The sequence below is a fragment of the Chlorocebus sabaeus genome, chromosome 14, assembly GCF_047675955.1.
Source record: "Chlorocebus sabaeus isolate Y175 chromosome 14, mChlSab1.0.hap1, whole genome shotgun sequence".
Lineage (NCBI taxonomy): Eukaryota > Metazoa > Chordata > Mammalia > Primates > Cercopithecidae > Chlorocebus > Chlorocebus sabaeus.
This window is the reverse complement of record NC_132917.1, coordinates 70,633,398-70,703,454: the sequence shown is the minus strand read 5'-3', so window position 1 is coordinate 70,703,454 and position 70,057 is coordinate 70,633,398. Positions and strand designations below refer to the sequence as shown.

The window sequence follows — 70,057 nt, the reverse complement described above, 5'->3', positions numbered from 1 at the left end:
ATCACATAATATGTTGTCTTTTGGATCTGGCTTATTTCACATAGTAAAATGCATTCGTCTGTTTTTTATATATTTTTTAAATTATACTTTAAGTTCTAGGGTACATGTGCACAACGTGCAGGTTTGATACATAGGTATACATGTGCCATGTTGGTTTGCTGCACCCATCAACTCCTCATTTACATTAGGTATTTCTCCTAATGCTATCCCTCCCCCAGCCCCCCAGCCCCTGAGAGGTCCCAGTGTGTGATGTTCCCCGCCTTGTGTCCAAGTGTTCTCATTGTTCCATTCCCACCTATGAGTGAGAAGATGCGGTGTTTGGTTTTCTGTCCTTGTGATAGTTTGCTGAGAATGATGGTTTCCAACTTCATCCATGTCCCTGCAAAGGACATGAGCTGATCCTTTTTGCATAGTATTCTATGGTGTATATGTGCCACATTTTCTTAATCCAGTCTATCATTGGTGGACATTTGGGTTGGTTCTAAGTCTTTGCTATTGTGAATAGTGCCACAATAAACATACGTGTGCATATGTCTTTATAGAAGAATGATTTATAATCCTTTGGGTATATATCCAGTAATGGGATCACTGGATCAAATGGTATTTCTAGTTTTAGATCCTTGAGGAATCACCACACTGTCTTCCACAATGGTTGAACTAATTTACACTCCCACCAACAGTGTAGATGTGTTCCTATTTCTCCACATCCTTTCCAGCATCTGTTGTTTCCTGACTTTTTATTGATTGCCATTTTAACTGGCATGAGATGGTATCTCGTTGTGGTTTTGATTTGCATTTCTCTGATGACCAGTTCTGATGAGCATTTTTTCATGTGTCTGTTGGCTGCATAAATGTCTTCTTTTGACAAGTGTCTGTTCATATCCTTTGCCCACTTTTTGATGGGGTTGTTTTTTTCTTGTAAATTTGTTTAAGTTTTTGTAGATTCTGGATATTAGCCCTTTGTCAGATGGGTAGATTGCAAAAGTTTTCTCCCATGCTGCAGGTTGCCTGTTCACTCTGATGGTAGTTGCTTTTGCTGAGCAGAAGCTTTCTAGTTTAATTAGATCCCATTTGTCTATTTTGGCTTTTATTGCCATTGCTTTTGGTGTTTCAGTCATGAAGTCTTTGCCCATGCCTATGTCCTGAAATTTATTGCCTAGGTTTTCTTCTAGGGTTTTTATGGTTTTAGGTCTTACATTTAAGTATTTAATCCATCTTGAATTAATTTTTGTATAGGGTGTAAGGAAGGGATCCAGTTTCAGCTTTCTACATATGGCTAACCAGTTTTCCCAGCATCATTTATTAAATAGGGAATCCTTTACCTATTTCTTGTTTTTGTCAGGTTTGTCAAAGATCAGATGGTTGTAGGTGTGTGGTGTTATTTCTGAGGCCTCTGTTCTGTTCCATTGGTCTATATATCTGTTTTGGTACCAGTACCACACTGTTTTGGTTACTGTAGACTTGTAGTATAGTTTGAAGTCAGGTAGCATGATGCCTCCAGCTTTGTTCTTTTTGCTTAGGATTGTCTTGGCTATGTGGGCTCTTTTTTTGGTTCCATATTAACTTTAAAGTAGTTTTTTTTTCCAATTCTGTGAAGAAAGTCATTGGTAGCTTGATGGGGATGGCATTGAATATATAAATTACTTTGGGTAATATGGCCATTTTCATGATATTGATTCTTCCTATCCATGAGCATAGAATGTTCTTCCATTTGTTTGTGTCCTTTTTTATTTCATTAAGCAGTGGTTTGTAGTTCTCCTTGAAGATGTCCTTCACATACCTTATAAGTTGGACTCCTAGGTATTTTATTCTCTTTGTAGCAATTGTGAATGGGAGTTCACTCATGATTTGGCTCTCTGTTGGACTGTTATTGGTGTATAGGAATGCTTGTGATTTTTGCACATTGATTTTGTATCCTGAGACTTTGCTGAAGTTGTTTGTCAGCTTAAGAAGATTTTGGGCTGAGATGACGGGGTTTTCTAAATATACAATGTCATCTGCAAACAGGGACAATTTGAGTTCCTCTTCCCCTAATTGAATACACTTTTTCCTTTCTCTTACCTGATTGCCCTGGCCAGAACTTCCAACGTTATGTTGAATAGGAGTGGTGAGAGAGGGCATCCTTGTCTTGTGCCTGTTTTCAGAGGGAATGCTTCCAGTTTTTGCCCATTTAGTATGATATTGGCTGTGGGTTTGTCATAAATAGCTCTTATTATTTTGAGATATGTTCCATCGACACCTAGTTTATTGAGTTTTTAGCATGAGGGCTGTTGAATTTTGTCAAAGGTCTTTTCTGCATCTATTGAGATAATCGTGGTTTTTTGTCATTGGTTCTGTTTATGTGATGGATTACGTTTATTGATTTGTGTATGTTGAACCAGCCTTGCATCCCAGGGATGAAGCCAACTTGATCATGGTGGATAACTTTTTGATGTGCTACTGGATTTGGTTTGCCAGTATTTTATTGAGGATTTTTGCATTGATGATCTTCAGGGATATTGGTCTAAAATTCTCTTTTTTTGTTGTGTCTCTGCCAGGCTTTGGTATCAGGATGATGCTGGCCTCATAAAATGAGTTAGGGAGGATTCATTCTTTTTGTATTGATTTAAATAGTTTCAGAAGAAATGGTAACAGCTCCTCTGTGTACGTCTGGTAGAATTCGGCTGTGAATCCATCTGGTCCTGGAGTTTTTTTGGTTGGTAGGCTATTAATTATTGCCTCAATTTCAGAGCCTGTTATTGCTCTGTTCAGAGATTCAACTTCTTCCTGGTTTAGTCTTGGGAGAGTGTATGCGTCCAGGGATTTATCCATTCCTTCTAGATTTTCTAGTTTATTTGCATAGAGGTGTTTATAGTATTCTCTGATGGTAGTTTGTATTTCTGTGGGATTGGTGGTGATACCCCCTTTATCATTTTTTATTACATCTATTTGATTCTTCTCTCTTTTATTCTCTATTAGTCTTGCTAGTGGTCTATCAATTTTGTTGATCTCTTCAAAAAACCAACTCCTGGATTCATTGATTTTTTGAAGGGTTTCTTGTGTCTCCATCTCTTTCAGTTCTGCTCTGATCTTAGTTATTTCTTGCCTTCTGCTAGCTTTTGAATTTGTTTGCTCTTGTTTCTCTAGTTCTTTTAATTGTAATGTTAGGTTGTCGATTTTAGATCTTTCCTGCTTTCTCTTGTGGTGATTTAGTGTTATAAATTTCCCTCTACACACTACTTTAAATGTGTCCCAGAGATTCTGGTATGTTGTGTCTTTATTCTCGTTCGTTTCAAAGAACATCTTTATTTCTGCCTTTTGTTATTTATGTAGTCATTCAGGAGCAGGTTGTTCAGTTTCCATGTAGTCATGTGGTTTTGAGTGAGTTTCTGAAACCTGAATTCTAATTTGATTGCATTGCGGTCTGAGAGACAATTTGTTGTGATTTCTGTTCTTTCACATTTGCTTACTTCCAATTATGTAGTCAGTTTTAGAATAAGTGCGATGTGGTGCTAAGAAGAATGTATATTCTGCTGATTTGGGGTGCAGAGTTCTGCTGATGTCTATTAGGTCCACTAGGTGCAGAGCTGAGTTCAAATCCTGGATATCCTTATTAACGTTCTGTCTCATTCATCTGTCTAATATTGACAGTGGGGTGTTAAAATCTCCCATTATTATCGTGTGGGAGTCTAAGTCTCTTTGTAGATCTCTAAGAACTTGCTTTATGAATCTAGGTGCTCCTGTATTGGCTGCATATATATTTAGGATACTTAGCTCTTCTTGTTGAATTGATCCCTTTAGCATTATGTAATGGCCTTCTTTGTCTCTTGATCTTTGTTGGTTTACAGTCTGTATTATCAGAGACTAGGATTGCAACCCCTGCGTTTTTTGTTTGTTTGTTTTTCATTTGGTTGGTATATCTTCCTCCATCCCTTTACTTTGAGCCTATGTGTGTCTCTGCACATGAGGCGGGCCTCCTGAATACAGCACACTGATGGGTCTTGACTCTTTATCCAATTTGCTAGTCTGTGTCTTTTAATTGGGACATTTAGCCCGTTTACATTTAAGGTTAATAATCATTATGTGTGAATTTGATCCTGTCATTATGATGTTAGCTGGTTATTTTGCCTGTTAATTGATACAGTTTCTTCATAGCATCGATGGTCTTTACAATTTGGCATGTTTTTACAGTGGCTGGTACTGGTTGTTCCTTTCCATGTTTAGTGCTTCCTTCAGGGGCTTTTGTAAGGCAGGCTTGATGGTGACAAAATCTCTCAACATTTGCTTGTCTGTAAATGATTTTATTTCTCCTTCACTTATGAAGCTTAGTTTGGCTGGATATGAAATTCTGGGTTAAAAATTCTTTTCTTTAAGAATGTTGAATGTTGGCCCCCACTCTCTTCTGACTTGTAGGGTTTCTGCTGAGAGATCCGCTGTTAGTCTGATGGGCTTCCCTTTGTGAGTAACACGACCTTTTTTTCTGGCTGCGCTTAACATTTTTTCCTCATTTCAACCTTGGCAAATCTGACAATTATGTGTCTTGGGGCTGATCTTCTCGAGGAGTATCATTGTGGTGTTCTCTGTGTTTCCTGAGTTTGAATGTTGGCCTGCCTTTCTAGTTTGGGGAAGTTCTACTGGATAATCCCTGAAGAGTGTTTTCCAACTTGGTTCCATTCTCCCCATCACTTTCAGGTATGCCAATCAAATGTAGATTTGGTCTTTTCACATAGTCCCATATTTCTTGGAGGCTTTGTTCATTTCTTTTTACTCTTTTTTCTCTAATCTTGTCTTCTCACTTTATTTCATTAATTTGATCTTCAATCATTAGTATCCTTTCTTCCACTTGATCGAATCAGCTATTGAAGCTTGTGCATGCATTATGAAGTTCTTGTGCCATGGTTTTCAGCTCCATCGGGTCATTTAAGGTCTTCTATACACTGTTTATTCTAGTTAACCATTCATCTAACCTTTTTTCAAGGGTTTTAGCTTCCTTGCAATGGGTTAGATCATGCTCCTTTAGCTTGGAGAAGTTTGTTATTACTGACCTGAAGCCTACTTCTGTCAACTCGTCAAAGTCATTCTCCATCCAGTTTTGTTCCATTGCTGACGAGGATCTGTGATCCTTTGGAGGAGAAGAGGCACTCTGGTCTTTATAATTTTCAGCTTTTCTGCTCTGGTTTCTCCCCATCTTTGTGATTTTATCTACCTTTGGTCTTTGATGTTGGCGATCTATAGATAACGTTTTGGTGTGGATGTCCTTTTTGTTGATGTTGATGCTATTCCTTTCTCTTTGTTAGTTTTCCTTCCAACAGTCAGCTGCAGGTCTGTTGGAGTTTGCTGGAGGTCCACTCCAGACCCGGTTTGTCTTGGTATCACCAGTGAGGCTGCAGAACAGTAAATATTGCAGAACAGCAAGTATTGCTGCCTGATCCTTTCTCTGGAAGCTTCATCCCAGAGGGTCACCCATCTGTATGAGGTGTCTGTCGGCCCCTACTGGGAGGTGTCTCCCAGTTAGGCTACCTGGGGGTCAGGGACACACTTGAGGAGGCAGTCTGTCTGCTCTCAGAGCTCAAGTGCCGTGCTGGGAGAACCACTGCTCTCTTCAGAGCTGTTAGACAGGGATGTTGAAGTCTGCAGAAGTTGTCTGCTGCCTTTTGTTTAGCTATGCCCAGCCCACAGAAGTGGAGTCTATAGAGACAGTAGGGCTTGCTGAGCTGTGGTGGGCTCTGCCCAGTTTGAGCTTCCTGGCTGCTTTGTTTACCTACTCAAGCCTCAGCAATGGTGGATGCCCCTCCCCCAGCCAGGCTGCAGCCTTGCAGGTCGATCTCAGACTGCCATGCTAGCAGTGAGCAAGGCTCCATGGGTGTGGGACCCGCTGAGCCAGGCACAGGAGAGAATCACCTTGTCTGCTGATTGCTAAGACCATGGGAAAAGCACAGTATTTGGGTGTGAGTGTACCAATTTTCCAGGTACAGTCTGTCACGGCTTTCCTTGGCTAGGAAAGGGAAATCCCCCAACCCCTTGCGCTTCTTGGGTGAGGCAATGGCTCCGCCCTGCTTTGGCTTGCCCTTCACAGACTGCACCCGCTGTCCAATGAGTCCCAATGAGATGATCCAGGTACCTCAGCTGGAAATACGGAAATCACCCATCTTCTGCATCAATCATGCTGGGAGCTGCAGACTGGAGCTGTTCCTATTCGACCATCTTGGAGTGGACCCATCCATGTTATTATATAAATAAATGGCTTTTAAATTTGGAAACATTTTGACCATTATTTCTTTGAATATATTTTCTGTCCCTCTTCACCCTCTTTGAGAACTTCAATTCCATGTATATTAAATTGCATGAAGTTGTCTCAGACTTCACTGATGTTCTGTTCTTTTTTCTCTCTGTGCTTCATTTTGGATAGTTTCTATTGCTATATCTTCAAGTTCATTGATCTTTTCTTCTACAATTTATAACCTGCCATTAATCCCTTTCAGTGTATTTTTCATACCAGGCATTGTAGTTTTTTTAATCATTAGAAGTTCAGTTTGTATCTATTAAATATTTGATGTCTCTATTTAACTGTTTGAACACAAGAAACATAGTTATAATGTCTATTGTAATGTCCTTGCCTAGTAATTCTAACATCTGTATCAGTTCTGGGTTAGTTTCAGTAGATTGGTTTTTATCCTTATTATGGGTTACATTTTTTTGCTAGTCTGTTCTATGAGCTGTGTTATGGACTGAACTGTGTTTTCTGTTCATTTATCGGTTGAATCCCTAATCCTCAACGTGACTGTGTCTGGAGATAGGGCCTTCATTATAAAGCTATACTAATTAATATTGTAGAGTTTTGGTATATCAATAGAAAGACAAATGGAACACAATAGAAAGTCCAGAAACAGACCTTTAAATATATGAAACAAACTCAAACATATTATGAAACACATGATGAAGATGGTGCTTCATAGTCAGAAATAAAATTATGCATTGTTTTAAAAAATGGTATCAGGACAGCAGGCTATCCATTTAGAAATGTATAAGTTAGATTCCTTTCTAAAATCATGGAATACTCGAACAAGACAATAAGAGATAAGAAAAAAATGGGATGTCATGAAATCCAAATGTATTAAATATAAAAAGTGAAAACAAAGTTACAGTAGAGCATGAAATAAAAATAAAAGTTATTATGAAGATGTAAGTTTGATTTTAAGGTTATCCATAATACATTACTAAGCAAAAAAAAAAACAAAAACAAAAAAACAAAAAAACAAAAAACAAACCTTAAACACTATAAGGTAGAGTTCTAGTTTTGTAAAAAAAATTTATATGCTTACATAATGCATTGGACAGGACTCTTTGGTTGCAAGAAACAGAAACCCATCCAATTAAATTCAAATGAAAATAAGAGATTTTTGTTTTTATGTTCATATAACCAAACCAAGAAACACAGTGTCTGTGGGGAATGGAACTCAGGTTCAACAGGATCCAGCACTCAAAGGCACCAGGACTCACTTTTTGTCTCTTCGTTTTTTTGTTACATCTTCTGTCTCTATGCTGGTCTTATTCTACTGGGGTCTTCCACATGACAGAGGAACTGGTTACTAGCTGCCCTATAGTCACATCTTTAGGGCCCTCAGTTTAGGGAGAGAGGAGAGCTACCTTCCTACCCAAACCTTGGGCAGCCATCATTGTGAGTTGTCACTCCTATGCCTGGGATCAGCAGCCCCATTTGAATCACAAACTGAAAAAATTTCCCAATGGAGAGGGATTTTTGGTATCAGAAATGCAGCAGAGGCCAGGTGTAGTGGCTTATGACTGTAATCCCAGCACTTTGGGAGGCCGAGGTGGGTGGATCATGAGGTCAGCAGATTGAGGCCATCCTGATTAACATGGTGAAACCCCATCTCTACTAAAAATACAAAAAATTAGCCAAATGTGGTGGCAGGCGCCTATAGTCCCAGCTACATGGGAGGCTGAGGCAGGAGAATTGCTTGAACCCTGGAGGAGGAGGTTACAGTGAGCCGAGATCACACCACTGCACTCCAGCCTGGGCAACAGAGTGAGATTCTATCTCAAACAAAACAAAACAAAAAAGAAATGCAGGAGAGGTGGGGAAGGATGCTAGGGAAAATAAGCAGGAATTGTCTTGTTAAATATGTATATAATATATCCATAGTTATGATTAGACATAGCTATGGCTATAGATATAGATGTGTATATGTATACATGTGGGTGGTAAGGAAAACTGAACTGTGGGTATAACATTTGTTGTCTCTATGGTGGGGTTTCTTTTTTTTTTTTTTTTGGAGACAAAGTCTCACTCTATCACCCAGGCTGGAGTTCAGTGGCATGATCTCAGCTCACTGCAATCTCTGCCTTCTGGGTTCAAATGATTTTCCTGCCTCAGCCTCCCAAGTACCTGGGACTATAGGCACACACCACCACGCCTGGCTAATTTTTGTATTTTTAGTAGAGACGGGTTTATGTTGGCCAGGCTGGTCTCAAACTCCTGACCTCAGGTGATCTGCCCACTTTGGCCTCCCAAAGTGCTGGGATTATAGGTATGAGCCACTGCGCCCAGCCTATGGTGGGTTTTTTTTCTTACTTGAATTTTTTCTATAATTAATATCATTAGTTATATAATAAATAAAAGATTTAAAAAGAAACTGCACATTTTTTTCCTAAAAGCCTTTCATTACTTTCCTAACACAGATTTGCCCCTCCCACTAAAACTATAGGCATGAGTTCTTTGACCTACAATGTAATTTGGAGCGGCCTCCTCTGCCGGGTACACAGTAGCTCTTCCATGTGGCTAGGTTGCCAGCCCATTTACATATCACACTATTTATGATGGCACTGGGTGAAATACCCTCATCAGTAGGGTCTGGCTCATTGTCACTGTTCCAAAGAGACTTATCCTTATATAATGTCATAAAAAAGGAACCCATTATCAGGGTCCAGGGAGACATGGGGAGGTCCCTACAGTGTTGTCAGTCATTTTTAGTCTTGGGAGAGTCTTCCCTTCTCCCCAGCATTAAGGATGTCATATTTTTTCAACAACAGGAAAACCATTCCTGAGGGCAGGGTCTGTGGTTGTCTTTTTCCCTGCTGTGTCTTGGTACCTAGTGCATAGCAGGACTCTAGAGGAGTAAGTGATGCCACCTATGCTCCTTGGTTTCTCTGCCCTATCCCCTGTGCCCAGGGCACATGTCCAGAGGGTGGCATGGAATCCCTTGATATTTTGGAGTCTGTGGGCCAAATCCCCCATTGCATCACAGGAGTCCCTCTGAGGCCTGCAAGCCAGGTGTGACTAGCTGTAATCCCCTCTCATTTCAGAGTCATTCTCCCTCCTCCCTCTCTTCTCCTTCCCTGTCCCCACTCCGCAGTTTGGTGTTCACTCTAGTTTCCTCCATGACTTGACTGAGGGACTCGGGTGACTCCTCCCGGGAGATGACTCTCGGCACTGCTGGAGCATTTCAAACAACCCAGGTCTCTGTTCCAGTCTTGCTGATTAAATCCATGGTCCTCCTCCAAGCATAAGGCTGGTCCCAACCATAGTCCCAACAAGAGAAAGGGAAAAAGTGGCCAAGTTGTTTTCTTCCTCTGTCCTTGTCCAGAGAAAGTATTAGAACCCCAGGAACACAGGAAGAGGAGAAACTAAAAAAATGAGCACAGACTTCCCGTTCTCACCACAGAAGTGATTTTTTGGTCACTAGGTCTGATCAGAGTTCCTCATCTGTTTGGAAGAGGAGGGCATCGCCTGAGTGTCCAGGAGAGCCGCCCGCCTTCCTGACTGGAAAGTGTGGCCAAGGCACCTGCCTGCTTCTCTGTCTTTTCTCCTGTCAGGCCGGGTGCCAGATAGAGCATCCAGAGGTCTGCACAGGAGAGATACTCAGGAAATACCTGCAGATGAGCATGCTCATAGGAAGACGGCTCGTGACTCCCTCCCTCTCCACAAAGTGGGATATGAAACTTCTTATGGTTTGGGACTTTTACATCCACCTCCTCTGAAACCCCAGAGGGCCCACAACCCAGGATTCCACGCCTTTGCTCAGCTTCCTCATGCTGGATCATCCTTTCACCTCTCAGTATTCTACCTACCCGAGCCTCCATTTCCATCACTTGGACTAAATGCTCCCTGCCCCAGCCCCTTCCTATGCCATGGGCGCAGCCTCTTCCTATGCCATGGGCCCAGCCTGCTGAGGCTTCCTTATCCTTTCCTGGGACCACTGAGAGGGCGTCTGGGGGCTCTATAACGAATAACTCATGCCACAAACCAGCAGAGAAAACCCAACTTCTTGACCTAGGGGAAAGGGACCAGACACTCCCAAGGCATGTTGTGTGGCAGCTTCTCTCCTTCAAATGCTACAGGAGGAGACCAGGACCCCTGCAAGGCCTCTTCTACCAGGGTCTTAAGTAATTTGGATTCTTCTCTATCCCCAGGCCCAGAAATAGGACAGGCTGTGGATGAAGGGCCAGGAGTCAGGAGCAGAAGGGCAGAGATGGCTCTGGAGTTGGGCTGGGTCCTGAGCATGAGAGTCCAGAAGTGGAACATTCTAATCCTGTCTAAGCCCTGACAGACCAACGCTCTGCAACCACATGAGCCACCTGAAGAGAGTGGGAATCTTCATGGGCGTTCAGAGGCAGGCAGTGAGGTGGAGCCAGACCCTGAGGTTTGGGACTATCGAACGTCAAAATTTAGAGCAGACAGCAGGTAGGGAAGCAATGAGACAGAACAAATGAGACACTATCTTTGTTACCCAGCTTCCTTCCCAGAGCTTCCCAGTGTGGGGTCCCCTCTGGGTTCCCTCATCCAGTCTGAGAAGTGACTCCAGCCTGAGGCCTGGTTAACTGGAGAGAGAGCATCGAGGGCCTGTAACTACAATGAGCTGCACATTGGCACGGGCTGAGCATGCAGCCACCATCCTTCCAAGTACCAAAGGCAGCAGGAGTCCCTGAAAGCATAGGTAGATATTTCCTTGGCTCTGCTAGCTTAACCTCTAACCCTGGTCCCTGATACAGCCTGTCATCCAGCTCTACTGGTTCAGCCTCAGCAGGCCCAGGACAGCTTTCTTGTCCTGTGGCCAGAGCTTTTGTTCATTCCTGAGTAAGGAGTAAATCACACTTCCCCTTATGCTTTTGCTTTGAAGATGAATGAGAACTTCTGGAGACAGCGGAAAGAAGCAACAGCTTCTAGAAGGCAGATCCCAGGACACAGACTGTGTAAACATCAGAGTGGCATGATTAGCTATCAAGTCTCTCAGTCACTTACCATTCACCCATCCGTCCATGCATCCTCCATCCTTTCATTCATCCATTCACCCATCCTCCAATTATCTGGACAAACTTCCTTCTTTTTTCTTTCCTTCCCTCCCGCTTTCCTCTCCTGTTTCCTACATTCCAAGAAATATTTGTATAGAGTCTGCCATGTGCCAAATTTCTCAGATTTGGCAGACTTCTTCAAAGCATGAGAAGCAACCCAGGAGAAAATTTAGTCCTTCACTGAGCTCCAAATAGGCTCTTCTGTGCCCTGAGCTTCTTGCACATATGGAACTCTCTATTCAGGGTTACAAGGAAGGAGAGAGGAAGTCGTGGACAGAGAGAGAGGAGAGAGAAACAGAACGATTCCTAGTCTGACGTTGCTGAGCACCCCTACTTTGTTTGAAAAGCTCACATGCTACAGGAAGCAGGGAGGAGAACTCAAGTCTTAGGTTTACATTTTGAATCTCCAAGTTGTATATTATAAAGGGATATTGTATCATCCAAGATGCACTAATAACAGGAAGCAGAATATTCTATTGCAATGGTTGCCTATTTGGTCTCCCTGCCTCCAGGCTTCCCCCAACCAGTCTGTGCTCCTCACCACGATCAGAGTGATGTTTTTACAGTGTCCCTGTCCTTGTCTCTCTCCTGCCTGAAGTCCTTAATTGGCCTCATGTCACCCACGAGCTAGAGGTCAAGCTCCTTGACATGATCAGAAGGATCTTCATAATCAGACCCCAGGTGCCTCTTCCACCCCATGTGAGTCTCCTTCCTGTTGGAATGTTTATTTTACGTTCCAGCAATATTGCAACTATTTTCAGTTTGCCAAGCACTCCATGCTATCTTAAGCTCCATCCTTTGGCATATGCTTATCTTTCTACTGCAGTTTTTTTTTCCATTATTCCATGTCACACGCTTCTTTCAACTGGGCATATTTGTCTTTTGTGCTTGTCACTTTGCAATTTATTTGCTCATGTCTGTCTTTCCCACCAGACTGTGAGCTGCTTGGTGCAAGGACTGTGAGTTATTCATCGCTGTGGCCCTATGCCTGGTACAGCATCAGTACCTAGAAGGCACTCAGTCCGTATTTGTGGGGTGAATGGATGGGTGGATGGATGAAGAGAATCTTACAAGAGAAATGGAATAGCTTTGGGACAAGATGGTTAATGTATCTATTAATGTACCCAGAGAAGACAACAAATGGCCTCTTTCTGAAAGCTCAGACTTCTGAGGAGGGGAGTAAGCCAGAGAAGGGATCTAGTCAGGAATAGGGAAGTTGGGATGATATGGTGACCTGGTGTGGGACTGACTTCCTGTTTCCTCTAGATAAGAGCCCTTGGAGAGACAGGCAGCCAGAAGCACTTGTGCTTCCAGGGTAAGGGTGAGCGCTCAGGATGACAGCGGAGAGGGAGGTCCCTGATGCACACTTCACTGTGGACAAACAGAACATCTCCCTCTGGCCCCGAGGCAAGCCACAGTCACTGCTGAGAACCTGCTCCATGTTCTGTGTGCAAACCTGCCCTTTGCTGCTCCTTAACACACATTTTCTTCTTCTTCCAACAGAGCCTCCTCCCAAGTCTGGTCCATCTCTGTTCTCGGGGAAAACACCCACAGTCCGTGCTGCATTAATCTGCCTGACGCTGGTCCTGGTCGCCTCCGTCCTGCTGCAGGCCGTCCTTTGTAAGTCCTCATGTTTCATCGTCTGGGCTTAGCCCCTGTCTGTGGCCAGCTGGCTCCCTCCAGATCCAGACCACTTCCCTGCTCTCCAGGTTTCTCCTGCCTCCGACTTTCATTTGTCTCCTTTCTCCTCTTTCCATGTGCAGTAACAGGGTGTGCTGCCCCCAGTACGGTGAGCTGATGCTCTTTCCCTCCCAATTTCTGGGAGATTATTGGGATCAGCATTTGCACATTGGTGCTCAAGGATATATTCTTTTGTCCTCAGGAAACATTTATCTAGTTTTTCATGCTGTGCTATTTTCTCCCCCTCCATCCCCCACCAATCTGAGCTCTGCTCCTTGGATTTGGAGCCTTGTGGACAGTCCCTGACAGTGCAATGTCTCCTGACCCTGCACTAAGGACTAAGCCTCATGTGTCATTGGCCCCAACTCACCAGATGGAGAGCCTGACCAACGAGCCAACAGATCTCCATGACTCAGTCCCCTCAACAGAACCCGTTCGTGCTCTCTTCATTCTCCTGTCCCTGCAAAAATCATGTCTAGGGAGCCTTCCTACTCATTTGGTGTTGCAGGGTTTATCTTTCTTCCTCTTCTGGCTCTGTCAGGCTTCATGGCCTTTGCTGCTAGCAGAGCCTTCTTCCTCCTGCCAGGGCTCCAGGAAGCAGAGCAAGGGGACCCGAGAAGCTGTTGGGTTTTGTTTTCTCCCTCTGTGGCCTCGGGACATACTTGGTCTTAGACTTGTAGGCTCTGAGCGGAGTCCCCCTTCCCCCATCCTAGACCCCTGGCCTCTAGCATGGCATTTTCCTCAGGGCTCGCCTTTGAGCCTCTTGGTTTATCTTTGATCCTCTTTCTGGTACCCAGGCCTGGGACCTGAGCAGAATGTGAAAGTGGGTAGGGCAAGGGAAGGGGAGAAATAGTTTTGTAATCTCCTTTTCCATGTTCTCTGGAGAAGAAGCCACTTCCAGATTAGTGGCTGGCTCTTCCCATGGTCACAGAGGGGCCCATGGACAGATGTGAGGGAGTGGTGCTGTCCTAGCAGACAGCCACTGCAGGGGTTTCTGAAAGCAGAGGGATGGCAACCAAGGGGTGGGGTCCAGGGGGAATCAAGTTCTGGGGAGAGTGACGGGGCTCATGGAGGGCACCCCTTTATCAAATGTTCCATGAACACTCAGAGAAAATTCAGGACTGGTTTCTAACCCCCGCTTCTGCTTGCCTGTGAAATTTTCTCACAGAGAGCCTGTGTTTCATCAATCTCCCCATTGTCTGTATCCACCTGTGTTCCCGGCACATGCTAGGTGCCCATTGCACGTTTGTTGTATGTTAATGAATGATTGGAGGGTTGGGGTGGCCCATTGGACTGTCCTGGTTCTTTCGGAAGCTTCAGCCTGTTCCTTCCCTTCTCTTCCTTTGATCGACCTGACAACACCCCCACTCCCGTCCCTGGGGCTCCCCTCAGCTGACCTCCTGACTTTCTCAATCCCAGATCCCCGGTTTATGGGCAGCATATCAGATGTAAAGACCAATGTCCAGTTGCTGAAAGGTCGTGTGGACAACATCAGCACCTTGGATTCTGAAATTAAAAAGAATAGCGATGGCATGGAGGCAGCTGGCGTTCAGATCCAGACGGTGAATGTGAGCCTGGGTTATGTGCGTTCTCAGTTCCTGAAGTTAAAAACCAGTGTGGAGAAGGCCAATGCACAGATCCAGATCTTAACAAGAAGTTGGGAAGAAGTCGGTACCTTAAATGCCCAAATCCCAGAGTTAAAAAGTGATTTGGAGAAAGCCAGTGCTTTGAATACAAAGATCCGGGCACTCCAGGGCAGCTTGGACAATATGAGCAAGTTGCTCAAACGACAAAGTAAGTGACTCAGAAAATTACATTGAAGCTGACCAGCGGCCCATAGGATCTTACCTGTCCCAGACCTGAGGTCACTGGGCTGGTGGGTTAGGGAGGAGGCCGGCGGGAAGAGAGGGGCAGCCATGGACTAGGAAGTTAAGGAGGGAGGGCTTGAGGTTGGGAAGGACTTAGGCGCTGTCAGGAGAAAAGAGACCAGGGTCCAGCTAGAGTTCCCACACCAAAGTGCAGAATGTAAAAGCATTAGGGGATGTCCACCCCGGCCCATACCTAGTCATTTCTCATCAAGTTCCTTTCTAGAGTCCAGGGCTCAGCCACTTGTCATGGCCGATGGAGGGTTGCTTTCCCTCATGGGAAAGACACTCTTTGTCTATCGTCTTGCATTCTAACCTCTCCAGTCCCAGACACTCTATTAGTCTCTGTCTGACTTTCAGGATTTGAAAGTGTCCCAAATCCCCTACACAAGGACCCAAGGACACCAGAGCACAGCTCCATTTGCTGCTGTCTCTGAGACCTCATTCAAGTGCCCCCACCAAGCCAGCACCCCAAGAAATCAAGAATACCAGCGTTCACTTTTACCTCTTGTTCTCTAGATGACATTCTACAGGTGGTTTCTCAAGGCTGGAAGTACTTCAAGGGGAACTTCTATTACTTTTCTCTCGTCACGAAGACCTGGTATAGTGCCCAGCAGTTCTGTGTGTCCAGGAATTCACACCTGACCTCGGTGACCTCAGAGAGTGAGCAGGTAAGTGTTGTGCCTGTGGGCTCTGGGAAGGGGGCGTATGAGCACTGGGCCCGGGAGGATGGGCAAGATTATACTGTGCAAACAAAAATCCCCAAATATTGATGACCTAATGAAGAAGGATTAGTTCTTGGTTCCATGTCCAATAAGGGCCAGCAAGGGGGCTGTGCTCACTGTGGCTACTCAAGGACCCAGGCCGAAGGAGTCTTTATCTGAACATGTTTCCACAATTGCTGGGGCAGGAAAAGTGAACTTGACATGTTGTGCAAAGCTTCTGCCCAGATTTAACATACCTCATTTTTGCTTACATTTCACTGGCTTAAGTTATGTTAAGTAAGTTAAGTAAGTGATGCAGTACTCCTGGACTGGGAGGATCCTGGATTCCAGTACTCCTGGAACAGGGCAGAGAGGAGCTACTTTCCATGTGCCCACAAAAAAAGAAATATTTGTGAACAGCATTAATGATTCCACATGACTCAAGAAGTCTCCTGCCTGGTGAGGCAGAAATTGGGCAGGCCCTTTTCATCTGGGTGGTGGGATAGTAGCTCAGGTCAGAGCCTGGGCTCTGGAGTAGTTCTAGAGCCCTAACCTTGTCATCTAACTAGTCCTAGCAGCTTGGGTGGAATACCCAACTTCACTGGGCAAACTTCACTGGCCCTCACGTGATGAAACATGCATGGTGATGGCACCTGCCTCAGAGGAAAGGAGTGAATGCATATGGAGGACTCAGCACGGTGCCGTATGTGGATTCAGGTGTTGTCATATGAACCATTCTCTTGTGGTCCATGCTCTGGAGTTCAGCTGAGGCCTTCCTGTGCTTCAGCACCTGCTTCCTGGGTGGCAGAAATGCTTAAGTCCTGAGCCTGTTAGCTGCAGGGCAGGGACACATCATAATCTGGAAGATGAAATCTGGGCTCTGGGCAAAGGCAGGAAGAGGCTTGAGAGGCCAGTGTGTGCAGTGCATCTGTGGCTCAGGGCTGTCACTGAGCACAGGTGAAGAACACCCAGAGACAGGTGATCAAGCTCGGAGTGTGACCGCACCTCTGCTTATCCTGTCTTTCCTACAGGAGTTTCTGTATAAAACAGCGGGGGGACTCACCTACTGGATTGGCCTGACTAAAGCAGGGACGGAAGGGGACTGGTTCTGGGTGGATGACACGCCATTCAACAAGGTCCAAAGTGCGAAGTAAGTCCCTGGAGCCCTCCCTGCCAGCCTGACTTTCCCCGGCCATGGCCAGGGCATGAAGGGAGTGGGGGCGATACTCCCCATGAGACAGGGTTTCTGATTCTTCCCTGTGCTAGGGTGACAGGAGCATTGCAACCAAGATCTAGCACAATCCTGTCACTAACTGGCTGTGAGATCTGGGCCCTCCACGCCCTCTGGGGTTTGGCAGCAAGGCCTTCTACCTGGCCAGCTTCAGCAGGGATCCTGTCACGAGTCTAGGTCTTCACAGTGTGGGTTTGTGTAGGGACTTGAGAGTGGTGGGTTGGTTTTGCCTGGACTTGGGGCGTGAGTGAAAGCTTAGAGGTCTAAGTCTCGCTAGTCCCCTTCCTCTTAGGCTTGGGTGCAGACATTTACTATGCCATTCCCTAGGACTCAAGCTGGGGTTGAGTTAACTCATTTCTTCACTGGAAATAAGTTCTTCTTGGTTTTCCACTTTGTAAATCCATCCTTATTTCTCCCTCTTGCTAGGTTCTGGATCCCAGGTGAGCCCAACAATGCTGGGAACAATGAACACTGTGGCAATATAAGGGCTTCCTCGCTTCAGGCCTGGAATGATGCCCAATGTGACAAGACGTTTCTTTTCATCTGTAAGCGACCCTACGTCCCGTCAGAACCGTGACAGAACAGGCTCCCAAGCTCACTCTTTGAACTCCAACGCTTGTCAAACTCCCCCAGACTCCAGGATGACTTTGCACGTTAATTTTTCTTGCTTCAAAATTGTCCCACAGTGGCATTCTGGAGTCCGTCTGTCTTGGCTGGAAATTCTCTGACCCCATGGAGGCAGCTGGAATGGAAAGGAGAATTCAGGTTAAAGTGGGAGGGGTGGGTAGAGAGGATTTAGAAGTTCCAATTGCCCTGCTAAGGAGGATTAAGACCCGTAATCCGGGACAACACCTGGGGTTTTCCACTTCTTCAGAGAAGCCTCAGCTTCATCACATCAAAGTTATTTCAGAGCAACCAAGCAATTCTGCTGATATTGTCATTCAGGGCTTTTCTTGGCCAAACCCTCTAGAATTTCCACATGTCTGCTTAGCTGTGCTGGCAGCTGGCGGCTGGCTGTGTTTGCAGTGGGAATAGTTCTTGGAGATCCTGCTCATGGTATATCCTCAGTGGCTTCTTCATCCACATCGTCTAAAGCCTGAACCTCTTCTTCTCTGGTTCAAGTCAGCGGCTGACATGGACTTGTATCTCCTTCAGAACTCGGCCAGTACCCAGACTCCCTTCTCCTTCCACTCCCTTAGTACACCCGGGTGCCCAGCCCTGCCTTCCGCCCAGTGTCCATCCAGCCTCTGTCCTCACCTCCCTGGCACCCCCTCCTCCTTCTGCATTTCCTGTCTTCCTGTGTCTTGTGCGTGGGAAGCAGCCTTCAGTGCCTTCATGAATTCACCTTCCAGCTTCCTCAGAATAAAATGCTGCCTGGGTCAAGGCCTCACTCCACGTGCACTTTTTCATTCATGGTTGTCCAGGTGAATATGTGGGAAAGGCAATCTCCTCTACTGGACATGAAGTTCTAGAGTATCATCAGGAAACATCTGGGGAGTCAAAAATAACAAGGAGTAGGCAAGTTCCAGCCCTGGAAATGCCACAAAATGTGACTAGTACTTATTTCTAGTTTTTATTAAAATAAAGTAGAGCAAGGTCTCCAATGTCACGATCTTGGTGGTCTTTCTTCTTGGGTGTTCACTGGACAGTCTTCTAGTCTCTAGCTCAATTCCCAAGAACGAGTTTCAGCAGGTTTCCCGCTCTTCATAGAGACCCAGTTCCACAGGCATCAATTCCAAATCTCAAGTCCAGTGGCCAAAGCAGGAATCCAGGCAGCAGCCACCACAGAGAGGAGGGGAGAGTGGAGTGAGCACAGGTCCTCACTAGGGTCCACAGGAAAAGATGCTTCATTAAATGACTGTGACCAGCAGTGTGTTGTTCTGGGTGCAAATGGGTCAGAGCTGAGGGTACAGGCTTGCATTGTAAGACCTGAAATAGCATGTGCTGCTGTGACATTTTATGCCTCACAGGGCCCCAAAGACCTAACCCTAAGTTCCCTGCCTCTCACCAGATATGCCCTTGCCCTCGGTCCTCACCTGGCTAGTTTCCTATCGTCTGGGACCAGCTGCACTCCACCCAGTTTTCTACTTAATGGATTTCACTTCTCTGCCAGCCTGATAAACTATTCAAAAAAGCCAATCACATCCTCCTAAGGAACCCAGGGCACCTCATCATTTTGTTACTACAAGGCCTGCCTCCCACAGCCCTGGCTGGTTCACTCTGCTCCTGAGGGTGACCCCGTGTGGCCCTGCATGGCTTGTGATATCTTTCCCGACTAGTAAACTGCTGTCAATCTCACTTGCCCAGTGTCAAATGTCGTGTTTTGGCCATCTTGTCATATTTAGGGCAGGGGATCCCTCCCTCACCAATGGAGGAAATCGGAGGTGACAAAAACAAGGCTGGTTGGGGATCTCTGGTTGGTTTTGGCAAAGAGATGAGCTGGGAAAATCAGACCATTTCTCTGGGAAAGAATTTGAACCAGGAAGTAGTAAGGGGATGAGGCTGTTAACAAGGAAGTTGAGCTGGAAGGCCCTAAGTTAGAGAAAGGCTAGAGGGGCCGTCACAGGGCACTGGAAGAAACTAGCAATGAGAAGATGCTACAAGGCAGAGGAAAGACATGAATGCAGGCCGGGCTCGGTGGCTCACGCTTGTAATCCCAGCACTTTGGGAGGCTGAAGTGGGTGGGTCACCTGAGGTCAGGAGTTCAAGACAGCCTGGCCAACATGGTGAAACCCCATCTCTACCAAAAATACAAAAATTAGCCGGGCATGGTGGTGGGTGCCTGTAATTCCAGCTACTTGGGAGACCGAGGCAGGAGAATCACTTGAACCTGGGAGGCGGAGGTTGCAGTGAGCCGAGATCCCACCACTTCACTAGAGCCTGGGTGATAGGGCAAGACTCTGTTTCAAAAAAAAAAAATTAGTGACTACAGAGGATTATAACTGTCAGAGAAAAGAGAATGGCTCGAGGAGTTGCGATGGAGGTCCTGGAGGGCAGGCTGAGGGGCTTCGGCTGCTCCTGTTCCCAGTGCTGCCTCAGATCCTCCCAGCCCTTCTGATCCTCCTGGGTTCTGTGCATGGAGACTTTACGAGGCTTGTGCTCCTGACCCTGCCCGTTGCTTTTTCTTGAAACTGAAAGAGCCTGAGTCAGTGAGGATGTGTTTTTATCTGGAGTCTGTGCCCCAGTCTGGACCCAGCAAGTGCAGCATTGCCTTGGCTTCCTCCCTTGAGGAAGCTGGGACACCTGTCGCTTTGCTTTGTCATGTGATCTTGGCTGCCTCCCCCACTGTATGCACGTCTTACTTCTCCAGGGAGGTCGCTATATGGGCACCTGCCCTTCTGCTGGCAGTGCGGCCTCGCCCAGGAAGTCCCACCATTGATAGTGCTGTAGTCCTGTCTCTAGCGGGTCTTGGGGCATTATCAATACGTGGGCAGCTCCTCGGGTCATGGACCCCACAGTATTTCTTGTGAAATTCTGGGGATTTTTCCATTGTCAGGTGAAAAGTTGGGAGCCAGGGACAGGTGAGAACTTTTTCTCAGTCAACTTGGGTATTTATTGTATTCCATAAGTTTTTTTTTTTTTTGCTTGTTTTCTTTTTTTTTTTTTTTTCTGATTTGGCAGGTTAACAAGGCTTGACATGCCCTCTTTCAATGTTGCAATAAAATACTCTTGAAAAATTTATCCTTTTGTGCTTGAATATAAAAGAAAAAGAGAAAAAAATACTTGATTCACCCCTACTGACCAACTAGTCCTAATGCTTGTGAACATGTACTATAATAGTTTATTTTTCTGTTTTTATGCTTTATTGATCTATCTATAGTTACTTCATTTTCTCTTTCTCTGTCCTTCTCTCTCACTTTCTCTTTCTCTCTCTCCTCTTTTTCTCATATTGTATGAGCTATGTTTCTTTGCTTTAATTTTCCCAGTGCTTTGGAAGATAAACCATTATTTAGGTGGGGCGTGTGTGTGTGTGTGCATGTGTGTGTGCATGTGTGTGTGTGCATGTCTGTGTGTGTGTGCATGTCTGTGTGTGTGCATGTGTGTAGTCTAGCACTTTCCCTTTTTCTTACAAAGCACCCTGGCTTCTGGGATTATTGGCATTATTCCTGGCATTGTCACCCTGGTTGGGGCTGGGCCCTGGGCATGGGGGCTGCCATTGGCTCCCTTGGTGACCCCACCTGGCCAGGGCTCTAGGCCGCCCCCAGCAGGGGAATGCATTGCCTCCTTCAGAAATTTCAGGCCCTCCTTTCTCTCTACCTCTCTGTTCACACCCCAGACCTCCAAGAGCCTCCCTTCCTATCCGTCCCAAGGCAACTTCCTTCTTTTTTTTAGGTTTTAGAATGAATCTCTGTTTTTTGGGGAGAAAACACAGGTTACCCAATGTATGATAAACTCAGTGTGTTTTCAACAAGGAAATTTTTATTGTTCTATGGGAGCCTAAAGCGAAAGGATTTCCTAAGGCTTCCTGAGGAAGAGGCGCATAAGCTGGGCCTTGAGAGGTGAGCAGAATTTAGGCAGAGAGTGGGATGGGGGCACAGACGAGGAAAGAGAGAGGAAACAGAAAATGCAGAGGAGTGTGACAGGCCTGAGGCAGCAAGAGAAGTCCCGTCTAGCTGGAGTGTGGTGTGGGGTGAAGCAGGGGGCAGGCAGCTCTTCGGGGGCCTTCAAAGCCAAAGGAGGGGTTTTGGATTTTTATTTGAAGGACAACAAGGAACCACTGAAGTGTTTTAGGCAGATGAGTGACATGATCCCAATTGTTCTGTTTTTTACTTCGTGTTGAAGAAGTGTGGCAAATGATTGGTTACATGTGAAAGCTTAAATGCTTCCAGGAATAACAAGATCTACAGACATGCAGTAGAACTGTGTCCCTGGAAAACATTTGTCACACTTCCGTGGTTCTTCTTTGATCCTGAGCAGCTTCTTGTTTTAGGTATCTTCCTGTATTTTGAATTGACCTTCTCAAGTTAGAAGCAGAACTAACACTTACAACCTTACTTGCAGAAAAGTGCAGGCACGAGGTTAGATGCTTTGGGAGGCCCTTTGGGAGGCCAAGGCAGGAGGATCACTTGATGCCAGGAGTTGAAAACCAGCTTAGTCAACCCAGTGGGACCCCGTCTCCACAAAAAATACCAAAAAAATTAGCTGGGTATGGTAGCGTGGACTTGTAATCCTAGCTTTTGGGAGGCTGAGGTGGGAGAATTGCTTGGGCTCAAGAGGTTGAGGCTACAATGAGCCATGATCACACCACTGCACTCTAGCCTGGGCTACAGAGCAAGACCCTGTTTTAATTGTATTTAATATTTACTTATTTATTTGTGTATTTATTTATTTTTGAAGTGCAGTCATGTGACCCAGGGACCACCAGTCGGATTCAACCATGCGAGACCTTTGATTTGTCCTGGTGGTTTTTCAGAGCTCAGACTAGATTTAGTGCTATCATTCCCAGAACCAGGTCAGTGTTCTTGGAGCATTCCTCCTGCCAGAATAGGCTCTAAAGCTTGACTCTGGTCTTCTGAGATTCCATAATTACTACCTTATGTCTCATTTTAATTTCGAATTTTTTATTTTATTTATTTATTTTTTTAAGACGAAGTCTCGCTCTCTCTCCCAGTCTGGAGTGCAGTGACACGATCTCGGCTCACTGCAAGTTCTGCTTCCCGGGTTCACACAGTTTTCTTACCTCGGCCTCCCAAGTAGCTAGGACTACAGGTGCCCACCACCACGCCTGGCTAATTTTTTGTATTTTTAATAGAGACGGGGTTTCACCATGTTATCCAGGATGGTAATTTCGATTTTTTTTTGAGACAGGGCCTCCCTTTGCCACCCAGATTGGAGTACAGTGGCACCACCATAGCTCACTGCAGCCTTGAACTTCTGGGTTCAAGGGATCCTCCAGCCTCAGCTGGCTGAGTACCTGGAACCTCAGGTGAGCGCCACCATGCCCAGCTAATTTTTTTTTTTTTTTTTAATTTTAGTGGAGATGAGGTCTTGCTATGCTGCCCAGGCTGGTTTCAAACTCCTGAGCTCAGGTGATCCTCCTGCCTCAGCTTCCCAAAGTGCTGGGATTACAGGGATGAGTTGCCACACCCAGCCATCCCTAATATCTTTTAAAAAATACCTTTTTAGGCTGGGATCAGTGGCTCATGCCTGTGTTCACAGAACACAGAACTCAAGGAGAATCTCTTGATCTCAGGAGTTTGAGGTCAGCCTGGGCAACATAGGGAGACCCTGTCTCTACAAAACAAACAAACAAACAAAAACAGAAAAACAAAACAGAACTTAGCTGTGTGTGGTGGCATGTGCCTGTAGTCCTCCCAGGATCTCAAGAGGCTGAGGTGGGAGAATTGCTTGGACCTGGGAGGTCAAGGCTACAGTGAGCTGCAATCACACCACTGTACTCCCAGCCTGGGCAGTAGAGTGAGACCCTGTCTCTAAAATGTTTTTAAAAACTTTGCATTATAGAACAGTTTTAGCTTTACAGAAAAATTGTGACGATAATACAGAGAGTTTCTATATACCCACCCTTTCCCATTTCCTCTATTGTTAACATCTTATATTAGTATGGTACATTTATCACAATTAATGAACCAATGTTTAACTGAAGTCCATACTTTATTCAGATTTCCTTGCTTTTCCCCTAACAGCCTTTTTCTCTCCTAGGATCCCATCCAGAATACCACGTTATATTTAGTCATCATGTCTCCTTGAGATCCTCTTGGCTGTGACATTTTCTCAGACTTTCCTTGTTTTTGATGACCTTGACAGTTTTGAGGAGCCCACTGGTCAGGTACTTTGTAGATTGTCCCTTAAATGAAATTTGTCTGGTGTTTTTCTCATGATTAGACTGGGGTACTGACTTTCAGGAGGAAGACCGTGGAGATAAAGGGCAATTCTTATCACATCCTATCAAGGGTACATACCATCAATAGAATTCATTACTGTTGGTGTTGACCTTGATCTCCAGGCTCCGGTAATGTTTGCCAAGTTTATTGACTCCAGAGTTACTCTTTTCTCCCTTTTCCTATACTGAACTTTTTGGAAGGAAGTCACTATATGGAGCTCACATTGAAAGAGTAGGAAGTTACGCTCTACTTTTCTCAGACTAGAATATTTACATAAAACATTTGGACATTTTCTGCGCGAGATTTATCTATTTATTTACTTGACTCAGACATTCATTTATGTCAGTATGGACTCACAGATATTTCTTTTACACTTTGGGTTATAATCCAGTGCTACTTTATTTGTTTTTGTTTTTCTCAAATTGTTCTGGCTTTGACCATTGGGAGCTCCTTCATTGGTTCCTGTGTCATTTGACATACTTCCATCACTTTTTTTTTTTTTTTTGTAACAAAGCATCTCCTTACTTTCTGGTACTACAAGATGCTCCAGGCTCAGCTTGTGTATTTCCTGCCGCAGTTCTAGAGTCAGCCATTTCTCTAATGAGCCCTGGTTTCTTTTTTTTGGAGAATGGTGTTAGAAACCAAAACCTGGGTGCTGTGTGGCTGTTGCTATTAGAACGTCATTGCCTCTCCCAGCTGAGAGAGCTAAGTAATATTTGTGTGTACCCTTAATTTTTTTTGGTGAAGATCATTATGCTTGCACCGTGGTGACAGGACTTGAGAGTGGGTAAGAGGAGAGGCAGGGACAACAGTTAGGAGATGGATGGAATAAAAGCCAGGTGAGATGGTGGTTTGCATTCAGGCCTGTAAATATGATGAATTGTTGTTGCTATATTTTGTGGGGTGTACACTTTGTACTGATGAATACAAGTGCTCACATCATGTCAAGAAGCTGTGCCTACTATTAAATAAAATGGCCTGGATTTTTAAAAAAAAAAAAAAAAAAAAGGAATCAGCTTCTCTCCCTCTCCTAGCTCTGGCCCTCTCTGGTTTGGCTTTAGAGCCAGGTAGACTCTTTCTCTCTCTTTCTTCCTTTCTTTCTTTCTTTCTTTCTTTCTTTCTTTCTTTCTTTCTTTCTTTCTTTCTTTCTTTCTGCCTCTTTCTTTCTCTCTCTCTCTCTTTCTCTCTCTCTCCTTCCTTCCTTCCTTCCTTCCTTCCTTCCTTCCTTCCTTCCTTCCTTCCTTCCTTCCTTCCTTCCTTCCTTCTTTCTTTCTTTCTTTCTTTCTGAGATGGAGTCTTCCTCTGTCGTCCAGGCTGTAGTGCAGTGGCGTAATCTCGGCTCACTGCAACCTCTGCCTCCCGGGTTCAAACGATTCTCCTGCCTCAGCCTCCCACGTAGCTGGGATTACAGGCACCCTCCACCACGTCCTGCTAGTTTTTGTATTTTTAATAGAGACAGGGGTTTCATCATGTTGGCCAGGCTGGTCTCGAACTCCTGGCCTCAAGTGATCCACCTGCCTCGGCCTCATAAAGTGCTGGGATTACAGGCATGAGCAACCACGCCTGGCCAGTTCTGGTATTAATGCCCATTCGTTTTTGTCTGGCCAGAGAACAGAGAGCCTCTCAGTGAAGACATAGCAACCCCCTGGTTTTTCTCACCTGCTGGTAGATGGAGTTCCTGTGGGAAATATAAAAGCTAGGGCCCAGAGGGTGGGTGGGGAGGCCAGGGAAGAACTATGCCCCTCTCCTGGCCCAGACTCTGACCTCCCAGCTGAGCAAGGGATCCGCAGAGTTCTGCCTTCGAGGTTCCCTCAACTCTCAGGCCCCAGGAGGAAATAGGACCTGAGTAGGTCCAGCCTGGGCCTTTCCTGTGTATTGGGAAACATAAACCAAGACAAGCCATTTCTTTTCAGCCACGACCCCTGGCTGTCTGATGGGCCTCTGGGGAGGCACCTCCAGCATCTCCCATCCCCTTTCCATGTCGTGAAGAAGGAGTTTGGCAGACACCACTGGGGTTTCAGGCAGAGCTGTTGATAGTCCAGAAATGGATGCCTTCACCCTTCATTCCTGCTGTGCCCTCCCCTCTAAGGTCGGTTTTCATCAAACAGGAGGTAAAAGGCAGCAGATGGTACCTCTGCACTCTACACATTGGGCCCCTATAGTGCGCAGTTCAAAATACACACACAGACACACACACACACCCCATCATGAACTGGGTGTGGGCAACCGCTCTCTTCCTGCCTGCAGATCCCCTGCCCATGGGGCAACTTGCTTGCCGGGTTGACATCAGCCACACATGGCACAGGCTCCTCCTGGGCTGAAGCTGTTTTCCTGGCCCGGCCCCAGAGGAGGCACGTTCCATGTGGCTTCTCCACCATTGTGGTTGGTCTGCAGGTGTTGTTAGTGCAGCTGGGGACCTATGAGAGGCTGACCCCAGGATCTGTGCAGAAGACATGAGAATGGGACATGGGAACGGAGGGTGAAAGTAGCAAAGAAACAACACGACACGGATGGAACAAGTCATTTGCAAGGTTGTAAGTGAGTTTGTTTAAGAGTTGCTATAATGTGTAATTAGACTTCCCAAAGTGAAAGAAAATGTGATTTATTTCAAAACGATTGTGCCCGTTTGAAGTAATGGAGACAAGAGGCAACCAAAGAACAAGAATCTGCTGGTAACCCCAACACTGACTTTTAGAGGGGTTCCTTGACCAGCCATGGGAATATTGGTTCTGTTCAGCTGGTTATCCCTGTGGTGGGGACAGGGACATCAGGCTTGCACAGCTCCATGGCACTGTCCACTGGGTTGCCTCATGCCTTCTCTTCTAATGCTAGGCCCACCCGGTAGCAGGAACCCTCTGAAGCAGTATCTGTTCCTCCTGGAAGGGACAGGGCTTGTTGAAAGCTGCACATTGGCCCCAGCCTGCTCCATCAGATTCTTTTGAGTTAGTCTTGAGAACCTGGTCACCTCAGGAGGCATGGATCCAATCAGCTAAAGTTGGGGCCTACTTGGTATTTTCTGACACTACTTCTGACATGAAATGTGTGCTTTTTCCTGACACCAGCCAATTCTCTGACACCCGCTGGGCATCCAGCAATTCAAACAGATTCTGCCACGAAATTCCAGAATTAGCACAGATCTCACAGGGAAAGGCCTCAGTCCCACAAGACTGCCTCCCTTCAGATGCCAGCTACAAGTGAAGTAGTGACCCCCACTTCTGCCTGGTCAACTACAAATTTGGGGGTTCTGGCTAGGCAAGGTGGCTCATGCCTATAGTCCCAGCACTTTGGGAGGCTGAGGTGGGAGGATCACTTGAAGCCAGGAGTTCCAGACCGGCCTAGGGAATAAAGAGAGATCCCATCTCTACAAAAAAATAAAAGTAAAAAAGTGGCCAGGCATGCTGGCACACACGTGTAGTCCCAGTTATGCTGGAGTTATGCTGGATGCGGCAGAGGCTGGGATGATGGGGCTGAGAACTGAGGATCACTTGTGTCCAGGAGTTCAAGGTTGCACTGACCTATGATTGCACCACTGCACTCCAGCCTGAGTGACAGAGGGAGACCCTGTCTCAAACAGAAAATTGAGGGGTTTCTGCCACAACCTCTCAGTTTTCATAATTCACTAGAACAATTCACAGAACTCGGAAAAGCACTATCCTTACTATTCATTTCTTGTAAAGGACAAAAACAGCCTGATGAAGAGGTACACAGGGCAAGGCCCAGTGGGGTCCCAAGTGCAGGAGACTCTGTCTCTGTGGAGTCAGGGCACGACACCCTCCTGGCATGTGGACCACCAATCCCAAAGCTCCTTGAATCTCATTTTTCAAGAGTCTATATAGCCCAGACCCCAGGCTGTCTCCTGTACCTGGAGGTCTGGGAGTAAGGAATGGGAGTGGCTGGCTGAAAGTCCCAGTCTTCCAAGTCTAATCCCATGTTTGGTCTTTCTGGGACCAGTCTCCAGCCTGAAATTATCTAAGGGTCCACCCTTAGATAACACCCTAATGTCACATATTATCTAAGGGTCCACCGTTAGGTGACACCCTAGTGTCACCTCGTTAGCATAAACCCAAGGATAGTCCTAAGGGGCTTATCATGAATAACAAAAGACACTCTTATCACCCAGAAAACTCTAAGGGTTTTAGGAGTTCTGTGTCAGGAACTGAGATGAAGACCAAACACATTTTTACAGAGTTGTACCTTGGTATTTGCGGGGGATTGGTTCCAGGACCCCCATGGGTACCAAAGTCCACAGACGTTCAAGTCCCTTGTCCAAAATCATGTGGTATTTTTATATAACCTCCACACATCCTCCTGTATACTATAATTCAGTTGTGAGGCCCCAAGTGGCTGGCCACCCTGCCTCCTCCTTTGACCTGTAAATATCGGCTGCACTGACCTGGCCCCTCCTTTACCTGACTCCTTTTACTTAAGAGGTTCTGGGGCTAGAATTAAAGGTCAGCCATAGTCATAAGGATGTTTTCTATGCAAAGCTGAGACCCCCTTCCTAGGTGGCCAGTCCCAGCCTCCAGAGAAGAAGAGGTGTCTTTGGGGTTATGCTGGATGCGGCAGAGGTTGGGATGATGGGGCTGAGAACTGATGGGAAAGTGCTAATGGGAAGAGGAAGAAAATAGAGCAGATGGATGTCTGGGAGCCTCTAGGGGAGGGGCCCACTGGGGCAGGTTTCTGCAGTCAGGCGAGGAGGGAGGAAGAGCTGGGAGGGTGGTCAGGACCTCTGTCAAGAGCATAGAAGTGTGGGTGTCTTAGCTTTGCTTCCACTGCCATTGGTCTACGGGACGGCCCTTCCAGGAGCCAGTGGCTGGGAGGAGTGCTGGAAGATCAAGGAATCAGAGATGGATGGTGAGGCAGTCTGCTTCTGCACAGATAACCAGTGTGTCTCCCTGCACCCCCAAGGCGAGAAAACTGGGGCCCCAGCTCATGCCCAGTGAGGGATTAGCCTGCCTGTCCTTTGGCCCTCTGCCATAAGGCAGCTTATTGCTGTCTTATTGCTCTCTCCAGACCCTTGTCCTTGGGGATGCAGACCTGGCAAGAGAAAGGGGATGAACTTTGAATTCAGATGGTCCTGGTTTGGAATTCCAGCTCTGCACACTGAGCTGGTCCTGTGAGGCCTCCCTCCCTTCCTTTCTTATTTCATTCAAACTACACTTTTGTTGCTCTGTGCTCTGTGCCAGGTTCTGTGCCCTGTGCACCACCAAAGCCTCCTTGAGATTTGGAGAGCTGTGGTCTTGGTCTCAGAGCCCCTTGCCTCTGTGTTGCTACCATGCCCACACCTCGTTCTGGTGAACAGTCCAGAGTGTTTCATCTTCCTTCTCCATAACCACTTGCATGATAAGCATGGCAGGGGTTCTTATCCCCATTAGACAACCCAGGAAATGGAACCAGATAGTCTGACTGTGTTTCAGCCTGCACAGCACCCTCTCACCTTGGACACTGGCTTCTCCCCTACAGGGGTGGACTCTGTGGCAACGGCTTCTGCAGCCCCAAAGATACCAAGGCTCATTCAGGCTACCCCGGCATTTATGGCTGTGACCTTGGTCTTCTGTCTTGTGACTCTCTTTGTAGTGGGTAAGCCCTCAGGTGACCCAAATCTCACTGACTCTCTCTCCTTTCAGCACAAAGTTCCAAGGGCCCCAGATGCACCTCTCTGGGCCTCTCTGCTGCCAGAAAGATCATTCTACCTCCAGTTCCAGGCCCAAGCCACAGCTTTCCTGGGACCAGATAGAGGCCACTGTCCAAGAGGGAGCATCCCAAGAACTGAGGTTCATGAGGGAGGGTCTTTGCTGCTATCTTCCCGGTTCTGGAACCCTACTTGTGTATGGGACAGTGTATCCTCCCAGTCTCAGGGCTGGGGATTTGCTGACCTGGGAAAATGGAATGTCTCAGTTCAACAGCACACAAGACCTGTGCCGAAGCCTGTGCAAGCCATGATTCTGGGAGACAACATTACTGGGCATTTACCTTTTGAGCCCAACAGTGAGTAGCCATAGTGGGGGTGGGGTGCGGAGGGAGCCGGGACCTTCAGATGCTCAGATCCTAGGATGAACTTCTCCCCCAGTACTCCCAGACCACTGAATGGGTTCCACCATCCTCATAGAAAGAGATAATTTTTAAAAAACACAGTTTTATTGCGGTCTAATGGTGTACATATTTAAAGCATACAATCTGATAAGTTTTGATATATGTATGTGCCCCCAAAACCATCACCACAATCATCACATAGTCATCCTCCTCACCCCAGAGTTTCCTTGTGGCTCTCTGTAATTCCTTCCTCTCCGTTCCTCCCCTCATCCCTGGGCAGCCATAGATCTACATGCTGTAACTACAGATTAGTTTGCTTTTTCTAGCGTTTTATAGAAAAGGGATCATAGAGTATGTACTCTTTGTTCTTTACTAGTCATGTAATTTGCAAATATTTTCTCTCGGTCTGTGACTTGTCTTTTCATTCTCTTAATAAGATTTTAATTTTGATAAAGTCTAATTTATCATTTTATTTCTGTTATGGATTATTCTCATGGTCTCATATGTGAGAAATCTGCCTAATCCAAGGCTACAAAGATGTTCTCCTTTGTTTCTGGAAATTGTACAGTTTTTAGTATTACATTTAGGTCTCTGCCTCATTTGAGTTAATTATTGTATAATGGTGTGAAATGGATTGTTCCAGCACCATTTGTTGAAAAAGTTATCTTTCTCCATGAGTTGCCTTTGCACCTTGGTTGAAAATCAATTGTCCATATGTGTGGGGGTCTACCTCTGGATTCTCCATTCTGTTACATTGATTTATTTGTCTATCTTTACAAAGCAGAATCTTTGACTGAACTTCCAGTACCTTGAAAGGTCTCTTCTCTTACCTTAGCACAGTGACTGAGGTCTCACACATTTACATAGGCAGTGCATGAGAAATAGAGAATGGATGCTCCAGAAAGGGTCCCTGCCAACTTGAGTTTTTCTCCCTATTCCTGAGGGGAGATTGGAATCAGAAGGGGATCATGGATGTATGAGATTAGGTCCTAGTTCGTGAGGTGAATAAAGGATGCCAGCAGGACCAGAGGTAGATGCACATGAGGTTGGTGAGAAAGACCTTGCAGATTAAAGGGGGCTGCGGAGTCTCCTCCAGTGACCCCAGCACAAGGCCTTTTACTCAGGTTTCCTGTATCCGCAAATTGTTCTGTAGGGACCCTTGTCCTATGTAACACTGGGGGTGCTGGCTCTTTAAAAGGCCGTTTCAGCTGAGGTCCAGTGTTAGTTACCTGGAGGGCATGGCATGCCTCTATCATAACCCTGTGGGTTGAACAGGGTACTTCCTCCCAGGGCAACTATTTTGTTTTGTTTCTATTTCTTTCCTTTGTGTTTTCTTCTCCATGGAATTTGCCATCGTAAAACTTATGTTTGCAGTAGTTTTTAGCATGTAACAATGGTGAGTCAAGAGCCTCTATGCTTGGTGTGCAAACATATTGTAGGACTAACCACAGGCTTTATTCATGTCTATTTTCTTTCCCATAACAACCCATCTATGGTCAAATTTCAGTAAAATTAAACTTCAACAGCTCTAAATGATATAATCGGTTACTTTCAAGTTGAGCAATTATAATGACAAAATAATCCAAGCCTTACCAGCATGACTCCTGGTGGCAGCTGGCTTACATCAGGCAAGCATTTCAATCCTTCTGACCCCATCATTTGTGTGTAACAGTTAATTAGATCTTTGTTTCTTGGCCCGCATTCTCAGGTGGACTGTCCCCAGGGTCTGGGTGGCTGTGTGACCAGCAGGGTGCTTGGCGGAGCTGTGCAGTACCCATTTCCCTTGGAAATGTTAAGAACAGTCTGGTTGGCCCATACAACGCTACCCTACATAATAGGCTCCTTTGGCTGCCTTCTTCACTTCCTCCCTCCAGATCATCACCACTTTGGCAGGGAGGCAGAAATGCAAGAGCTTATCCAGATATTGAAAGGCCACATGGAGAATTCCAGTGCCTGGGTAGCAGAGATCCAGATGTTGAGGTGCAGAGTGGACAATGTCAATTCACAGCTCCAGGTGCTTGGTGATCGTCTGGGAAACACCAGTGCTGACATCCAGATGGTAAAAGGAGTTCTAAAGGATGCCACTACACTGAGTTTGCAGACCCAGATGTTAAGGAGTTCCCTAGAGGGAACCAATGCTGAGATCCAGAGGCTCAAGGGAGGCCTGGTAAAGGCAGATGCTTTAACTTTCCAGACCCAGAATTTCTTAAAAAGCAGTTTAGAAAACACCAGCATTGAGCTCCACGTGCTAAGCAGAGGCTTAGAAAATGCAAACTCTGAAATTCAGATGTTGAATGCCAGTTTGGAAATGGCAAATGCCCAGGCTCGGTTAGCCAATAGCAGTTTAAAGAACGCTAATGCTGAGATCCATGTTTTGAGAGGCCATCTAGATAGGGTCAATGACTTGAGGACCCAGAGCCAGGTTTTAAGAAGTAGTTTGGAAGGAGCCAATGCTGAGATCCAGGGACTGAAGGAAAATCTGCAGAACACAAATGCTTTAAATTCCCAGACACAGGCCTTTATAAAAGGCAGTTTCGACAACACCAGTGCTGAGATCCAGTCCCTAAGAGGTCATTTGGAAAGGGCTGGTGATGAAATTCACATGTTAAAAAGGGATTTGGAAACGGTCACAGCCCAGACCCAAAAAGCAAATGGCTGTCTGGACCAGACAGATGCTCGGATTCAGGTATTCAAGGCAGAGATGGAAAATGCCAATACCTTAAATGCCCAGATTCGGGTCTTAAATGGTCATATGAAGAATGCCAGCAGAGAGATGCAGACCCTAAAACAAGAAATGAAGAATGCTTCGGCTTTAACTTCCCAGACCCAGGTGTTAGACAGCAATCTGCAGAAGGCCAGTGCTGAGATCCTGAGGGTAAGAGGGGATCTAGAGAACACCAAAGCTCTAACCATGGAAATCCAGCAGGATCAGAGTCGCCTGAAGACCCTCCATGAGGTCGTTGCTTCACAGGAACAGCTACAAAGAACCCAAAGTAAGTGGGAGTGGAGAGTCCGCTGGGGAGGGCACAGTCTCTTGAGAGGGTAGAGTCTCCTGTCTCATCAGCCTTTTTTCTACCGCAACATGCATCTCCCGGACCAAATCCAGGGAAATGGGCCCGAGGAGCCTGGGCAGTGGTGGAGATGGTGTGCAGTGCGAAGTTCCTGCTCTCACATTGCTTATAACCTGGTCACAGTGACCAAATGAACACGGGAAACCAACTGTAAATGGTGCACGTGTGTGATAAGGACAGCATGGGCTAGTGGGCCACACAGCCTTATTTCTGACTTCCCGCTATCCCAAATGGTATGATCTTGAGCAGGTTATTTACCTTCTCTGAGCTATACTTTTCTCATCTGCAAGGGGGAGACAATAATATCTGCATCACAGTGAGGATCCAATTAGGTCACACATGTAAGGCCTTTAACAAAGTACCCAGCATTCGTGCCCTCACCTGATGTTTTATTGAGGCCCTGTGATGTGCTGGGTAAAAAAGTGAATAAGGTGTAATAGGTACCTTTGAGAAGCTTACAGGCTAGTAGTACAGACATGCATGAAAGACACACAGACAGGTGTAAGACTGATAGGTTAAAAGCAGGTACTGAGAACTGGGGTTGGGGGCAGAACAAAAAGAAGGGAAAAGGAATCTTCTAGGGGGAGGGAAGAGATATGTGGGGAAAGGATCAAAAGACACTTTGTGAGAAGATGGCTCTTGAACTTCGTCCTGAAGGATGAATAGGTGTTTGTCAAGCAAATAGGGTAAGAGAGCAGTAGGTTTACAGGCATGGAGACACAAAATCATGAGGTTCTGGAAACTTCAGCCAGTTCTGTTTGACTGGCCTATGGACAAGAGGGCAGCTGAGAGACAGGAGGGAGTGTTTGGGGCAGCCACTGAAGAAATGGGGGCTGACAAATGAGGGCTTGGTGGGCAGCAGTGACGTCCCACTTTACTGCTTTGCCTGGTTCCTGGTCTGGGGTCAGAGGCCCCCCTTCTTCACACCTCTCCTGGTGCCCCAATGTGCTTATTCCTCCCAGCTCTCACTGCTGCTTTAGATGAGACCAGTGTTTCTCCAGTTTGGGGCCCCCTGGAATCGCCCAAGCAGCTTTGAAAATACTGATACCTGGGGACTCACCTCCAGAACTCTGATTTCTTTTTTTTTTTTTTTTTTTTTTTTTTTTTTTTGGTGAGGGTATCTGGCATCAGGATTTTTTTTTACTCCCTAGGTGGATCTAATGACATCCCGGCTGAGAACCATTAGCTTAATTTTTTTTCTTAAAGGGCAAAGAAATATATATCTTAGGCTTTGGGGCTGTACAGTCTCTGTTACAACTTTTCAACTCTGTTCAGAATTATAAAGCAAAGGAAAAAGACAGTAAACTAATGAGAATGGCTATGCTCCAATAAACTTTATTAAAAAGACACTGCTGACAGGTTGGAGTTTGCCAGTTGTTGGTTTAGACCACTGGTTCTGGGCATCAGAACCACCAGAGCGCTTGCTGGAGCAGATTATTAAAACATAATTTTGGATTCAGGAGGGCTTTGGTGGTCCTGGAAATTTGCATTTCTACCACGTTGTCAGGTGATGCTGATGGTCTGGGACCACACTTCTCCAGCCCCTGATTTACACCCATCTCTTACTGGGATTTTCACCGTTGTGTTATCATTGGTGTTTCTGGCCTGATCAAGAGTGCCTTCTTCTGCTTCAGCTTCCACCAGGTTGACATTTTTCCAGTGCAAATCTGGACGTATTACCATCCTTCTCAAAACCTTGCAGTGCCTCCCATTGCTCATAGGGGAAAAAAAAAAATCCAAACTCTTTTACATGGGATGTACCATTTAGTGTTGGTGAACCTGTCCAAATTCATCGCTCACCCATCCTTTATGTCCCGAGAATACCAAGTAGCTTGAATAGATCAGGCCATGCCAGGCTGTTCCAGACCTTTATGCCTTTGTGCTGATGCTTTTCCCAGCCTGGGGTGCTCTCCTTGACACTGAACACCTGGAAAACTCTTCCTCAGTCATTTAAGATTCAGCTCCAGGCTGGGCACAGTGGCTCACACCTGTAATCCCAGCACTTTGGGAGGCCAAGGCAGGCGGATCACCTGAGGTCAGGAGTTTGAGAGCAGCCTGGCCAACATGGCAAAATCCCATTTCTACTAAAAAACACAAACACAGAGCCAGGCACGGTGGTGGGCACCTGTAATCCCAGCCACTCAGGAGGCTGAGGCAGGAGAATCGCTTGAACCCGGGAGGCAGAAGTTGCAGTGAGCTGAGATCGTGCCATTTGCACTCCAGCCGGGGCATCCATAGCAAAACTCTGTCTCAAAAAACAAAAAAATACTCAGCTCCAGTAACATCTCACGCAGGGTGTCCTTCATAAGCCCCACCTCCTGCTCAAATGAAACAGACCATACCTTCTTCCGCGACTATTCTACTGTGCATGTGTTTTTTAATCAGTGCATCTTCAACACCTTTTCTCCATCTGTCTCATTTACTAGACTCTAAGTTCCTTAAGGGCATCCATCACGTCTGATTGATCTTTGTACAGTGTGGCAGTGGCTAGCTCGAAGAAGTTAAGGAACGTTGCACAATGCATGTTGAACGAAAGAACAATTTGGTGATTAATTGAATTTGTGTGGTACCATTTCAAACAGCTGTGGCATAGATGATGTCAAAGAGCAGGCTGTTGTGGCAAGGAGGGATGAAAGAGCTGACAGAATCAGGGCTTGTGCTCACAGGATGAGCTGTAAGAGTTTGAAAAATGGAAGGCCAGGCAGACCAGGTGATGACCAGGTCCCAGGATGGCCATGGGTGTGGCAGTGGAAGTGGATGGAGATGAAGACAAGGAAATGAGTAAGGCTACGGGATAGCTGTAAAATCCCCAGGGAATATGGCAGGAGTTGGGGTGGAGAGGACTGTCAGGTGGTAGCAATGAGTTGGGAGAGAGGGCAGTATAGCCAGGAAGTAGGTATCTGGAAAAGAGAGCTGCCTGAGCCTCCCAGGAGGGCCCAAGCCAGGTGTCTTGAGGGCTGCTTCCTGGAGTGCTGGGTAGTGAGACGGCAGTGCAGCCCCCCAGGCCTTGCTCCTGGAGCACTGGGCATCAAGAATTGCATGAGCTTGTGAACCTCAGTGGGCAGGCCCTAGAGAGGTCAGAAAAGTTCCCTCTGGGACCCCCACCAGCAGCTCCTGGTTCTCTTTTCTCCCCAGTCTTTGCTCCAGGTCAACTTCTCCAGATGGTCCTGCAAGCCTGGAAGTTCGATGGTGGAAGCTTATATTATTTTTCTCGTGTCAAGAAGTCTTGGCATGAGGCTGAGCAGTTCTGTGTGTCCCAGGGAGCCCACCTGGCATCTGTGGCCTCCAAGGAGGAGCAGATCAGAGCTACGAGCATTATTGGTGGAATTGGTGTGGAATAAGGGACTGTGGTGTTTTGGCCTTCCTGCTCTCAGCGGGTATGACAGAGACCTCCATGTCTCCTCTGCCAGGCAGGGAGCAAATATTGATTGAGTTCTGATGAGCACATGCACTGGAGGTAGAACCACTGATGGCAAACCTCCATGTCTTCCATGAATGAGGGAGATACCAGAGGTCAAGAGACATCAGCAGGAAGGAAGGCCAAGGGCATCAGGTGATGCCCTTAAGTGCTAGGAGCACATTTCCCTTCTCATGCATTTAGTTTTCCTTCAGGCTTGTTTCCAGTCACCTTTTTTTTGGAGACAGTGTCTCTTTCTGTCATCCAGGGTGGAGTGCAGTAGCCTGATCATGGCTCACTGCAACCTTGACCTCCTTGCTCAAGCGATCCTCCCACCTCAGACCTCTGAGTAGCTCAGCTCCCCTGAGTAGCTGTGACTACAGGCGCACAACACCACATCCAGCTATTTTTTGGGAGTATTTTTTTGTAGAGATGGGGTATCTTTTTGTAGAGATGGGGTATCGCCATGTTGCCCAGGCTGGTCTCAAACTCACGGGCTCAAGTTATTCGCCCACGTGGGCCTCCCAAAGTACTGGGAGTGAGCCACTGCATCTGGCCTGTCTTGATTTTAATGTCAGTTAATCCAGCTGCTTTAGAGGGCCCATGAACAGGAGACCCAGGCTTCTTGGGAAGACCAGGCACACAACTCTGAGTCTGAGGACCACCAAATGCAATACTGTCCCAGGTGGCTCATCTGTTGTGGTCCTTATCAGAACTTGCCGGGATTACTAACAAAGAACCACAGTGTTTGTGGTCCAATTTGACTTGCAGAACTGCCCACCCCCTGTGGCTCTCCTGAGACCACTGTTACTGATCTGAGAAAGAACATGCAACTTTGTAAACCACATCTTCTTAACAAGCTATGGGAGGCGCTGGCCCTATGGTCACGGCAGAGGGGATGGCAGCACTGAGGCAAAACAGGCAGGGCACCAAGGCACAGGATATCTAGAATTGACCTGATGAATCCTTTGATGAAATGGACAATACACTAGCTGCTCAGCAGTATATTTAACAGAACATAAGAGCAGATTACTCCAATATTGACAAAACTCTTGAAGCACCTAAAGGCCAAGATGAATGTGTATGGAAGTATGAACATTTAAGGCAATTGTGCCTTGAACTAATTCGACTTGCTGTCAAACTTCAGAGTGAATGCCATCCAGATACTTTTTTTTTTTTTTTTTTTTTTTTTTGAGACGGAGTCTCGCTCTGTCGCCCTGGCTGGAGTGCAGTGGCTCAATCTCGGCTCACTGCAAGCTCCGCCTCCCGGGTTCACGCCATTCTCCTACCTCAGCCTCCGGAGTAGCTGGGACTACAGGCGCCCGCCACTGCGCCCGGCTAATTTTTTTCTATTTTTTAGTAGAGACGGGGTTTCACCATGGTCTCGATCTCCTGACCTTGTGATCCGCCCGCCTCGGCCTCCCAAAGTGCTGGGATTACAGGTGTGAGCCACCGCGCCCGGCCAATCGTGTATCCATATTATAGCTTCTTTGTTTACTATAGGTTTTTGTATCCTGTGTTTGCCTTTTAAAATGGGAAATACTTTTTTTTTTTTTTTTTTTTTTGAGACAGAGTCTTGCTCTGTTGCCCAGGCTGGAGTGCAATGGTGTGATCTCAGCTCACTGCAACCTCCACCTCCCGGGTTCAAGTGATTATCCTGCCTCAGCTTCCCTAGTAGCTGGGATTACAGGTAACTGCCATCATGCCCTGCTAAGTTTTGTATTTTTAGTAGAGACGGGGTTTCACCATGCTGGCCAAGCTGCTCTCGAACTCCCGACCTCAGGCAATCCACCCACCTTGGCCTCCCAAAGTACTGGGATTACAGGCAGGAGCCACTGCGCCCGGCCTAAAATGGGAAATACTTTTTAAGTTATTCATAAGCGGTATATTCACCAGTGTGGCACTCATGGTTTTTAAATAAGATTAGTATTATCTGTTTATAATGCCTGTTAATAAAATAATTTACAGTTTGGTAAAATTGCTGCTAAACAATCATTGGATCACAGTCCTCATCAAACAAACCCATCCATAAAAAAAAAAAAAAAAATATGAGTGAGAGCTTGATGTTTCACATAAGCCATTTACTAAAGAAGTAGAAATGTTTTCCTTTGGTTTTACCCTGAGTTTAGCTATCCTAAAAAATTCTATAGTACATAGTTTTATCTTACCTCTTAACTTTCTCCAAATGAGATGAAAGTGTTTTAAAATTCTGTTTACAGTTTTTGATATGCATATATAATTATGTGTACATCTATAAGCAGGTTCTCCAGGTGGCCTGGAGAACTGGCTCCACACACACAAGGGCAAACAATGACACTGCCTTTTCTCTGCAGGCATTTCTGGTAGAGGTCACAGGTAAAGTGTACTACTGGATCGGTCTCACTGACAGGGGCACAGAGGGCTCCTGGTGCTGGACAGACAGGACACCATTCAACGTCGCCCAGAACAAAACGTGAGTCTAGCCACCATCTGGCACTGTCCTGGGCACTGTCTTTGGTGGGCCTGGCTACACACTGTGTGTCCCTTCCCAGTAAGTGGTAGTGTTGTGTGTATATGTGTGTGTGATGTGTATGTGGTGTATGTGTGGTGTGTGTGCCATGTATGTGGCATGTGTAATGCATGTGGTGTGCGAGGTGTGTGTGTGTTATGTATGTGATGTGTGTGTGTTTGGACACACAGGCATGGTCATCGCTCTTACCTGGACTCCTACACAGAGGGTCATTAGGAAAGGACAGGTCCTGAGGCTGGCATGCAGCCAATGAGTGGGTCTTTCTGTTTTTTTCTCCCTACTCTGCTCAGGCCTGGTTCCAAGGGATCCTGCCCCCTCAGAAGACATATTAGTGTGAATTCTGGGGTGGGAGCTTGCAGCTTCATAGACACCCCTCCCTGTCCCTGGATCCTCAGTAACTAACGGCAACCTGAGCACAGACACCCTCAGGGTGCTCCTTCTCCCAGCCCTGTCCCCATCCTAGGGCCACTAGCGGATGAAGGACCCATGTCATGTCAGTTCCCTAGACCCATCACACGTCAGCAAAAATTAGCAGGGTGTGGTGGCTGCACCGTAATCCCAGCTACCTGGGAGGCTGAGACACGAGAATCACTTGAACCTGGGAGGGGGTTACTGCAGTGAGCCGAGATTACGCCACTGCACTCCAGCCTGGGTGACAGAGTGAGACGCTGTCTCAAAAAATAAACAAAACAAAAACAAAAACAAAAAAAACCCAGAAAACAAAACAAAACAAAAACAACAACAAAAAACCCTGTTTAGGAAGATAGCTTTTCTCTTGCATGATTTTCTGGAAACTTGTCTACTGCCTCTTGGTTGACAGAAGCTGCTTCTCCTGTCACATGCACATTTTAAAAGCCACACCTCTTTCTGAAACTATCAAACCATCCTTTCCTGGCAATACATTCTCCTGCTTTAGATTCTTTACCTTCCTTTTTTTTTTGAGTTGTCATTAATGGATTTTGCTTTTTCTCAAATGATATTCAAGTCTGTAGGTATGCCTTTCTTATAGCAATCCTGCACCCACATAAAAACTGCATTTTTCAGTAAGAGATTAAAAAGATATTTTGCAAAAAGTACAAGGTTTTTGTACCTGCTGGTGTAGCTACAGTGATGGCTTCACAAATCTCCTTTTCTTTATTTTACAGTTGTCCTTTGCAGGATTCAGTTGTCTTGAGATGGCAGACAACCACAGCTGCAGACCTTTATAAATGGCACATATCAAGCAATTCAACTTTTTCCGATAATAAATGTCAGAACATTTCTCTGCTTTTTGGGAGTACTTCCAAACTTATTAGTGACATCTCATATGCATCCCATGATGTTATTCAAGGTTTATGATATTGCACTGAAAATGAAAAATACATGAGAACTAAATCAGTTTTTACTGCCATATGCAATTTACTGGAGTGAGGAACTGCTCACGGGAGACGATTAGCATCACATAGTGTTTTAAGTGGATACTTAAACACTTGAGCTCACCGTGGTAGCAACAGGAGGTGACTACAGAATTATCACAATAGTACAGTATGTGCCACAGTTAATTTACGCAGTTTTCATTTAATATTGCATCTTGAAGTTTGTTTACATTTCTCTTAACTGCAAATGGCACCGTGTATGGACTGTAAGTGTTGATGTGCATATGTTTTGATAAATGTTAATTTCTTATAATAGATTTGTATATAGTTTATGTTAGTGAATGATAAAATTGATTTAGCATCTACATATATTTTATGCATTCATGACAGACCTAACTTTTTCTTATTTTTTAAAAAATATTTCAGCCAGGTGTGGTGGCTCATGCCTGTAATCCCAGCACTTTGAGATGCCAAGGCAGGAGGGCCACCTGAGGTCAGGAGTTCGAGACCAGCCTGGTCAACACAGTGAAACCCCATCTCTACTAAAAATACAAAAATTAACCAGGGTTGGTGGCAGGCCCTTGTAGTCCCAGCTACTTGGGAGTCTAAGGCAGGAAAATCGCTTGAACTTGAGAGGCAGACATTGCAGTGAGCTGAGATCATGCCATTGTACTCCAGCCTGGGCGACAGAGTGAGACTTTGTTTCAAAAAATAAATAAAATAAAAAATATTTCTAGGCACCTGGGCATGGTGGCTCACTCCTGTAATCCCAGCACTTTGGGAGGCTGAGGCAGGCAGATCACTTGAGGTCAGGAGTTTGAAACCAGCCTGACCAACATGGCAAAACTTCATCTCTACTAAAAATAAAAAATAAAAAATTAGCCAGGGGTGGTGGTGCATGCCCGTAATCCCAGTTACTTGGGAGGCTGAGGCATGAGAATTGCTTGACCCTGGGGTGGCAGAGGCTGCAGTGAGCCAAGATCATGCCACTGCACTCCAGCCTGGGCAATAGAGCAAGACTCCATCTAAAAAAATATTTCTAGGCTACATGGTTCATCTGCAAGTTTTTTTATATCGTGGCAAATCTCCAAAAAATTTTTCAAAATATTTATTGAAAAAAATCCACATACAAGTGGACCATGCTGTTCACACTTACGTTGCTCATGGGTCAATTGCACGTACAAATGTTTGTATGTATATATATTTTTCTATATATGTTTTTTTATTCTTTATTTTAGGGTTTTCCTAGCTTTGTGTCATCAGGAGGAAGTATTAAATAATGTGGCCTGCTTTCACTACTCACAATAGAAAAGACTTGGAACCAACTCAAATGTCCATCAAAGATAGACTGGATTAAGAAAATGTGGCACGGCTGGGCGCAGTGGCTCACGCCTGTAATCCCAGCACGTTGGGAGGCCGAGGCGGGCAGATCACGAGGTCAGGAGATCGAGACCATCCAGGCTAACACAGTGAAACTCCATCTCTACTAAAAAAAATACAAAAAAGTTAGCCAGGCGTGGTGGCAGGCGCCTGTAGTCCCAGCTACTCAGGAGGCTGAGGCAGGAGAATGGCATGAACCCGGGAGGCGGAGCTTGCAATGAGCCGAGATCGCGCCACTGCACTCCAACCTGGGTGACAGAGCGAGAATGCATTTGAAAAAAAAAGCACATATATGCCATGGAATACTATGCAGCCATAAAAAAGGATGAGTTCACGTCCTTTGCAGGGAAATGGATGAAGCTGGAAACCATAATTATAAGCAAACTAACACAAGGACAGAACACCAAACACCACATGTTCTCACTCATAAGTGTGAGCTGAACAAGGAGAACACATGGACAGAGGGTGGGGAACATCACACACCAGAGCCTGTTGTGGGGTGGGGGTTGGGGGAGGGATAACATTAGGAGAAGTACCTAATGTAAATGACGAGTTGATGGGTGCAGCACAGCAACATGGCACGTGTATACCCATGTAACAAACCTGAACTTTGTGCACATGTACCCTAGAACTTAAAGTATAATAATAATAATAATAATAACATGGCTTACTTTTTTGGAATTTCCTGAGATTCTCTTTGTGTCCTAGTATATGTTCACTCTTTATAAATGTTCTAGAGATATATTTATTAGATTAAGCTTATAATTTTCATTATGCAAACATTTTACAGTCTCATTTATGTTTTGTCTACCCAATCAATTTCTCTGAGAGGATTTTTTAAAACTGTCTCATGTTTATCATTTTGTCACATTTTCCTTTTATTTCTAAGAGCCTTATATATATATATATTTCAGTTACCTTCTTTTCCAATCCAAACTGTATCCAGCTTTATTAAAGATACTTTCCATAAACGATCATGGTATTTCAGGCAGGACATGGGCAGACAATTATTAACAGTATACAACAACTTTCAAACTCCCTTCTTCAATGGACTACCAAAACTCAGAAAGCCACTATAAAACACAATGAAGTTTTCATCTGATGCTCTGAAAAGGGGAAGTTTAGAGTGAGAGTTGACATTTCACATGTAGCATGTTGTTTAATAACTTTGCACGAGCCGACCCTGACTTTCAGGAAGTGAAATGAAAATGGCAGAATGTATCTGAAGAGCCACAATCTAGCAACGGAACCACTGCTCTTTAGACAGGTGTCCTCTCAGTGGCATCCCTGGAAAGTCCAGATTGCCTGACACACTGGTAACAAATGACTGGGGATCAGGTCCCAACAGATGTCTGGGCTTAAGAGAGTTAAGTCTATGCTGAAAGATGGGCAGGGAGAAGAGGACATAAAAAGGACTTGGTTTTTCCATACCCTAAGGCTTTTGTGCCAAGGTGGTCATGTGTATGAAAGTCAGGGAATCCCTCCTGCTGGGAGCCAAGAGGAAGTCTCCCAAAACCAGAAGGGAAACGTGTTTTCCCCACATCACTCCAGCTTTGGAGACATTCTATTAGTGACATATGCCCCTTCCCCAAAAAACAACAATGAAGTGTTCTGTATGCTAACAACATAGCTGGAAAAAAAAAAAAGTAAAACAAAATTCTGCATTTTTATAAAACTTGATAAAAAAGAGTATTTCAAACTGTACAGTCACCAGAAGTACACAGTTATCAAAAATGCACACACTTCACTTGGCCTCTCCAGCACCTTCAGCTTTCCTGACCTGGTCTGTTTTGGCATCTCCGTTTTCTGCAGGATTATTTCCCTCCTTGCCAGCATCAGCTTTTCCCTTTTTCCCTTTGGGTACCTTCTCTCCCTTCTTGGCAGGGGCCTTTTTAGGCCTGGGTTCTGGCTTTGGAGGAGCAGGTTTAGCAGACAACCTCGTGGATCTTCTCTGTGGTGTGTCCTTCACCTTGGCTTTATCTCCTTTAGCATCCCCTTCGGTCTTCTTCTTGGGCATGGTGGTGGCAGTGACAGCAGCGGGACTTAGACACTGGGCCCGGGATGCAGCCACAAGTGGGCTTTGATCGGTCGGGGGGTCATTCTCGCCTCTTCCTACATTTCAGTTACTTTGTTTAATGTCTAAAGATTCATAACTAACTCCCCCTCATTGGCCCCCACTGTTTTTTGAGACTGGGTCTTGCTCTGTCAACCAGGCTGCAGTGCAGTGGTGAGATCTTGACTCACTGCAGCCTTGACCTCTCAGTATATGTGATCCTCCCACCTCAGCCTTCCAAGTTGCTAGGACCACAGGCACATGCCACCACACCTAGCTAATTTTATTTATTTTTTGTAGAGATGAGGTCTCACCATGTTGCCCAGGCTGGTCTCAAACTCCTGGGTTCAAGCAATCCTCTTGCCTTGGCCTCCCAAAATGCTGGGATTACAGGCATGAGTCACTGTGCCTGGCCCAAGATCCATTAACTATCATTTGTTTGTTTTTGTTTTTGTTTTTGTTTTTGTTTTGTTTTGTTTTTTGAGATGGAGTCTTTCTCTCTCACCCTGGCTGAAGTACAGTGGTATGATCTCTGCTCACTGTAACCTCTGCCTCCTGGGTTCAAGCGATTCTCCTGCCTCAGCCTCCCGAGTAGCTGGGATTACAGGCATGCACCACCATGCCTGGCTAATTTTTGTACTTTTACTAGAGACAAGGTTTCACCATGTTGGCCAGGCTGGTCTCAAACTCCTGACCTCAACTGAACCGCCCGCCTCAGCCTCCCGAAGTGCTGGGATTATGGGCCCAGCACTAGGATCCATTAACTCTGAAATCTACTTCAGGAATTTTACTTTATATCAATAATTATTCCTTCCAGGAACGTTCATTGCACGTCTACTATTGTACCAAGCACTATTGTAGATTTTAGGGGTTCAACAGTGAACCAAACAGATAAAAATCCCAGCCCTCATGAGGCTAGCATTCTAGTAGGGAGCAGAGGTAGTTAGCACATTCAGCCCCTTCTCACAGCCCCAGGAAGGAGTCCTGTGGAGAGGTGATGGTGTGGAGTAGCAAGGAGCTGTTCATAATCAATTCAGCCGATATCGCAGAACAGCAATGGGGCCCCACAGCCTAAAGGTAACAAAGAAGTGGCTGGACTAGGGCAGGTAAACAGGAAGGACTCCCTCCTGCCAACCCCTCAAGGTCAATTCTCATGTCCCTGATGTCCCCTTCTCTCCTTCAGGGGAGGTTCTGAAAACTGCAGTTTCCTCAAGAGAGAGGCAGAGGAATGAAGTTCTCCACAGACTGACTGGGACCATCTGGGGAGACAGAGTGCAGTCATCAGTTGCCCTTGGGGGAAGTGGCCAGCTTGTCTCGCTGGAGGGCCTGCCCGCCCTGCCTCCACTGCGGGAATTCTGTATACCTGCCACTCTCTGTGACCTTGGGTTGCTTTGGTGGCACTAGCAGGCTGTGACAGACAACTGCCACCACATGGGGTATGCTGTTGACACTCAGGTACCCACAGCCTTCTCTCCCAGAGATTTTTAGTCTTTGTGGGCATGTTGCTCACTGTGGAGGCTGGGGTCCCACTCACTATGATTTAGGGGACAACCTGACTCTAGCATAAGTAGGAGAAGCTATAGAAATTACAGTTGTTACGAAATGACTCTCAGACCTGGTTTTCCGGGGGCAGGGAGAAGTTTCTCACATTCTGGAGGAAGATGTAACAGCATTTTGAGGATGAGGGATGTCACTGGTTTAGAGGAAAATCTACACTTGCTTAGTCAGTAATTTTGAGTGTCTATCAACAAATGCCCAGCTCTTGTCATGCACTAGATACATACAGCATTCACTGCTCTGACACATTAATTTGGGCCTGGGCCCAACCCTTCCTGTGTGCCTCCACCATGCTTCTCAGAAGGACCCTCTCTATTGTGTATTGCTCTCACTTATAAGAGCCAGTTATAAATTGTTACACCTTGCCAGTCAGCAATTCCTGCTGCAGCTTAGGCAACCAACTCCAAGGACCCCCCACCCCCAGTGAGAGCCCCAGGCCCCAGTGAGAATCATGGAAGAGTAAGTATGTCTTGGCTCCTCTTGGGTGGCCCGAGGGTCCATGTGCTTTAGGATAGCTGGAGGGTCCATGCCATCTGGCTTCTTCCTGCAGGACAGGGCCCCAAACAGCAGACTGTCCATAGTGCAACCCTGCCTCACTCCCCAAAGCAGCTGCATCTCACTGCCTCTTGAATCTCCCCAAAGCCCTGCTTTTGTTGCAATCTTTGACTTCTTAGACCTGACAAGTATTTTCTACTCTCCGCCATAGAGGTCCCAGGACTAGGATCCCAGGCCCTCTTCAAGGTGACCCCAGTGAACCTTTCATCACATTTCTGCCATGGGGTCAATGGAATTGAGCCGAATCCCTTAGTGTCTCCTCAACCAGCTCTGATTGTAGCTTCTGCACTGGTGCTCCAACCACCCCTTAGCCTGGGTCACTTAGGATTTGTCTGTATGGTAACCACATTTCTGGACTTTCTATGTGGTTCATAAATCATGCTACCATTAACTAACAACGTGATGGGAGTTAATGGAGGCAGGAGAGCTTGGTGGCTATAGACCCAGGCTGTAAGATCAAATAGTCTGGGTCCAATCCCATTTTCATCCCTTTCTAGCTCGGAAAGCTGGTTCATTGACTTTTGTGTTTCAGTTTCCTTTTCTGTGAAATGGAAGTAACTGCAGTACCTCCTTCATGGGGTGCTGTGAGAATTAGGAAAGTCAACGCATAGGATGAATTTAGGATAGTGCATGGGACACGGATCCCACCATGCAAGCATTAGTGGTGATTGTTTTGCTGATGGCCTACTTCACTCCTCACTTCACCTCTGAGGAAGGATCTATTAGAACCCTCACTTTACAAATGGGGAGATAAAGCCCAGAGAGTTTGAATGATTATGTGGTTTGGCTCTGTGTCTCCACCCAAATCTCATCTTGAATTGTATTCCCATAATTCCCACCTGTTGTGAGAGGGACCCGGTGGGAAATAATTTGAATCATACTGTTCTCTTGGTGGTGAATAAGTCTCATGAGATCTGATGGTTTTATCAGGGATTTCCACTTCTGCACCTCTACATTTTCTCTTGCCGCTGCCATGTAAGAAGAATCTTTCATCTCCTGCCATGATTCTGAGGTCTCTCCAGCCATGTGGAACTGTAAATTAAATTAAACCTCTTTTACTTCCCAGTCTTGGGTGCGTCTTGAAATGCAGCATGAAAATGGACTAATATAGTAAATTGGTACCAGGAGTAGGGTGTTGCTGAAAAGATATCTGAAAATGTGGAAGTGACTTTGTAACTAGCTAACAGACAGAGATTGGAAAAGCTTTGAGGGCTCAGAAGAAGACAGGAAAATGTGGGAAAGTTTCCAGCTTCCTAGAGACTTGTTGAATGGCTTTGAGAAAAATACTGATAATGATATGGACAATGAAATCCTGACTGAGATGGTCTCAGATGGAGATGAGGAACTTCTTGGGAACTGGAGCAAAGGTGAGTCTTGTTATGTTTTAGCAAAGAGACTAGTGGTATTTTGCCCCTGCCCCAGAAATTTATGGAACTTGGAACTTGAGAGAGATGATTTAGGGTATCCGGTGGAAGGAATTTCTAAGCAAAACATTCAAGAGGTGACTTGGATGCTGTTAAAGGCATTCAGTTTTGGAAGGGAAGCAGAACATAAAAGTTCAGAAAATTTGCAGCCTGACAATGCAATAGAAAAGAAAATCCCATTTTCTGAGGAGAAATTCAAGCTGGCTGCAGATATTTTCATGAGTAATGAGGAGCCAAATGTTAATCCACAAGACAATGGGGAAAGTGTCACCAGGGCATGTCAGAGGCCTTTGTGGCAGCCTCTCCCATTACAGACCCAGAGGTCTAGCAGGAAAAAATGGTTTTGTGGGCAAGGCCCAGAGTACCCGTGCTGTGTGCAGCCTAGGGACTTGGTGCCCTGCTTCTCAGCTGCTCCAGCCATAGCTGAAAGGGGCCAACTTAGAGTTTGTGCAGTGGTTCCAGAGGGTGCAAGCCCCAAGCCTTGGCAGTTCCCACATGGCATTGAGCCTGCAGGTGCACAGAAGTCAAGAATTGAGGTTTGGGAACCTCCGCCTAGATTTCAGAATATGTATGGATGCCTGGATGTCCAGGCAGAAGTTTGCTGCTGAGGCAGGGACCTCATGGAGAACCACTGCTAGGGCAGTGTAGAAGGGAAATTGGGGTTGGAGCTCCTGCACAGTCCATACTGGGGTGCCACCTAGTGGAGCTGTAAGAAGAGGGCCACCGTCCTCCAGACCCCAGAATGGTAGATCCACCTACACCTTGCACTGTGTGCCTGGAAAAGTCGCATTCAATGCCAGCCTGTGAAAGCAGCCAGGAGGGAGGCTGTACCCTGCAAAGCCACAGGGGTGGAGCTACCCAAGATTATGGGAACCCACCTCTTGCATCAGCATGACCTAGATATGAGACCTGGAGTCAAAGGAGATAATTTTGGAGCTTTAAAATTTGACTGACCTGCTGAATTTTGGACTTGCATGGGCCCTGTAACCCCTTTGTTTTGGCCAATTTCTCCCGTTTGGAATGGCTGTATTTACCCAATACCTGCACCCTCATTGTATCTAGAAAGTAATTAGCTTGCTTTTGATTTTACAGACTCATACACAGAAGGGACTTGCCTTGTCTCAAATGAGACTTTGAACTGTGGAATTTTGGGTTAATCCTAAAATGAGTTAAAACTTTGGGGGACTGTTGGGAAGGCATGATTGGTTTTGAAATGTGAGGACATGAGATTTGGAGGGGGCAGGGATGGAATGATATAGTTTGTCTCTGTGTCCTCACTCCAATCTCATCTTGAATTGTACTCCCATAATTCCCACGTTTTGTGGGAGGGACTCAGTGGGAGATAATTTGAATTATGGGGGTGGTTTCCCCATACTGTTCTTGTGGTAGTGAATAAGTCTCACAAGATCCGATGGTTTTATCAGGGGTTTCTGCTTTTGCATTTCCTCATTTCTCTTGCCACTGCCATGTAAGAAGTGCCTTTGGTCTCCCACCATGATTCTGAGGCCTCCCAACCATGTGGAACTGTAAATCCAATTAAACCTCTTTTTCTTCCCAGTCTTGGTTATGTCTTTATCAGCAGTATGAAAATGAATGAATACAGATGACTTGCCTGAAGGTCATACAAATGCCCTGCTGCAGAAGGTCCCTCTTGACAGCCATGGCCCTCTGCCTGTAGCCCCCACTCTCTGCTTCATTTTCTCAGCTCTTCTGCAAAGCCACTGAAGCTCACATGGCTCGGAGCTTCCCAGGGCCCCTTCATGAGGCTGTAGGTCTCTCTCTATGTTTTGTCAGGGCTCTGAAGCACAGCAGCACCAATGAGAAGTTCCTGAGCTAAGGGGCTCTGGGAAGAGAAGGTCTTTGGCCAATTTCCTGGGGACAAAGCCCAAGGGCAGAGTCTCTGTGTCTGTTCCTTTTCTCTGTTCTCTGTCCTCTTTCTGAGACACACTTTTGACCCTCTTTTAACCCTGCTGGTGGTGTAGCCAATACACTAACCCTAGCTCATGTTTGGTGGGGGTGGAGGAAGACAAGGCCCCCAAGGGAAGTGAACTATTCCACATAGCAAGCAGGCAGGACCTGTGTGCCAGGACTCAAGCAGCTGGAAATGTGAGGCTGTGCTGAGTGATCTTGGGTTGGAGGCCACTCAGACTTGGAGGAAAGAGAGCTGCAGTGAATGTGAATGTGACAAATATGCAGTGAATGTGACAAAGCTAAGTCCTGGACTTGGCTCTGCTACTGACCGGCAGCGTGACCTTGCCCAGTCATTAAACTTTATTGATTTTCTGTACAATGGGAGGAAAGTCTAATGACCAGGATATGGTGGGATAAAATAATAATACCTCGCCAAAAATAATATAACATCATAATAATGTGAATTTATGTGAATATGAACAACATGAAATTGCCAAATCGATTTGGATGGGAATTCTGGGCAATATAGACTTGACTATAGTCTTTGGTCCCTGTTTAAAGTGCATTCTTGGTCTTCTTTACTAAAGCTGCTTTTTTAGCAGCTCTTTCATGTCTTGCCTGAGCTAATGGGAGAAAGGTGGCATGTGTGAGCCACAATCTGGGCACTGTGATGAGGGGTGCTGAGTGCCTAGGAGGGCAGACCCAGCAGGGGAGAGTTCTTCTCACCTAGGCCCAGGGTAACTAATGGGCAAAGACTGACGAGGTGGACTGGCTGGAGATGGAGTGAGGGCAATTTATCTGTGTCTCGTAGGAGAAGATAATGTGGATTGACTGCCTCCACCTCATGCCTTTTGGCACTGCAGAAGCTTCGTTTTTTAGAATTTGGACTCAGTGTTCTGAATGCTAATTAAGATGATTTAATTAAAAACTGTTGTAGGACATTGAGAGGGTGGAAGTGAGGCAGAGCTCACCTTCCTGTCCTTTTGTCTGTTTTCTGTGGAGAGCAAGGAGATGGGGCCAGGTGTGTCTCCCCCACAGTGTCCCAGGCCCCTTTCCCACATTTGTGGAGTTGAATGGCAGTGGCAGTGGTGTGTTCTCAAACTCAGAGCTCCTCCTGCCTCTCCAGCCCTCTCATGGTTATGTAAGCACCAGGATCCTGAATGAAATCTCTTGCCATCTGCTTAGAATAGATAGAAGAGCTTCTGAGCCTATACTGAGCCTTGCTGGGGGGAATGGCATGAGGTCTTTGCTGCTGCAAGGCAGGCTCCCTGCAGAGGCCTCTAAGGAGACAGCTCAGGAATGACACCCCATCTACCTTATCTCTCTCAATCCCTTCTGGAAGGGGTGGGGTCGGGTGATGAGGCACCTAGGGTGGGAGTTCCTGAAGGGAAGGGATGGCTTGTTAAAGAGGTACTGCAAAAACAAAAAAAAACAACCTAAAACCCTGATTTTTTTTTTTGACTCTACTCAGCATGGTTACCTCTTCCTGGCTTTAGGAATATCATTCATAGGCCCCTTTGCACAAGTAAAACAGGCTAGAGTATTGAAAGCCTAAGGGGAAAACAAACAAAAATGTCCCCCCGCCCAAAGTCAGAAAAATTCATTCTCCAAATCCGGGGGTCCAAACCGAGATTCTGCTTCCCTGGCCTGCTTGAAGCCTCTGCCTGGAGTGTGAGTCCTGATTACTGCTAAGGTTCCCCTTCTTTCCTTCCTGTCCCTGCCCTCCCCTTCCAGGGCAGGATTCGGGAGGAGTGTTAGTTAATTGTCCCCAAGTAGACAGAGCAGTTTTGACCTTTTCTTAGCTGCCCACAAGCTTGGAGGGAAACAGTTTATCTAGCAAAAGAAGTGACAATAATGGTGACATTTGTTAGCACTCAACATGTGCTAGCCTTAAGTCATCATCTCACCCAGCCTTAAGTCATCATCTCACCCAGCCTTATGTTATCAGGCAAAGGTGAAGAGTTCCTTCTTCACTGCATGCCTTCTAACTCTCCCTAAGTGAAAAAATAGCTTTCTTAATTTTAAATGAAAAAAAAAATGTGTTATTTAAAGCCAGTATTAGGGGAACTTTCTCTTTAAAATGGCATTTGACCAAGAGTTTTCTCATTTCCCTCTAAAATACATAATAACACACAGAAAAAGGCAAAACTGACAGCAGCAGCAGAAACCAAGACAGGTAGTAACTCAATTGCCAGAGAAATTTTACCGACTACCTGTAGTGGTTATGGAGCTGAAGTCAGAAACATGATTTGAAGCAAGCACATGTCTTACTTTTTGAAACAGAGCAACAATAAGAAATTGGTAAAAGGTCCTTTAGCCTTACGCTGCTTTTTGCACCGTTGACTCAGAGACCTACTGTCTGTATCAATCAACAAACTAGACAGGGATCCCCTTTCTTCAAGGGCATTGTGTTTTGAGATAGCTGCGTGTCCCCATCCTTACTCCAAGGGTAGACTCCATTCAGCTGGCATTGTACTGGGCTACAAGGTATTTAGGACTCAGGAAACAAAAAAGCAGTAAAGAGAGGATGTCATTAGTTGCATCCTAAGAGGCTGGTCCCACAAAGGAAGGGCAATAAGCAGGAATAGCAAACACAAGGAAAGCAATGCATTGTGGGACCTAAAGATGTTCACACACTTCAGGCAGCCTGGAAGGGGAAACTCCCTAATAGACACATAGAGTAGTATAGGATGAATGCAACTGAGCCAGTACTGTGTACACCAACCACAGTATATCTCCAGCATCTTACAGGATACTTATCCTTCAGTTTTCCATGGCAGAGAGATCTTCCTACTTTCTATGTAATCTTAGGTAAACTTTTTCATTCATCTATTTATTTATTCACAAATATATATTATAGGGTCAAGTAGTTGTGGCAAAACATGAAAGATTTTACCTGAATAAGCAGGTTCTTATTTTACCCATGTCAAAGTAGCTTTTTTACTTCATTGCAAGCATTATTCATTCATTTGCCTTCTCAGTCATTCAACAAATGTTTATTGGATGTGTACTCTGTGCCAAGCCAGCACTCTGTAGGTGCTGGAGATGCTGTGGCCAGTGATCCTCCTTCCAGGAGCCAAAATAAGAGAAATAAATGATCTCGCAGAGGCTTTATGGACACTACTGGAACACAGAGGAGGGGCACTAGGACAGAGACTCCTGTTGTCAGCCAAATGCGTTCTCCCCATTGAACAGAATTGTAGCCAGGCACATGGCTCCCCAGTCAGGCTACATTCCCTGCCCTTTCTTGCATCCGTGTGTAGCCATGTGTGAATTCCTGCCAATGGCATGTGAGTTGAATCCTATGTGCCGCCTCTGGTCAGGCCTTAAGATCTCTTCCATGCCCTTCTCCTGGAACCCAGATACGGTGGCGACCGAGCCTCAGCCATGCCAATGATGACAATGCCCTAGGGGAGTTGGCCCTAAGGGATGGAAGAACAATAATTTGGAAGGAACTTAAGTCCCCAAGTGACCATGAGGAGCAGAGCTGACCTACACTTTTCACGCTGTTAGAGGATAGTGAAACTTTTTGTTCATTAGGCCATTGTATTATTGGGTATATGGCAAGGTATCAGCACTAAGTCACTGTCAGGTGTAACACTTTAGCTTAGATCAGTTCACGTGATTGCTTTCCCTGAGAACGATGACATGACGTATGACTCTAATAGACTAGAGGCCAGAAAGTTAAGAGTTGGAGTTTATGGAAGAACACAGAATACAGAATCAAATCTGGTGTGCTCACACTGGGTTCCTAATGTACACTACCTTGTTCACTGCAAGGTTTGGCAATAAAATAGAATAATATCAATGATGTCCTTTATGATGCTTTCAAGGAAAGTTAAGTAAATGGGTAAGCTATCTCCATTTTAAACTTTGTTCCCATACATTTGGCCCTTGTTGCCTTCCATCTGCCTGCCAGCAGACAACACCAAACGAACTTAGAGCAAACAAAATATTTTCATACTTAAAAATATATTTTAAATTACAGAATTGGCCCGTGCTTATTGTGAAATAAGCAATATAGAGGATGTGATGTGCAGGTCACACTTCCCCATTCCCGGGCCATGCTCAAGGAACCTCAGTCAAACATGTGGTGTGTCCCCTTCTTTCCTTTGACCTTTGCTAGGAGGCAGTGTCAGAGTGGGAGCTGAAGAACGGTGGGGCCAAAGAGGTGGCTGATGTGGTTAGGAAATTGGTTATGTACAGGGATTGAGCAAATAAGTAGTTACACTGAGGATAATGTGAGTCAAGTTTCTCGTTGGAGAAGGGAGTTACAAAAGCAGACATGGGGTAAGGAGTTACAAAAAAGGAAAGCAGGGAAACTAGAAGGAACCCGAGGTGTTTGGTTGGAGTTGGAGGTATTAGTGTGAACTCATGGTCTTAAATATATATGTACTTAGATACACAGATATAGCTATATGTATTATATGCATGTGCGCTTACCTATGTATGTGTCATATCTGCAAAAAGGGCTTAGAAGCAATGACATCCAAAAAGGAATGAGCAACCAAGCATACAGATCTTGGTTTCTAAATCCTAACTTCTACTAAAAGAATAGACTGATTCCTGGGCTGGAGCTGGGAAAATTCAAGAAGAGCCTTCCTGGCACAAGTAAGAAAGTGCATAAAGAATGAGGGGGTCATATGAAAACGACAGAGGAGCCAGCTTAGAAGGCCTCCCATAGGCCAAATCTGGGACAAATTGAGCATTAAAATAATGATGTAAATAAATTACATCCTGTGAATAAAACATAAATTTATGGGCCCATGCTGACATAAACACAAAATGAATAAATGAATGGGAAGAAGGGAAAACTCTTCTTCACAGTAGAATGCCAATCATTTGGCTCTACTCATGGTGCTGGTTGATTCAGGCAGGAGTCAACAATGGATGAGAAGGAGTATCTCCACACACACACACACACACACACAATATATATATATATATATATATATATATATATATATAGAGAGAGAGAGAGAGAGAGAGAGAGAGAGAGAGAGAGAGATGGAGTCTTGCTGTGTCACCCAGGCTGGAGTGCAGTGGCGTGATCTAGGCTCGCTGCAAGCTCTGCCACCCAGGTTCACACCATTCTCCTGCCTCGGTCTCCCGAGTAGCTGGGACTACAGGTGCCCGCCACCACACCTGGCTAATTTTTTTTTGTATTTTTTTAGTAGAGATGGGGGTTTCACCATGTTAGCCAGGATGGTCTTGATCTCCTGACCTTGTGATCCACCTGCCTCGGCTTCCCAAAGTGCTGGGATTACAGGCGTGAGCCACCGCGCCCGGCCCACAAAATATTTATCAATTTATGGTGAAAAAACCTGACACCACCACCTTGACCAGGCAATTAAGGTTAACATCACCAGCGGTGGGGCAGATCAACCTCATGTACTTCCTGATGTGATGCACTGAGAAGAGCCCAGCATCATTTATACGGAGTCCCTCCATGAAGGCATGGCTGGGGTCTGGACATAAGCAAATAGCAGACAGCCCCAGGTTGAGGGACATACTACCGAATGAAAGGCCCCTACTTTTTTAAACTGTCAAGGGCATGAAGACAGGACAAGATGGAGGAAATGGTCCAGAATGAAGGACAGTAGAAATATGACAACAAAATAAAACTTGTACTCCTGGATTGGATTCCAACCAGAAGGGAAAAAGACATTGTTGAGACAGCTGGTGGTACTTGGATGGGTTCCTTGGATTGTATGGTAGCATAGTACCGATGCTTACTTCCTAGTTTGAGTGGTTGTGTTGTGGTTGTGTGGAAGAGAGGCCTTGCTTAGGGGGAATACCCACTGGAGTATTTAGAGGTGATATGATAGCAGGTCTGCAACTTAAAAACTTTTAAAAAAGAATAGCTCAATGGATGCAGCTAGACACCATTATCATAAGGGAACTAACACAGGAACAGAAAACCAAACATTGCACATTCTCACTTTATAAGTGAGAGCTAAACATTGAATACACAGGGACACAAAGATGGGAACAATAGACACTGGGGTCTGCTTGAGGGGAAGGTAAGAGGCGGGTGTGGGTTGGAAGGCTATCTATTGGGTACTAGGCTCACTACTTAGGCCACAGGATCATTCGTACACCAAACCTCAGCGACACACAATTTACCCACATAACAAACCTGCAATATACCCCTGAACCTAAAACAAAAGTGGAGAAAAAATATTTTCTCAGACTTAAAAAAAAAAAAAAAAGTATTTTTATGCTTGGAAGGATTTTACAGAGGGCTTCCAGAAACATGTCTGATTTCCAGTTGCAAGATCAGAATGTTCCAGTTATATTGATAACCTCCAGAGAAACAAACTCTCATGAGTAATCTAGTCAAAAGAGAAGATGTAGCTAATTATTTCTAAAATACTAAATTGTAGTCTACTATTTAACAAGTTCGGGATCGCTATTTTCCAGCACATCTTCTGAAGTAACAACTGTGTTTGGCTGTGTTGACAATAAAGGTCTGTGTGGAAAAGGGAGAAAATGAATAAAACGATGTATCCCCCCACCCGCGAAAAAAGAAAATAGTTCAAATAGAATGGAAAAAGAATAATGAAAATGAGAATATTCACAGAGAGAAAGAGGGCAATGGAGGAAACGTGAAAACTTAGTAAGTAGAGAGCGTGGCGAAGGGGATACAGGAGCTCTTAGAAACTCTTCTTGCCATTTTCTCCGCAACTTTTATTTCAAAACGAATTCTTAAAAAAGTTTTGTGACTATCCATCACATTTTTCCGTATACACATATCCAGAAGCTCAGGCCCCAACCTAGACTGATTAAATGGGAATTTGAGGGACTGGAACTGTGGCAAATGGATTGAGAAAAACACCACCACCACGCTGCCGGCAGTTCCAGTGTGCAGCCGGTACTGCGCTCCAGCGCTGCCGATTCGCACCTGTGCGGCTGGTTCAATGCGATGCCTGGACGCAGCCTCCAGAGAGCAGGCCGGGATTGGAAAACGCTGGATGAATGAGTGCAGGTGGTCCAGCCCCCGCCCCCACCCCGCCCCCGCCCGGGCCTCGTGCGGCCCCAGGTGCGCCGGTGAAAGCCCGGCCTCAGCGGCCTCCACCTCGCCATGGACCCGGCGCCCGGCGCCCTAGATCCCCGCGCCGCGCCACCCGCGCTCCTGTGCGCCCCGCAAGCCGAGGTGCTAGAAGACGTGTTGCGGGAGCAGTTCGGGCCGCTGCCCCAGCTGGCCGCTGTCTGCCGGCTCAAGCGGCTGCCCTCAGGCGGCTACTCGTCTACCGAAAACCTTCAGTTGGTGCTGGAGCGGCGGCGTGTGGCCAACGCCAAGGAGCGTGAGCGGGTGAGGGGTCCCCAGGGTCGACGCTCGCTCCCCCCTCCCACTCCCTGCTTCACCACCAAACACTTGGTCAACACCCGGGGGCCCACTCACCGCCCACCCCCGCTCGATGCGACTTCGAGCTCCCGAGGCCTCCCGCGCCCCCAGCTTGTCGGGAGAACGGCAGTGGCCTCCTTCCTCTGCACCTCCGTGCAGCTGCTCGTTGGCGGCCGCTGCGTTGGTCGCCTCGCCAGCTAACCCTCCAGGATTTGTGCAAGACCCGGGTCCGGGAGGGGACAGAGGAGGGGCCCTGACAACTTCAAAAATATCTCCCTGGGCAGGTGTTTTAAAAGCTTCGCGCTCAGGGGGTGAGCTTTCATCTCACACCGTAGGCTCTGGTGGGTGCTTGAGGCGCACAGGGATCCCCTTCGTTCCTTTTTCTTGCTTTCTGCATCTCGGCCTCGAAGCACACACGAGGGTGAGGAGAAAGGGGGGCCTGACGGAAGTGACTTTTCTTTTTTAAAGTAACGAAACACGACGTCCCAGTGTGCACCCAAGACTCCCACTCAACTCTGTCAAGATAAAGTGACTTTCCCAGTCGAGCCGCAGCAATCTCGCAAACGGGAAGGGTCCTGTGGGCCGTGGTTGGAGCGACACCTGCTGGTAGATTTTACTATCTCTAACGAAACTCAGCCCCAAACTTGGGAGACGTGGTCTCCTTCCTAGCGTTTGCATTCTACGGGTTTGGTTGCAGCAGAGGCGAATCCGGGAGAGGGAAGGGTGAGGAGTGGAAGAGGGAGCAGAGCGCACGTTCAGACCTGGAACTGCGGAGAGAAATTCCGCCGGGGGCTGTTCCTAAGCACCCCAGGCCTTTTAGAAATGTCCCAGTGAATCAAGTAGGAGCTTTGCAGGGAGAGGGCAAGCGGAGAAAGGACGACAGGAGAGTAGGAGACTTCTCTAAGTCTCCTGCTTTTACCGGTACTAGACTCCTGATGGCCAGAACCCTGTGATCTGATTTGGTGGCCCTACAGAGAGATTATGACCTAATAGTTTAAGTGGTCCTTCCCACTAGGAAGGAATTGTCTTCTCCAGGCAATCAGTCCTGGTTTTATCCACTAAAACACTAACGAGCTGTATTATTCTTTATAATGGTAAGATTAACACATTTGGAAAAGACAGAAATGACTGAAGAGGTTAAGCGACACTCACAACACAGATATGACTACTGTGAACATTTTTGTGTATATCCACCCAGTCTTTTTCTAGTTTTGTGTGTTCATATATATATATACAATTTTACAAAATTGTCATTCAGTACATGTTTGTGTAATTTTTTCCACTTAACATTATCAAAAGCATTTCCTTATATTCTTAAGTATTCTTTCAAAGAATAGTTTTTGACTGCATAGTCTGTCCAAAAATGGACCATAATGTATTCAGTCTCTTATTAGGCATGTTTGCTCTTTGTAGCTTTTTACTGATACCTATCGATGTAACTCTATGTGCGTGTCTGATAATTTCCTTAGAATAAAATGCTGCAAGTGAAATTAAGTGAAATTGAGACTTAAGGCATATACAATTGAATACCTTTTGATACAAGTTGCCCAATTGCTTTCTAGATAGGTTTACTAATTTTTATCCCTTCTTACAGGTCTAGGACTGTTCTCTTTTTCGTGCTATCCCTGATCCAGGGTATGATAAAACAAAAATGTTACCACCTTGATACATGAAAAATGGCATCTAATTTCTGTTTTAGTTTGTAGTTCTTTGATTATTAAATTCTTTTTATACACTGACTGGTTGTTGTATTCTCCTGTGAATTGGCCAATTATGTCCCTTGCCTGGTTTGCTCCAGGTAGGATATACTCAAAATATATTGACTTTGTGGTATAGTGGGAGTCAGTTCTCCCAAGGCCTGTGTCTCCCAGGGGGGTGACCATCAGAATTACAGGCCTTCAGAGACAGGGATTAGAAGCTGGAGAATAGAGAAAAATAAAATATGAGGAGCCTTTGAAGTCTCACCAACTCTCTGGATTCTCACCCTTGCCTCTATATCATTAACTCGGTGGGGAAAGAGGTTGAAGAGCTGATGGCTCAGTGCTTGAGTTGACAAGTATTTGTACATTTGATTCATCAGCAGCAATACCACTTCTTGAGGACTTCCTATGTGCCAGGTTTGGGTGAGGTATCTTATGTGTACATTATATCACTTAATCACACCCCGCCCCAGAAAGCTTTAAGATATTTTCCACTTTGCAGATGAACAAACTAAGGCTTAGTGATGTGAAGTGTTCCACACACTCTTGTAAATGATAGACCTGGATTTTGAAACTGGGTGTAGTTGACTCAGATTTTAGCCGCCACTCTACTGCCTCTGCATTATGATACAGCGGGTACGCTCTCAAAGGAAGAGGAGTGAGGTCAGCATGAACATGAATACACCTTGCAGCCCTTCTGCCCACAGTACCAAGTTCATGCCATTCCCTCTTCTTTTACTATGAACTGCACTGCTGGTGGTACAGTGACTCTTTGGGGCATATGCCTGTTTAGATTTGCCCCTCAGACAAGGAGGCTGTGGGAAAAAACCCCTTCTGTAGCTTGGGGAGATGTCTGTACAAATTGGCTTCTCTGTGTGTCACTGTGCCTTTTTGTTTTCTAGATAAAAAATCTCAACCGTGGTTTTGCCAAATTGAAGGCACTTGTGCCGTTTCTTCCCCAAAGCAGGAAGCCCAGCAAAGTTGATATCCTCAAAGGTGCAACTGAATATATCCAGGTTCTCAGTGATCTTTTGGGAGGAGCCAAAGACTCAAAGGTAAAGGTGTAAGATTTTAGAATAACGGTAGCCACCATTTATTAGGCCTTGTCTGTGGACGAGACACTGTGCCAAGTGATATATGTATACTTTCCAGTTAATGTTTATAACAATCCTCTGAGCTATTTTTATGACCCTCATTTTACAGAGAAGGAAAACAAAATATAGTTAAGGGCCACACAGCTATGAAAAGTCAGGGCTGGGATTTGAACCCAGATCTACATGAGCTTTGGAGTTGAGTCCCTGACCATCTATACTTGCCTATGGTCACTGTCCAGGGCACCTAGTTCCTGACTGTTGAATCTTTGATAGGATTTCTACAGCTGGACCTAGGAAGGGGCTTTCCTAAAAGCACTGTGGTGGTTTCCCTACAGTAGAATGCACATCAGACAGGACACAGGAAGGTAGAGGCATTTCTTTTCCCCAAGGGACCTCTCTTAGGAGAGACCCTCCCTGAGGCCAGCTGAAGAGTTCAGCAATGGTCTGGTGATACCAGTCTCATGGGGTTTTGCAACCATTCAGCAGGAGAGACACAAATGGCCCTGTAAACTGAAGTATCATAGTGTCACCACCATTTTCAGAGTGGGATAGCTCAGAAGTGTCCATTAGGCAGAGTAAAGTGTGGGCTGGTTTTATGGACTTGTTCCAGGGAGAGGCAAACATTGATGGGCTGAAAATGAATCAGTCATCTGGGGAGACAAAATAGGAAGAGAGAAAAGGCCTTAGAAATGAGCCCTAAGCAACTCTGTTGGTAGGAGGAAGGAATCATCATTAGAATGTGGCAAGAAGGTAGAGGAACAAGATGGGGTCATAAAATTGAGGAGGAGAGAACCTCAGGAAACTAAAGGTGAGGAGTATGAGAGGTTACAGAGAGGCTGAAGAAGGCCAGGACTGGGGAAGGCACCATGTCTAGCACTTGAAAGGTGAAAGAGAATTGGGCTGGGCATCAACTTGGAGGAGACTGAGGGTGCGTGATTGGTAAATATCTGGAATCCAAGCAGATTCAGAAGAAAGTGGCAAACTTCAAGTCCATTTAACCTCGTAGTTCGAAGTGGAAAGAAGAACCACCCCCGCCCCCCCACTCCCCTACCCCCTGCCAAAAAAAAAAAAAAAAAAAAACCCGCAGAAAAGTTGTTAGATCAAGTGAAGGCCTTTCCTAAGTAGAAATTTGATCATGTTTAGGAACAGAAGGGAGACACTAGAGGGAAAAGAAACAATTATCCTAGAAATTTGGGGGCAGAAATCTCCAGGTATATCATAGTACCTTTGAATATTTTTTTCTTCTCCATTAGTCCTAGCCAGGTGACTGCTAGGAAGCTACATTCTGCAATGGCAGGAGTGGATTGTCCTGCTGGCCAAACTGGATGATTGGATTGTGGTATGGTCACAGTGTTTGGGCATGTGCAGGTGGCTACCTTAGTTTTTTCTTGCATGTTAATTGTGTAACAGAAGTGCTTTGTTCATTGTAAAACATACAATCTGTTCCATGCCATAATATGTTTAATGCAGTTACCTATTGCATAACATTTTAAGATTATAGGAGAACAAAATATGGTCAATTGAACAATGCTTTTCTCTCCATGATAACTTAAGCATTGCCCTTATCACTTAAATGAAACCTCATCCATTAAAACTTTGAAATGTATTGGTTTAAGTCATCAAAATCTTTCTGTCATATTATACTGTTTGACAACTAAGTATGGTTTCCAGAAACAAGACCCAGATGAGCAGAGCTACAGTAACAACACTTCTGAACCACATCTCTCGGCTAGAGAGCTATCAAGAAACGTCACCCAACGTATCAGCTGTGCTTTCGGCTTGAAGAATGAAGAGGAAGGGCCTTGGGCAGATGGTGGCAGTGGTGAGCCGGTGCATACTTGTCGCCAGGGTGTGATGTCTACGACTGAAGTTATCTCCCCAACCAGAAGTCTGGTAAAATATTCCTTCTTAAATAGCCGTACAGATATCAAAACCGTAACATGTATACTTTGAGATATGAGTAATTTTCCCATGCTAAAGTGTGGTTGAAACAAGATAATTTTATGAAAGCCCTTGGGTGGGGCAGTGGGGTTTACTAGTTTGGGAGATTATTTTGTTTCTAAATTAACTGGTAAGCAGCTCCAGGGAAGGGGAAACTCCTCCAGAACCACCCAGTACAGACCTAAGTTTATCTTTTAAATGATCCTATTTAATCCATCAAAAGGTTTTCTGGACTCCGTGGTCTCCAGAAAAAGAAGTAAGTAGCTTGCCATACATAAAGATGCATGCTTGGTGATACTTTTGTGTGTGTGTGTGTTGGTGGGGGTTGGAGCTGGGAGGGTGGTGCTGGTTGTAAGACAACATTTTAAATGAAATAAAGCAGTTCATTGTCTCTTACTACTTTGTCAACTAAAGAGACAGCTGGAAGTGGCAGCATGCTTCTCCAAATCCAAAAGTGGACTTTTTGCCCTTGCTGTGAACTGGTATACATAAATGAGGCCCCCTGCTCTATCCTACCCAGCAACACAATTACTATTGAAATAAGAAAGGTGTATAGGAATGTGCAGTAAGCATGCCGTAACAAACATGTTACATGGTATGATATAAGGGACAGCGAGGGCTGTGGAGTCACAAATGGTGGTTGGAGGGAGGCAGTTTAGGGGAGCACTTGACAGTATGCTCTGGGAACAGACTGCTGAGGTTTAAACCCTGGTTTTACCACTTGCTAGCTGTGTAATCTTGCATGAGCTACTGAATGCCTCTAATCCTCAGTTTTCCCCATCTGAGCAATGGGTATAATAATTGTACCTACCTTGTATATAAGATAACTAACTTCAAATGATATCATGTCAGCAAAGTATCTGGCATAATACCTGTCATGTCACTTGGACAGATACCAAATTTTCTTGACTCATGAGCAATCAACATTGATTAGTGAGCAATAATGGGCCGCAGGTATTCCAGCTCTGTAGCCAGTGTTTTGAGTTTTCTCACTTGGCTCTCACCAATGTTGCGCTCTGATTTGAGGTCCTACAGGCTTCTTGCTGGCTGGGGGGGCGGGGAGGGGGTGTGGGGAAAGCGGCGGTGGGTGGCCTTGCCTTCCATTTCTGATTTGATTAATGTGTTCTAAGGATTCATTTGTGCATATGCTCCGTCTAGATTTTCATATTCTGACCACTTGAGATATAAGATTTCCCTGGCCAGTCAACTCATAGGAGACAGAATTCCTGTTGCTGCTATGTAAGCTGACATGGAATGACTAAGACCAAGAACAACAAAAGAGTGGGGCCAGGTGCGGTGGCTCACAATTGTCATCCCAGCACTTTGGGAGGCCAAGGTGGGCAGATCACCTGAGGTCAGGAGTTCCAGACCAGCCTGGCCAACATGGTGAAACCCCATTGCTACTAAAAATCGGGCATGGTGGTGGGCACCTGTAGTCCCAGTGACTCAGGAGGCTGAGGCAGGAGAATCGCTTGAACCCGGGAGGGGAGGTTGCAGTGAGCTGAGATCATGCCACTGCATTCCAGCCTGGGTGACAGAGTGAGACACCATCTCAAAAAAAAAAAAAAAAGTGAAGAAATGACCTGATCTAGACCTATTACTAAGAAGAGTAATGCTTCTGCAAACGCTAGTATCAAGGTGAAAATCTGACTTGCACTTAATCCTCATGGATCCTCCTCAGGTAGGTATCATCATGTCACCCTCATGGTGAGCCACCTGGCTACATCTTCCTGCCAGTCCTGTTGGACCTGGGCTTGGGCAGGAGCCTCTGTAGTAGCAGAGCAGGCCTGTGCTTGGCAGTACTAGTAGCAAGTACGTATGATGGGAGGTCCTGGTTTTCCGAGGATAATTGATCCTGGGCATAGGCCATGTACAGTACACTAATTTAGAGTGGGGACTAACGTTTCCTAGTAAAAGCCAGAAATGTTCTGACTGGAATTTTCTTCAAAAAAGGGAATAATTTTTAGTCTTTTTAGCCAACCAAGTTTGTTGTTAATTGGAAGAGTGCTAATTTGTAGAATGAACCAAGGAAGACTCGACGTTTGAGATTTTTATAGACAGTGCATGTCACTACTGTCAAGTATGACTTCTGAGGCCTGATCGTAAAGAGTGCCTTTTTTTTTGCAGAAGCATTCCAGAATTTCATCAGTTTTGTCAAGGATTTTTCATCCTTTTACATTCAAATCGTTCTTTTTTTTTTTTTTTTTTTTTTTTCTGAGACAGAGTCTCGCTCTGTTGCCAGGCTGGAGTGCAGTGGCACGGTCTTGTCTCACTGCAACCTCTGCCTCCCAGGTTCAAGCAACTCTCCTGCCTCAGCCTCCTGAGTAGCTGGCTCACACCACCACGCCCAGCTAATTTTTGTATTTTTAGTAGAGATGGGGTTTCACCATGTTGGCCAGGCTGGACTCGAACTTCTGACCTCATGATCTGCCCACCTCAGTCTCCCAACGTGCTGGGATTACAGGCGTGAGCCACCGTGCCCGGCCATTCATTTTTAAAATTAAAAAAATTAGTCTGAAACAATAGTCAACTTATAGAAAGTTTGCAGGTGCCGTACAAAGAACTTTTTTCCTGATACCTTTGAGGGTCAACCTGATGTCCCACCGCCCCTAAGGCTTCAGTGTACGTTTCTTACAAACAGGACATTCCCCTGCGTAGCCACAATGCAACCACTAAGTCTGGGGATTAATGTTGTGTTACTGCCATACAATCCTCAGGTCCTATTCACGTTTCACCAGTAGTCTCAGAAATGTCTCTTCTAGCAAAAAGAGCCAGCTGAGAATCATGAATTACATTTAGTTGCCATGGCTCCTTCAGTCTGGAAGGAGAGTTTCTTGGTGCTTCTGTGACTTATAACCATGTCACGTTTGGAGCTTACAGGCCAGTTGTTTATTACAGAGTGTGTCTTGATCAGCGTTTGTCTGTTTCCTTTCGATTAGATTCAGATATGCATCGTCAGCAGGAATAACAAAAGTGATGCTGTTTTCTATTCACTGCATCATGTTACATGGGGCAGATTTTGATTTATTCTATTTCTAATGATATTCACTTTGATCACTTGCTTAAGGTGGTGACTGCCAAACCTTTCACTTTAAAGTTAATCTTTGTCTTTTGTAATTAATATGTATTTTGTGAGGAGGTGCTTTGAAACTACGTAAATATCTCATTACTCATCAAACATTCTACATTTATCAAATTTGTAATTTGGAAATAATTATAGATTCACAGGAAGTTGCAAAAATAGTACAGAGAAGTGCTGTGCATCCGTAGCCCAGTTTTCCCCAACGGTTGCATGTTCTATAACTATAGTATAATAATATCAAAACCAGGAAATTGACATTGGTACCATGTATGCATAGTTGTATGTTGTTTTATCACATGTGTGGATTCATGGAATCACCATTGCAATCCAGATGCAGAACTGTTCCATCACCACAAAGATCTCCTTCATGCTGCCCCTTTATGGTCACACCCACACTCTGCTCCCAACCTTCCATTCTTCCAAACTCCTGGACGTCACTAATCTGTTCTCCACTTCTATAATTAATCTTGAGAATGCTATAAAAATGGGACCATACATTATGTGACTTTTAGAGATGGTCTTTTCCCACTCAGATGATGCCCTTGAGATCATCCACATTGTATAAATGGTCTGTTCCTCTGCTTTGTGCCGAGTAGTAATCTGTGGTGTGGATGTGCCACAGTTTAACTGTTCACTTAAATATTTTAGAACAGTTTGGTTGTTTTAATATAAAAATTAGACATTTTTATATTAGTATGAGCTCATGGTTTTCTATTTAATTCAGTGGATTGTTATATACTATCATTTTTTATTATTTTATTGCTCAAATTGTCCCCACTGTGGCCAGCGAAAGCTCCTTAAGCTGGCAACCTTTCTGTTTGATATGTCATCATAATTATTTGATCATTTCCTTTTTTTTTTCTTTTGGCAGAAGATGTTCCAAGCTCATCTTGTACTTTTCTATCCCAGCCCTGGAATCAGTCACTTATCTGAGGATGCCCCTGTATATAACCCATCTCCCATCTCTGTTGCCATCCCCTCACCACACGGCTGTTCTCCTTACCACCTTGAACTTTAACACTCGTGGCAAGCTGTACCTCTGCAAAAACCTCCTTCTTGGCTCTGACATTCCACGCAGGTCCCCCAATATGTGAATTCCTCCTCTCTCTGCTCTGGCTAAATCACCTGCACACACGAGTGCCTGGCCTACTCCGCTCAGGATTCTCTACTCCATGCTGAACTGCCCTTTTCCATGGACTTTTTACCCAGCTTGGGCTCTGAGTCCCTAGGCCAGGCCTCCACTCCTTTCATGGGGCTGCCGTTCCCATCTGATTGGGCTCTACCATGCTTGCACTGGCCCACACCCCCTGTGTGAACATGCCCCTCATCTGCTGGGTCTCTGATATCCCATGCTGGGCTGCCTCTATGTGTGGGTGCCATCTCACCCTGCTTGGGCTCTGATACCACCTCACTTTGGGTCACTGTGGCTTCTCACTACCTAACTGTGACCCAACTGATGACATTAGTACTGAATTGTTCAGGAGGGAGAAGAACTCGCATTTTCTTTGTAGTACCTATTGTGCAGCCGTCTTTCTGTCTAGTTTTCTCTTTGTTAACATTTATCTCTGAGATATTTAATTGTATGTGAGTTGAGCAATTATTTAATATCACCTTTATTAACTTTATAAAAAGCTTGCATTTTACAATCAGGAACCAGGATGGGCTGAAGATAAAAAGTGTCCCAGGAATTGATGCTCAGGCTGACCTTTATTTGACAAAAGGATCCTCATAAAGTTTAGCCCAGCTTTCCTGAAGGGGTGACTCCATAAGGTTTCAGGATCCTGACCAGTCTAGAGACCTAGTGACAGTTAGTGTGGCTCATTGGACAGAAATGCTCATATCCAGAGGAGCTTAAGATTTGGGAAGCAGGCCCTCTCCAGCTTCAGTTTGCAGGAGTGGTACCCTTTTCCCTGCCCTTGATGAGGACCCGGGGAGTGAAATCCTGGTGGTGGCAGGGACGGGCATTTTGGGGGATTTGGAGATGGGGTCAGAGCAGGCTGTGCAAGATCAACAACATTCCTGGGAGGCAAAGTCCTGAATGAAGTACGTGAGAATCTGCTGATGACAGGGATGGAGATTAACTTCTGGGGCCAGAGCAGGTTCACTAGGGGAATGAATTGGCAAGTATTTGTGCAGACAGAGAGGGCCATGAGCCATGTGAAGCCACAGCATATGGTGTTGGTAGGAAGAAAAATTAATTTCAAGGTCCAGGAGAGGTCTGTTGAAAATTAGAGCTTCGAAGTGTAGGTTTTTGCCGTATTGGGGTTGGCATTGCTAGATGGCAGGGTGTTTGCTGTCTTGCCATTGTATATTCCTTCTATTTGCCACCTGTGGTTGTGCTCTGGCATTTCAGATTATGCATGGCTCTAAATTTCTTTCAGAGTTGCCAGTGACCCTGTAGAGACCATGTCTCTAGACAAAGACCACCCTCAATTTTGGAGTGAGATGCCAAGAGCGCTGGGGCTTGAGGGCCTTTGGAAAAGGACATATGGAGAGACATAGTGTCTGTTCCAGGGGCCTGAGTATGCTGCCAGTGTATACTTCCAAACTCTGGCATGTCATGGGAAAGTTGCTGGGGAGAGTTTCTGAGAGAAAGAAGCCTATGTGCATGGTAGATTCCTACCACCCCTGTTCCAAGTTGTGGTAATCTGTGAAATTAGTCACTGGGGACATTTCTTCCTACAGCATTTTAAGCTCTGAAATGAGACGGTTTGGCTAGTTGGGATGAATTCATTAGCACCTTGGGAAAGCCCTGAGCCTCTTTCTTCTGTCGTCCATCTCACATCCCCCCAGGTAGTGGCTCTATGTGATGGTAAAAATTCTACCACAGTAAGTGATGGGTCTCCCTTTGCTTGAGAAGAACAGTCATCTGCCCTGGAGTTCACTGATAGCCTATGGGGCATATTCTGATGAGATTAGTCAGCCCAGTATTTTCCAAAGTTGTTTCCTTTTTAATGGGGTGGGTGCTTTCTGGTTTGTCCCAGTCCTCCCCGCTCCTTACTGCACCACGGTAGCATATTTCACCTGGTAAGGTGTTGGGTTTTGCTGCCCTGGTCTAAGGGCACAGTGGCTCAGAGGAAGGCTGCTCCAGCGACTGCATTTATAGCCCTGGGATTGTACTGTGCTCTCTATACTTTGGGGATTTAGGTTCTGATGCTGTGATGGTGCCTATGCTTGTAGTTCTCTGGGACTTTGGAAAGGTGAGCCTTGCTTTTCAGATTATTATAGGAACAGGGACTGAACTCTAAAGCTGAGTGAGCAAGGATTTCTATTTACCCCCATCTCCCTCACCAAGCCTGGCTCAGTGGGTGGAGGAATGTACATTGGATAATATGTCAAATTCTGCAGCCACACACCACCAACAATTGGAGTGTGCCTGCCTTCTTAAAGACATTAAGCAACAAACTGGGTTTCTATTCTTCAGACTACCCTCTTCTTGGACCTTAAACTCTTTGGCTTAGATGAGACCAACAGCCAATTTTTAATGAGCTGTGACAATAAAGAAAACATTTATAAACTTTGGCAAGTTTTCTATTCTCATACTTAAATATTACATTTCTGAAATTTTCCAGCTAACTCTTAAAAACAAACAAAAACAAATGTTCTAAAATGCACTAGACTATAGGCAGTATACAGTCATCCTTTAATCCTTCAGGTAAATATATATGAATTTGTCTCTTAAGTATAAAAAATTCTAAATATGTAAAAAATTAAAATTTATTTTAAAAATAAAGCTTCTAAAGCTAAGTCTGAACTATAAAAAGAAAGAAAGGTTGATCACATGTATAGTGGAAAGACTCAATCAAGATTAGAAAAAAAAAAGCTACTCATACATATTTTGTGTCAGAGACTATTCCTGGCAGCATACACATATTAACCTATTTAATTTTCACAACCACCCAGTGCTATACAAACAATTATATCCATTTTACATGTGAGGAAACTAAGGAACAGAAGTAACCTGCCCAATATCGGCAAGTCAATGAAGTGTTGGGGTTGGGGGGATGTGGGTATAACAGTGTTAAGTCCTTTTTAATCACTTTTGTTCTAACAAAACTGAACCTTGAAATGTAAAGGAGGGCGGACTAGAAAATAGATAAATGTTTAAGGCTAAGTTAAAGCATTTGATTGCAGTGCTTTACCATCCACAGTGATATATACTTAATGGGTTTCAGTATCCAAACTGCCTGACCAGAACTTGAGTGGCTTTGTTTTTCAGTCATGGGTTTATTTTTTCTTCAAGTTGAGAGTTTCAGAAAATTGAGCAGAGACAAAATGATCTTGCCACGCTAGTAAAACCAAAATACACTAAATTCCTTCCAATTTCTTTTCCTTTGCAACTAAAATAAAAAAATTATCAGGTACATAACATTGTGTGCCTGTTCTTGATTTTTCTATCACTGGCTTGTTTATGTGACCCATTAGGTGGGACAGTTGTCTTACTGTTGGCCACTATGTTCTCAGTTTTTTTGTTCTCATAAACGTGACAAATAACCGATGTGTTTAGCTCTTTCTGTATTTTGTATTGTTTTTGCAGGACAGATTCCCAGAAGTAGAACTGCTGAGTCACAGGTAGGTCACTCTATAATTTGATGCATCGTGCCAGTTTATAACACCACTGGCTGTATAATAAGAGTGCTAATTCCATCACATTCTTATCAATGACCTCTATTAAAAGATGGACTCTTAATGGGTAAAAAAGTGGTATCTTTAAATTTAAACATCTTTGATTACTAATTAAATTATTTTTTTGCATATTTCATTATTGTATTTCTTTTGTAAACTGTTCTTATTTTTAACTATTTATAATGGAATTTTTTCTGTGTTTCAGACTTCCACAAGTGTGAAAAATGAAAAGGCCCAGGGTTACCTTCTAGAGACAAATAAATGCAGTCTTGAAAGTTTTGGAATCTTTTTTTTTTTTTTCTCTCTTCAGCGTTTCACTCTTATCACCCAGGCTGGAGTGGCACAGCACGATCTCGGCTCACTGCAACCTCCACCTCCCAGGTTCAAGCAATTCTCCTGCCTCAGCCTCCTGAGTAGCTGGGACAGGCATGCACCACCACGCCCAGCTAATTTTTGTATTTTTAGTAGAGACAGGGTTTCTCCATGTTGGTCAGGCTGGTCTCGAACTCCCGACCTCAGGTAATTCACCCACCTCAGTCTCCCAAAGTGCTGGGATTACAGGCATGAGCCACTGTGCCTGGAGGGAGTCTCTTTTTTAAAAAAAGAAATTTTGCAATAATGCAAAGTTTAACAATTACCATTTTAAATAGCATTGCCTGTCTCAAGTTTACTCCACTCTACTTTCTCCTTAACTTCATGCTTCGAAGAAATAGGCTTCAGGGGCTTCAGCCTTTGCTTCCAACTCATCATCATCCTCTGGGGACCTACATCTAATATCTTTCAGTCCATCTTTTTTTCATTGCTTTGAGAAATAAGTGACTGTTACCCTTCCAATAGAAATTAGCTTTAATAGAAATGCAGACTTAAGCTAGAAGAGTTGTAAACATTGGCCAATGGGGGTGAGAGTTTTCAAGGGTTTTTAAATACCCAGCTCAGGCCAAATGACACCTTTTGTGCAAGGTAGACAGCCAACCACCTTGAGCACAAAGACTTCGTCTTTATAACAGTTGCTCACAAAGACATAGTACTTATTATATGCTGGATTCTGTTCTCTATGCTTTCCATGTGTTAACTTGTTCTTACAATAAGCCTAAGATAAAGGCATAATTATCCCCGTTTCACAGATAGGAAAACTAAGGTACAGAAAGTATCATTAGCTCAGCTTGCCATAACAAATACCATAGACTGGGAGGCTTAACAACAGAAATTTATTTCTCATAGTTCTAGAGGCTGGAAAGTTCAAGATTATGGTCTGGCATTGTTCGGTTTCTGATAAGGGCTCTCTTCCATGCTTGCAGATGGTTGCCTTGCCACTGTGTCCTCATATGGCAAAGAGATAGCTAGCTTTGGTTTCCCTTCTTATAAGGGCACGAATCCTATTGGATTAGGGCTCCATCCTAATGACTTCGT

The 70,057-nt window shown here is 45.3% G+C and overlaps 3 protein-coding genes and 1 pseudogene across 4 annotated transcripts; 3 read left to right on the top strand and 1 right to left on the bottom strand.

Annotated features, from left to right (window-relative positions):
• The first annotated feature begins 12,361 nt into the window (after positions 1–12,361).
• Positions 12,362–18,113, top strand: CD207 (CD207 molecule). Its single transcript, XM_007970298.3, has 6 exons — positions 12,362–12,696; positions 12,793–12,909; positions 14,389–14,763; positions 15,354–15,505; positions 16,570–16,688; positions 17,196–18,113. The coding sequence occupies exons 1-6, from the start codon at positions 12,624–12,626 to the stop codon at positions 17,344–17,346; spliced, it is 987 nt and encodes a 328-aa protein (XP_007968489.3). The 5' UTR covers positions 12,362–12,623; the 3' UTR covers positions 17,347–18,113.
• Positions 18,114–28,098: 9,985 nt separating this feature from the next.
• On the top strand, positions 28,099–39,023 carry CLEC4F (C-type lectin domain family 4 member F). The gene is made up of 7 exons (XM_038006331.2): positions 28,099–28,519; positions 29,075–29,191; positions 29,510–29,599; positions 31,519–32,637; positions 35,863–36,020; positions 38,446–38,564; positions 38,912–39,023. Exons 1-7 carry the CDS (start codon positions 28,459–28,461, stop codon positions 39,021–39,023), a joined length of 1,776 nt encoding a protein of 591 aa, XP_037862259.2. The 5' UTR covers positions 28,099–28,458.
• Positions 39,024–42,997: 3,974 nt separating this feature from the next.
• Positions 42,998–43,432, bottom strand: LOC103220086 (non-histone chromosomal protein HMG-17 pseudogene; annotated as a pseudogene).
• A 12,505-nt stretch (positions 43,433–55,937) lies between these two features.
• Positions 55,938–68,971, top strand: FIGLA (folliculogenesis specific bHLH transcription factor). Of its 2 annotated transcripts, XM_007970311.3 has the most exons (5): positions 55,938–56,171; positions 58,807–58,959; positions 60,670–60,891; positions 68,559–68,593; positions 68,853–68,971. In XM_007970311.3, exons 1-5 carry the CDS (start codon positions 55,941–55,943, stop codon positions 68,866–68,868), a joined length of 657 nt encoding a protein of 218 aa, XP_007968502.3. In that variant the 5' UTR covers positions 55,938–55,940; the 3' UTR covers positions 68,869–68,971. The 2 variants fall into 2 exon arrangements, 1 of the variants encoding a protein (XP_007968502.3); XR_005243158.1 differs by lacking the exons at positions 55,938–56,171; positions 58,807–58,959; positions 60,670–60,891 and adding an exon at positions 61,077–61,195.
• Positions 68,972–70,057: the final 1,086 nt, after the last annotated feature.

What these genes read in the sequence shown, in the direction of transcription:
- CD207 (XM_007970298.3), top strand. Translation starts at nt 12,624, where the DNA reads ATGACAGCGGAGAGGGAGGTCCCTGATGCACACTTCACTGTGGACAAA. An exon ending in CATCTCCCTCTGGCCCCGAG is followed by an intron (nt 12,697 to 12,792) that starts GCAAGCCACAGT and finishes TTCTTCCAACAG; the next exon opens with AGCCTCCTCCCAAGTCTGGT. An exon ending in TGACCTCAGAGAGTGAGCAG is followed by an intron (nt 15,506 to 16,569) that starts GTAAGTGTTGTG and finishes TCTTTCCTACAG; the next exon opens with GAGTTTCTGTATAAAACAGC.
- FIGLA (XM_007970311.3), top strand. Translation starts at nt 55,941, where the DNA reads ATGGACCCGGCGCCCGGCGCCCTAGATCCCCGCGCCGCGCCACCCGCG. An exon ending in ACGCCAAGGAGCGTGAGCGG is followed by an intron (nt 56,172 to 58,806) that starts GTGAGGGGTCCC and finishes TTTGTTTTCTAG; the next exon opens with ATAAAAAATCTCAACCGTGG. An exon ending in GAGGAGCCAAAGACTCAAAG is followed by an intron (nt 58,960 to 60,669) that starts GTAAAGGTGTAA and finishes TATGGTTTCCAG; the next exon opens with AAACAAGACCCAGATGAGCA.
- CLEC4F (XM_038006331.2), top strand. Translation starts at nt 28,459, where the DNA reads ATGGATGGTGAGGCAGTCTGCTTCTGCACAGATAACCAGTGTGTCTCC. An exon ending in TGTGACTCTCTTTGTAGTGG is followed by an intron (nt 29,192 to 29,509) that starts GTAAGCCCTCAG and finishes GGAATGTCTCAG; the next exon opens with TTCAACAGCACACAAGACCT. An exon ending in AACGTCGCCCAGAACAAAAC is followed by an intron (nt 38,565 to 38,911) that starts GTGAGTCTAGCC and finishes TACTCTGCTCAG; the next exon opens with GCCTGGTTCCAAGGGATCCT.